General features: G+C 47.1%; 1 protein-coding gene and 1 long non-coding RNA gene across 3 annotated transcripts in view; one reads left to right on the top strand and one right to left on the bottom strand.

The window, feature by feature from the left end:
- The window catches only part of pard6gb (par-6 family cell polarity regulator gamma b), a 19,333-nt gene extending 3,378 nt beyond the window's left edge, over positions 1-15,955 (top strand). The window contains exon 3 of the mRNA XM_061267159.1: positions 14,531-15,955. Within this exon, the coding sequence (XP_061123143.1) occupies positions 14,531-15,576 (1,046 nt within the window). The 3' untranslated portion in view covers positions 15,577-15,955. The remainder of the gene's footprint in view (positions 1-14,530) is intronic.
- Positions 15,956-42,831: 26,876 nt separating this feature from the next.
- LOC133144560 (uncharacterized) lies at positions 42,832-45,067 on the bottom strand. 2 transcript variants are annotated; one of them, XR_009710729.1, is made up of 5 exons: positions 44,942-45,048; positions 44,380-44,416; positions 44,095-44,286; positions 43,641-43,719; positions 42,832-43,507 (listed from the first exon to the last, which is right to left on the bottom strand). It is a non-coding gene; the product is annotated as an uncharacterized LOC133144560 (long non-coding RNA). The 2 variants fall into 2 exon arrangements; XR_009710730.1 differs by lacking the exon at positions 44,380-44,416 and having other exon boundaries at positions 44,942-45,067.
- Positions 45,068-72,089: the final 27,022 nt, after the last annotated feature.

Below are 72,089 nucleotides of genomic sequence, written 5' to 3'. Positions count from 1 at the left end.
AACCGTCAACTGCGCGTCAAGAACATTTTCATAAGATGTTTTGCCATGGTGGGTTAAAAATATGTCGAAGAGCATACAGTGCCATCTTAAGTCCTAGCTCTAGCATGGCCATTGACTTTTATGTTTTATTAGCTTACGAGCTCTCTTAAAAAAATATATATACCGTTTTTTTCCATGTATAATGCGCCCCCATGTATAATACGCACCCTAAAAATGGCATGTCGATGCTGGAAAAAAGCCTGTACCCATGTATAATACGTAGGGGTGTAAATCGCGGGTTTTGTCACAATACGATATAATATCGATACAAATAACTACGATATGTTATTTGCCGATATCTTAAAGCCTGCTGCGATTCATTCACGATATATCGCGATATAGTGCTCTACGATCGATATTTTTATTTTTTTTAATAAAAAACATAGAACAATATCCTGATTTATCACAATTCATTCGCAAAATCAACAAGGTACTGCAAACTCTTTATTTAGGAAATTACAAGAGTATTGCAGTATACAAAGTGCTTATTTTAACACTGAACTTTGATGTCGTGTTTTTTCTTTAAATGTGCGGCGAGATTTGCGCTCCCTGAATATTTGATCACCGCATGGCAGGATTTACAAACTGCACGTGTCTTGTCCGTTGAGCCATATTTTCTTTGGAATCCAAAGTGCTTCCAAACGAATGACTTGAAACCTAAAGGGGAGCAAATTTCTTCGTCTTTTTGGACACTAGCCATAGCACCAGCCCAGGAGCCGCGTACTAGTTGTCGACTCCCCTTTCACGTGCCTGCTCTGCTCACAACACAACGCCGCGCACTGCTCCCTGCTCCCGGAAAGAGGAAGCAAGCAACAATGAACTGGATTTCAAAATAAAGTCGCGTCTAATGTCCGAGGTCAAACACGGCGATATAAATCGATGTTTACGTTTAGCATCGATGCCAATAAATCGTAGAGCATTATATCGATTAATCGGTGTGTATCGATGTATCGTTACACCCCTAATAATACGCACCCAAATTTTGACTCCTACTTAAGTCCGTAAACGTAAAATTATTTCAGAAAAAAAGATCATCTTTGGGAACAACCGGATGTTATTCTGCTGGTCAGTATCACTGCGCATGCGCTAGCAAACTCGATAGCGAAGAAATGTTTCGGATTTGTGTAGGGTACATTGTGACAGCAAACGAGCAGGTGATCGAGCAAGCGTCTGATACAAGAGCATTGTGTTCGTATGGAGCGTGTTTGAAGTGAACAGCAGAGAAGAAAGCGCATCTGTAATGGCGGCCTGCGTATCATATCCGGATTTAAAAAAAAAAAAAATAGAAATTCTTTTTGTACCCATGTATAATGCGCACCCCAGATTTTAAGACAATAAATTAGTTAAATTTTGCGCATTATACATGGAAAAAAATGGTGTCTGTCTGTCTGTGTGTGTGTGTGTGTGTGTATATATATATGTATATATATATGTGTGTATATATGTATATATGTGTGTATATATGTATATACTTTGTGTGTATATATGTATATATGTGTGTATATATGTATATACTTTGTGTGTATATATGTATATACTTTGTGTATATATGTATATACTATGTGTGTATATATTAGGGGTGTAAATCGCGGGTTTTGTCACGATACGATATAATATCGATACAAGGAACTACGATACGATATTTGCCGATATCTTAAAGCCTGCTGCGATTCATTCACGATATATAGCGATATAGTGCTCTACGATCGGTATATTTTTTTTTTAATAGAAAATATAGAACAATAACCTGATTTATAACAATTCATACGCAAAATCAACAAGGTACTGCAAACTCTTTATTTAGGAAATTACAAGAGTATTGTAGTATACAAAGTGCTTATTTTAACACTGAACTTTGATGTCGTGTTTTTTCTTTAAATGTGCGGCGAGATTTGTGCTCCCTGAATATTTGATCACCGCATGGCAGGATTTACAAACTGCACGTGTCTTGTTCGTTGAGCCATCTTTTCTTTGGAATCCAAAGTGCTTCCGAACGAATGACTTGAAGCCTAAAGGGGAGCAAATTTCCTCGTCTTTTTGGACACTAGCCATAGCACCAGCCCAGGAGCCGCGTACTAGTTGTCGACTCCCCTTTCACGTGCGTGCTCTGCTCACAACACAACACGCGCAGTGCGCTCCCGGAAAGAGGAAGCAAGCAACAATGAACTGGATTTCAAAATAAAGTCGCGTCTAATGTCCGAGGTCAAACACGGCGATATAAATCGATGTTTACGTTTAGCATTGATGCCAATAAATCGTAGAGCATTATATCGATGTATCGATGTATCGTTACACCCCTAGTATATATGTATATACTATGTGTGTATATATGTATATACTATGTGTGTATATATGTATATACTATGTGTGTATATATGTATATACTGTGTGTATATACTATGTGTGTATATACCGTATTTTCCGCCCTATAAGGCGCACCGGGGTATAAGGCGCACCTTCAATGAACAGCCCATTTTAAAACTTTGTCCATATATAAGGCGCACCGGCCTATAAGGCGCATAAAATAGAAGCTTTACTGCAACAAACTGAGGTTGACTAGGGTTGCGGTATGCACCCACTAGCCAATAACCAACGAGCCCTCTGTAAACAATCGCGTTTCTCAAACAATCTCCTATCAAATGATTGGAACTGACTAAAGTTCAATCTAACGCATTGGTACTACTTACCTATGTTTCCCTTCCATATCGATCCGTAGAATTACTCGAAACATTAACAGAGCAGCCTATTTTGACATGAAATAGCCTCGCGCGTAAAGCAGCTATCGTTATAGCATTAGCCATCCGCAAAAACCAATGACCCTGAGCTCGCAATCTCCCATGAGCCTCAGCAAAGTGTAAACAAACAATCGCGTCTCTCAAACGAGCTCCTATAAAATGATCAGAACTGACTAAAGTTCGATCTAACGCATTGGTACTACTTACCTATGTTTCCCTTCCATATCGATCCGTAGATTTACTCGAAACATGAACAGAGCGGCCTCTTTTGACATGAAATAGCCTCGCGCGTATAGCAGCTATCGTTATAGCATTAGCCATCAGCAATTTCCTATGAGCCTCAGCTCGCAAGCTCCCATGAGCCTCAGCAAAGTGTAAACAATCGCGTCTCTCAAACGATCTCCTATAAAATGATCAGAACTGACTAAAGTTCGATCTAACGCATTGGTACTACTTACCTATGTTTCCCTTCCATATCGATCCGTAGATTTACTCGAAACATTAACGGAGCAGCCTATTTTGAAATGAAATAGCCTCGCGGGTACAACAGCTATTCGGTGACGCCCCCTGACTACAGTTACCGTAATGCTGGGAAGCGATGCGACCTTGTAATTTACTAGTCGTACTAAAACGTACTAAAACATTTTGGCAGAGCACTGTGTACAACCAGTATGGATCAACAAATTCATCACTTGATCCATATATAAGGCGCACCGGGCTATAAGGCGCACTGTTGACTTTTGATAAAAATTTAGGTTTTTAGGTGCGCCTTATAGGGCGGAAAATACGGTACTTTGTGTGTGTGTGTGTGTGTATATACTTTGTGTGTATGTGTGTATATACTATGTGTGTATATACCAGGGGTGGGCAAACTACGGCCCGCGGGCCACATCCGGCCCACGGGACCGTTTAATCCGGCCCGCCAACCCTGAATAAATTGTATTATTAAAAATTCTTTTTTGGTCATATTGCCTGCAATGACTGCGTTTCCCCAGTAGATGGGGAAGCGCTCGCCTGCGCATTTACTACCGGAAGCCGTGTCAGAAAGCTCGGTGCACACTCACAAGTGCGTGTACGTACTCAGTAGTACGGACATGGGGCACTCGCGCTCTATGCTGTGACGACAGCATTCTTGTAATTCGCGCGCTGAGCTTTCAGATACAGTTTTACGCTAAAGCTACCCACAAACCTTCCCCTGGAATCCTTCCATTAAAATGAGTGGCCCGAAGAAAAGAAGTGAGTGCCGAATGTTAAAAAAGAGTGGCCAATTTTGCTCGACGTACGCGACGTGACGTTCAGCCACATCAACGTCAACCCGTCACAGATCGAGGTAAACGGACCAACACCTCGGATCTCTCCTAAGAATTGCCACAACAAATTTTACTCCAGACTATGACGCACTAGCAAAAAAAGGAGACCGACAACACTGTTCCCACTGAAAATGAAGGGGAGGCTCTCAAGTTTGTTGTTAAAAAAAAAAAACAGTTTGAATATGATTTGTACACAGCAGGGATTGAAACTAGCGACCAATCTCACTTTCAAACAATGCAGGATGCTCAAGGACATTGATGCACCACCTGCTTGCGACTAATCTTAACCTGTAAAGTTCTTAAGGCTTACTTTAAGGAAGTGTTTCCCGTTTCCTCACCTCTGTTACCAGGTGTTTGTGAGTTAAAACTCTGCTCTGATTTTCAGATACCCCTCACCCTGTTGCAGTTTTGATTACTTTATTTGGATGTATGCTTTCACCGATTCTTCAAGATGTTATATTTGGTCAGAATGTTTGCCGTTTGATGTGATCTCATAAGATCTTTCCTTAATCTGACCTGCAGCCACTGAAGTGATGGAGACTGTTATTCATAATAACATTTTATGAGAATCACTGATAGCAGTTTTTTAGTGATTTTTTTTTTTTTAATGCTGTTAATAAATGCATTTGTTTTCAAAAAAACGTGTTTGGAATATCCATGCTTTACTACCTACTAAAGGCCAAAATCTTTTATGCAATGACCTTTACAGGTCGCTTATATTACTTCACACAAACACTACGTCCATCTGCTCCTGGTTCGGCCCTCCGGTCCAAATTTAAAACCCAGTTCGGCCCGCGAGTCAAAAAGTTTGCCCACCCCTGATATATACTATGTGTGTATATACTATGTGTGTATATACTAGGGGTGTGTATATGTATATACTAGGGGTGTGTATATGTATATACCAGGGGCGTGTATGTGTATATACCAGGGGCGTGTATGTGTATATACCAGGGGCGTGTATGTGTATATACCAGGGGCGTGTATGTGTATATACCAGGGGCGTGTATGTGTATATACCAGGGGCGTGTATGTGTCTATACCAGGGGCGTGTATGTGTCTATACCAGGGGCGTGTATGTGTCTATACTAGGGGTGTAACGATACATCGATACACATCGATTAATCGATATAATGCTCTACGATTTATTGGCATCGATGCTAAAGGTAAACATCGATTTATATCGCCGTGTTTGACCTCGGACATTAGACGCGACTTTATTTTGAAATCCAGTTCATTGTTGCTTGCTTCCTCTTTCCGGGAGCAGGGAGCAGTGCGCGGCGTTGTTGTGTTGTGAGCAGAGCACGCAGGTGAAAGGGGAGGCGACAACTAGTACGCGGCTCCTGGGCTGGTGCTATGGCTAGTGTCCAAAAAGACGAGGAAATTTGCTCTCCTTTAGGCTTCAAGTCATTCGTTTGGAAGCACTTTGGATTCCAAAGAAAAGATGGCTCAACGGACAAGACACGTGCAGTTTGTAAATCCTGCCATGCGGTGATCAAATATTCAGGGAGCACAAATCTCGCCGCACATTTAAAGTAAAAACACCACATCAAAGTTCAGTGTTAAAGTAAGCACTTTGTATACTACAATACTCTTGTAATTTCCTAAATAAAAAGTTTGCAGTACCTTGTTGATTTTGCGTATGAATTGTTATAAATCAGGATATTGTTCTATATTTTTTATTAAAAAAAATATATATATCGATCGTAGAGCACTATATCGCGATATATCGTGAATGAATCGCAGCAGGCTTTAAGATATCGGCAAATATCGTATCGTAGTTCTTTATATCGATATTATATCGTATCGTGACATAACCCGCGATTTACACCCTTAGTCTATACCAGGGGCGTGTATGTGTATATACCAGGGGCGTGTATGTGTATATACCAGGGGCGTAACGATTCATCGATACACATCGATATGATGCTCTACGATTCATTGGCATCGATGCTAAACGTAAACATCGATTTATATCGCCGTGTTTGACCTCGGACATTAGACGCGACTTTATTTTGAAATCCAGTTCATTGTTGCTCGCTTCCTCTTTCCGGGAGCAGTGCGCGCGGCGTTGTTGTGTTGTGAGCAGAGCAGGCACGTGAAAGGGGAGTCGACAACTAGTACGCGGCTCCTGGGCTGGTGCTATGGCTAGTGTCCAAAAAGACTAGGAAATTTGCTCCCCTTTAGGCTTCAAGTTAGGGGTGTACGGATACATCGATACACATCGATTAATCGATATAATGCTCTACGATTTATTGGCATCGATGCTAAAGGTAAAAATCGATTTATATCGCCGTGTTTGACCTCGGACATTAGACGCGACTTTATTTTGAAATCCAGTTCATTGTTGCTTGCTTCCTCTTTCCGGGAGCAGTGAGCCCGGCGTTGTTGTGTTGTGAGCAGAGCACGCACGTGAAAGGGGAGGCGACAACTAGTACGCGGCTCCTGGGCTGGTGCTATGGCTAGTGTCCAAAAAGACGAGGAAATTTGCTCCCCTTTAGGCTTAAAGTCATTCGTTTGGAAGCACTTTGGATTCCAAAGAAAAGATGGCTCAACGGACAAGACACGTGCAGTTTGTAAATCCTGACATGCGGTGATCAAATATTCAGGGAGCACAAATCTCGCCGCACATTTAAAGAAAAAACAAGACATCAAAGTTCAGTGTTAAAGTAAGCAATTTGTATACTACAATTACAATACTCTTGTAATTTCCTAAATAAAGAGTTTGCAGTACCTTGTTGATTTTGCGTATGAATTGTTATAAATCAGGATATTATTCTATATTTTTTATTAAAAAAAAAAAAAAAATCGATCGTAGAGCACTATATCGCAATATATCGTGAATGAATTGCAGCAGGCTTTAAGATATCGGCAAATATCGTATCGTAGTTCTTTAAAACGATATTATATCGTATCGTGACAAAACCCGCGATTTACACCCCTACTTCAAGTCATTCGTTTGGAAGCACTTTGGATTGCGAAGAAAAGATGGCTCAACGGACAAGACACGTGCAGTTTGTAAATCCTGCCATGCAGTGATCAAATATTCAGGGACCGCAAATCTCGCCGCACATTTAAAGAAAAAACACGACATCAAAGTTCGGTGTTAAAATAAGCGCTTTGTATACTACAATACTCTTGTAATTTCCTAAATAAAGAGTTTGCAGTACCTTGTTGATTTTGCGTATGCATTGTTATAAATCAGGATATTGTTCTATATTTTTCATTTAAAAAAAAAAAATCGATCGAAGAGCACTATATCGCGATATATCGTGAATGAATCGCAGCAGGCTTTAAGATATCGGCAAAAATCGTATTGTGATTCTTTGTATCTATTATATCGTATCGTGACAAAACCCGCAATTTACGCCCCTAATATATATGTATGATATATATATATATATATATATATTTTTTTTTTTTATTTTTTTTTTTTTTTTTTAAAGTCCCAATGATCGTCACACACGCATCTGGGTGTGGTGAAATTTGTCCTCTGCATTTGACCCATCCCCGTGTGAATTTGATCCATCCCCTGGGGGAGAGGGGAGCAGTGAGCAGCAGCGGCGCCGCGCTCGGGAATCATTTGGTGATCTAACCCCCCAATTCCAACCCTTAATGCTGAGTGCCAAGCAGGGAGGCAATGGGTCCCATTTTTATAGTCTTTGGTATGGTCCTAACTCGGGTGGATGTATTTTTTTTGTTGGCGTTGATTTCTCCGACTGCCCGTAAAGGCACCACCGCGATCCGTGCGGACATGTGAAAAAGGCGTGCGGACGTGAAAAAGGCGGCTCTGTATGGGAGAGAAGTTGAAGAGGAATAAAAACACCCTTGGAAACCAAAACTTGCCCCTCGTCGTGACTCGGAGCCACAACAAATGTTTCGTATTTGTGTAGGGTACATCGTGACAGCAAACGAGCAGATGATCGAGCAAGCGTCTGATACGAGAGCATTGCGTTCATATGGAGCGTGTTTGAAGTGAACAGCAGAGACAAAAGGAACAAGGCAAAGTTTTGTGAAATAAAATATTACCTGTAATACGCATTTTGTTATTTGCTGATTGTATTAAATAGCTGACGTGTCTTGCCCATCGGTTCTGCGCATCGGATCCATAGTGCGCATGCGCAATGATACTGCCTCCGTCCAGTCCGCAATGGAGATTAAAAAACAAACAATATTTGACAATAACACAGGTTTCTGTTCCTGTCTTTGGTAATGTCACCCTGTCTTTATGTTCCACGTCTTTGTCGGTCAGTCCTGTTGTTGGTTTTGTTAGAGAGTTATGTCAGTTTACCAAGTCTGTGTTTTGAGTTCCTCCAATGAACCCTGGTCCAAGATGCACTTAGTCGCCCTGCTCCTTTCCACACTCCAGCCTCCCTCCAGCTTTGCTTTCATGAAAAAGTCTAAATGTTTTTTGTTGTTTTTGATAGTTTCCTTTCTGAGGAACTAAAAAAGCGCAGGTAGACATCCAATTTCCTCTGGGCAGGATTGTAAGCTTACTTGTCTTGGAAGCAGCTTGGTTTTGTTCAATCCATTCTCATTGTATTATCTTGCTAGAGGCGCTGGCCGCAAATGTTCGCTTGTTCTTTGGTGTGCGGCGCACGCGGCCAACTGGCGTACATCTGGCTGACCTCTGCTTTCTGCCAAAGGGCTCGCACACGCTGGATGTCAACACGCAAGTGTGAGATCACGCCGGCCCAAGTTTGAAAATCCTCCATGGATACCAGCCGCCACCGCCGCGCATTCTGCTTCAGTGAAGTTCAAAATGATTAACTGGCATGCCTGCCATACCGCCAAGAGAGCGAAGGCCATCCTTTCTCATAACAGCCGTGAGAAGGCACCCGCTGACTCTTGATCCTGACTATGATCTTGATCCTTATCTGAAGAGTTTGTGGCAGTCCCATTTGTTTGACATTGCTTATTTTTTTATTTATAATCCAGTTCAAGGTAGTCCAGGTACTGAACGGTCACACTGTAGTCCCATTCAAAGCCGCAAATATTACCTTAAGAGACAGACACCAGAGTTTAAGCATGAGTCTATTGCCCAAGCCCACATCTGCAGACTGTCTGCAGTGGAAGCACAAAGCATGTTATTTCTGTCTCTTAGCGCTCATCGGGTTGGTAGCCCGGGGACTTTGAAGCGCAAGGCGGCGGCACAGGAACCACGGCCACCTCTGGGAAGGCTTCAACGTCTGTCAGGAATGCAGCTGGGTGCGCACGTGGTTGGAGAATCAATCCAGGTCCCCGCTAAGAAGGAAACCTCTCTTCGCCGAGTGTGTAGGCGAGAAGTAAAAAAGCAGTGTGGTGTCTTCGCACGATGCCTCTCCCAAGTACACTACGGTGGGGCGCCGCCTCGCTCTTAGGGTTGAAATTCCACCGTGACACATCTTGCAAATCAACAAGCCAACATTAAAAGTTTTTGATCATTGGCGAGCAGCAGCCCGTCATGGCCCCCGCTGGCTCTTTTTAATGAAACTCGCAAGGTTTGTGGTGTTTGGCAAACCCGCCTTGGTGTTTGTGTATCCTCCGGGCTTTTCATTTTACTTTACGACCAGGCTTTGAACAGTGTCCCCATCCACCATTTGATTATGCCTCCTCCCCGGCTGGGAAATTTCCAGACATTGTTGGGCGGGGTGAAGGTTTTTGTTTTGGGGTTGCTTCAATTAGTTGTTGTCCCTTAAGGGACAAACAAACAGCTTCCTGAGTTAGTGTCTGTCTTGAAAAGGTACATGGACAAAAAGCTGTGACCTCTTGCTCTTCTTGGAATAGCAAAGCATGTGATGTGTGATAGATTTCTGACATGCGTGTGTGGTGTCATGTTTTGAAATGGCACCAAACAGTCTGTTTCCCCTTGTTCTGGATGAGTGGCACAGAGACTGAATGGTGGACCTGATTCTTTTGCTGCCTTTTGGGGTTAGGGCCAAACTCATAACGGAGATGCCACAATGCCGGTGTGTTAAGGCTATTACGGATTGGAGACGTAGCCCGCCCTGATGTTGGTGTCCATTGAGTTTCTTCTATGTCCTGCAATATCCTGCTATCAGGGGCGAGGCTACTTTCACGGAACTGTTGTCCAGATTTAGGAAAAAAAAGGTCCTATTTCCCCAGAGGGAAATTTGAGGTACTGATTCCAGGAGTCGTCCCGAGATCGACTTTAGACCAGGATCATAGTTGAATCAAGTACAAGTGAGGGCGGGAAGGAAGACCGCTGAGCTACGAGTGGCTTCTGCGAGTTGCCAGTTTGTGCTCACTGTGGCTCCTGCTTAATTACAGCTCAGCTGCAAGCAAGCCAGGCCTGGCACGCTGTGACCGTGCAGCTGAAATCTTGCTCAACCACAGAAGCAGAACTTCCAGATTTGGCTGTGTCTCAGAAGAATAGATATTCAAATCTTGTGTCTTGTGAAGAAGCATTTCAAGTCTTGACAATCCTCTCAGCGCTGTGTTGGCCTGCATCCAAAAAACGTGAACTCGCTCGCTGATATTTTGGGACACCGTAATTACGAAGTGGCTTTGCTGGTTAAATAAAAGGGGGTTCTTGCGAAGTCCGCTTGCTGTACATTCTATCCCGCACGCTCCTTTCAAGCACGTGAGCTCACTTAGGCCGCCTCAGCACTTCGGGGTGGAAAGGAAGTAAAACGAGCGTAGCGTGGGGAGAAAACAATAGACACATGACAACCGGTGTGGAAGTTCTCCGGCTGACATGTTTGCAGGCAGGCCGAGTGAATGAGGTAAGCCAACGCAGTCAGGCAGGGGGAAGGGGGGGAAGCAGGAAGAAGCCGAGGATATGTGTCAGCACGCGCAGGAAGTTTTCTTTGGTGTGATCGTTGGGCTCAGGTGTGGGAGGAGGATTGAGAAGGGCCGATTTGGGAAATCGCTGAGTGTAGTACTCAATTGGGGCTTGAAAGGGGACCCCAAAGGCACCGCTGAGTCCAGTATAGGTTGTCCCTATGCCTCAGAGCCCAAAAAAACGCATCTTCCCTATCTCAGGCGGCAGTTTGACTCGTTCATACAGCGCCCACTAAGGCAACTACAAACATAAAGGAAGAAATGGCGTGGCAACAATGAAAAGCTTTTTTTGGATCAATAAGAACATGATAGCCCTCTTTGAACTTTCAATAACAATATTTTCCCTGGTGGCACACAAATGAAATTGCAATGTGTACGTATTTGTTTAATTCCTTTTTTCAGTAGTGAATGCGCTAAACGTCTCCAGTTGTGGCCGCGTAACATTTGACAATTGAGAAAGCCGTGCCATAGGTTTTGTTTCATCGCAAGAAAAGAAAGATACCATCGTATTGATCCCGCATCAGCCTTGAAATGGTCCCTCACTGACACTATTTGTCCAAGGAAACGAGTCGTTTGTCGATTTGTCCCTGCCGAGCTTATCTCTTTGGCCAGCCGGACCTCGCAACCTTTTACATTCCTGCTAACACGGGCGCTGACAAATCCTGTTTGTCTGCTCGTTGTCTGTCGTCCGTCAGCCGGCCCGCATGAAAGATTAGAAAGTGACTCCAGGAGGACGAGCCACGCGGGTTCCCAACTCTGCGCATCCCTGGCATATTTAGAAGATATCGAGACGTATAGCTCAAGAGAAGGAGCGGTTCAGTCGGGTGTTTTTTCCCCCGTTCAGCCTTTCCCGCCAACGACACCACCGCGTCGTGTGTTTTATTCCTGCTATCTCTCGTCATGGCAGCTGGATCGACCGCGGATACATTATCGTTTATCCTCCTTGAACGAATCGGACGCTGCGGCATGTTTCACGTTGGCTGTAGTTGAATCATAAACAGCCCTTTCTCCCCAGTGAGGGATATTTAATCATGTCATGGAGGTTGTTCCCATTGAAAGGTGGAAGGAATGCTCCTGCGTTGACGTCCATCGTGGCTTCTACTCAATTTTCCTTAAAGGGCCCTAGTCTTGATCTTAATCTCTGTTGGCCCACGTGATGTCGCCACGTATTAACTACTCGTCGCTGCTGTTGAAGGGGGTACGAGCCCTACAGAGAGGGCTAAACGTGCAACGCCTTTCTGAGGTATCCCCGTTTTAAGTCGTCCCAGATGTGCCAATGCTGAGGTGCCTGCGAAGGGGGAGGGTAGCAGCTCGGCCGCTTGGCCTCCGTACGTGCAAAGATGATCGAGAGACAAAACCTGTTTGGCCTCGTTCTCGTGCACGGATTCTTTGCTCTCAACCGACCTGATTCCTGAACACTTCCTCACTGACAAATCCACTGCCACAAAACAAGCACACAAATTCCCTTGATGGCTAGACTTAAAATGTCAAGACAGCAGCAGCAACACAGTTGGGACTCTGCCTGAGTCCAACCTATGCTAGCTTCTGGAACGTGTGCGCCACTTCCTGTGTCCAATTTCATCCGCAATCTGACCTCAATGGGACCTGTTTGCCAGGTCATACCTTGCAGACTTTGGAGCAGTTAGGTGTGCATTTCCAAATAAGCTCACATTCCTTTGGTGTTTTTGCGTTCTCCGAGAGGCACACCTTTGCCACAACCGCACTCGAGCTTTCTTGTCTTTGGCACTGACGCATTTGGGTTGCATTTGGGTTGCTTTCTCCAGCTCCTCCAATATTTCCCATCCAGGCAAGAATGTCAAATATGTTTGCCTGTTTCAAGTTCTTTTCACTCTGGCTGAGCCTCTTTTTTTTTTTTTACTCAAATGTGCCTTGGAAGCGATCTCGACTTTAAACACACGCTCGAGTCTTCCCGGGATGTCTCCGTGTGTGTGTGTGTGTGTGTGTGTGTGTGTGTGTGTGCGTGTGCACAAAAGACAAAAGAAAAGGAATGTGTCTATTTGGCTGCTTGTTCCCAGTGCTCACAGTTGCATTTTAAAATACGTGCCTCCAAATGCAGAGAAGCCCATTTAACCGCCGCCACTACTGTTCTGTGTGTCACTTTGGATTTGGCGCCTTGAAAAGTAACCTCTTCCAGGTGTGTTTGGGATTCATGTGTGGAGTTTGGGGCAAGGAATGAAGGCCACCACCACAGAATTCAGTGACCTCATACTCACACTATTCACTCGTCACCCTATGTGGAGCCCTTCCCCCCCTTTTCCAGCGATTATGGGCTCTTCTGTCACTAAGCAGTTTGTCACGCCATCATGAGGGAGAGAGGGATGGAAGGGGGCGAGATGTCCGAGGGGTTGTTGGGGCACAGGAATGTGAATGAATGGGCTGTGGGTCTGAATAGTCTGGACAGTATGCTAGTCCTTGCTCGTTACGATGTGACGTCTCAACTCCATACGCCAGCATGTGCGCTTGAGATTGTGGATGACATCATTGTGCATGGAAAAGTAACATGAGTATCTGAGTTTTTCAAAAGCTGATAATGATTATTTAATAGAATTGATGGGATTGGATAGTGATGAGTGATAGGCCAAGTCACTTTCTGTTTAAAGGGACGTCAGTATTGATGCTGTTGCACTCCGCACCAGTAGGTAGCAGTAATCCATGTTAAAGTGGATGCCTTCGACAACCCAATCATAGATGACATTTTTGGACAACATTCTTGGGGTGAGGTCACATGCTCACATGAACCTTGGACCTTTGACCTTGCGTGGTATTGCAGGCTGGTCGACTCAAACAAGTGTGAGAAACGTCTTTCGGGTCGGAGCGTCTGAAACTTTGGCACCCATCAGACAATGTACATCTTCACAGTGGGGCCGATGACAATGAGAGCGACAACGTTATGAGTCGAAACGCGTTGCAAGGGAGAAAACGAGTTCAGTGATGCCCCTTGAGGTGGAAAAGCACATGAACGGACTTGTTGAGAAAAGCTTAGCCTTACTATCTAATCTCACCTCCTGAGACAGGAAATGCGGATGTCTCCGATTTGAGACACGATGACTTGCTGCGTGGGGGGCGACACCTGCTTTATTTGCGGAATGACTCATCTTTTTTTTGGCCCTGTCTTCCAAAAAGTGCACAGAAGGAAGGAAGAGTGGAGTCAGCTGGCTTCTAAACCTTTTCCAGCCTCGAGGGAGCGCTTCCCCGCAAGCTTCCTGTGAAATGTTGACTCGTCGTTTAGAGAGCCCCTCTTCCTTTGTGGGGTGGTCTAACCCTCCTTAACAAGCAGCAACAGTAGAAGCTTGTGGAAAAAGGCTTGAGTCATTGCAAAGCTGCCTGAAAGGAGTCTCGCTTGATGCACAGCGTATCCGGGAACACAGCACACTCAGCTATTCTGCACACAGCCTCCCATTAGTAACCAGGCGTGACTACAATTACCATGTCGTTTTTAACTTGTAGTTCAGAACCGTCTTGAAAATGAAGCTCTTAAGTTTTTTTTTAAAGCCTCTGTAATAAGAGCTGGTGCAATCTGTGAAAATGATTAGCGGGACTCTCCGAGGAAAGATCCCTGGTAGTAAATCTGTGCGATTTGGAACAGGAGGTTGCATTTAAAAGTGGAGTTCCTTCTCATAAGTTTTTTTTTTGTCATTGCAGAAGAGATGGACTGCGCTAACTTTGGCAACAACACCATCACTCGCAAGAAGAAGACTGTAGTGGCTCTACGCAACAACGACATCAACCGAAAGAGGGCACAAATCCGCATCGGCATGCCACAGGACTTCCGGCCCGTCTCTTCCATTATTGACGTGGACATCTTGCCGGAATCGCACCGCCGCGTTCGACTTTATCGCCACGGCTCGGAGAAGCCCTTGGGATTCTACATCCGAGACGGCACCAGCGTGCGCGTGACGCCTCACGGCTTGGAAAAGGTGCCGGGGATCTTCATATCCCGACTCGTTCCCGGCGGGCTGGCCGAGAGCACGGGTCTGTTAGCGGTCAACGACGAAGTCCTGGAGGTGAACGGGATCGAGGTGAGCTGGAAGTCGCTGGACCAGGTAACGGATATGATGATCGCCAACAGCCACAACCTGATCGTCACCGTCAAGCCCGTCAACCAGCGCAACAATGTGGTGCGGAGCAGCCGCATCTCCGGCAGCTCGGGCCAGTCGTCAGACAGCAGCGGTTCCACCGGGTACCCTGCTCTGCCCGCGCCCCCGCCCTCTGGTCCTCAGGGCTACCAAGATGACTTGGAAAGCGACGACGAGACCGACATTGTCATCGAGAGCAGCCTAAAGCGGCCTTCCCAGAGGTCCAACGCCTCCTCGACGGCTGGCGCGTATCGCTCGCAGCACCGGCATACACCGACTGCAGCGGCCTCGGGTCCCGCAGTGACGCCTCTGTCGCGCCCTCTTTCGGTCGTATCCACCGCTTCCTTTCACTCCCAGACGAGCCTCAACGGGGGGTCGTACCACCAGCACCAGCCGCAGCAGCACCAGAGCAGCCTGAGCTACCAGCTCCTCAGAGACCTCCAGCACAATCAGCCCAGCTCTCAGCCACCCTATCACAGTAGCAACCCGGCGCTCCGTCACAGCAACGGGAGCCTGCACAAAATTCTCAGCTCGCTGAAAACAGACGCACGACACAGCCTGGCCCTGCCAAGGGGAGGGGTGGAGGAGGATGGCACCGTCATCACGCTATAATACCAGCAAATATCAATATGGATCATAGTCACAGACTTTTGCTATCCTCCATAGCCCTACCACCACCTCGATGATTACAGGAAGCCAAGGATCACAGAATTCTCTGGTACTGCACCTTGGATTGTTTTTTTTTTAATGTATGTATGTATGTATATATGTATGTATGTAATATGCATCAGAACAAATGATGTATTTTTATAAATACAAAGTGACCACTTTTATCTCCATTCTTTTCATTCATAATACTGGGACCAAACTAGGGGTTTATCTGTTATGTTTTTTGAAAGAGTAAATCTATATATCTTGTATGCTTTTTAATTGACATTTGTGATGAAATTCTTGTATCTGTTTCAATAAATTATTCCTCGTTTTCACAGTCTGTTGACTGTCTTCATGTAACCAATAGGATAAAGACAGGGTCCTGATAGCTGTTTGCGATCATCCAATTTTCTATTTTGAACTGCCTACTTTATGTTAGGGTGGTGCTCACTCTAACTTATTTTGCAAGAACCACACTGGAGACAAGTTAGTCGTTTCAGACACCTGCAGGCGGAGAGTTCACTCGTCGCTGTGCTTACAGCGATGGTCGAATGAAGTCTGACTCAGGCCTCGTCAGGTGCTTATTTCATGAGAGAAACCGAGTGGGGTTGAAAGTGGAGTTGTGGGAACACAGGATGGGGTGAAGCCGGTCCCCTGCTGATCAAAGCATAGCAGGGGGCCTTTTACGACGTTCTGTAGACAGAGCAACTTTGATTGCTTCGTCTGCATCTAGTCAATCAGTTGAAAAGATCTTAGCACTTTGGTCAACTACCTTTGTCTAGACAGGACAAGCTAGTTAAATTATTACAGGTTACATTCCAACATAATCATACGATGAAGATATTCTGTAAACCCTAACACTGTACATGTTCAAATCATGTACAAATCATGGCACATAAACCTGTTAAATACAGTGTTGCAAAAATTAAAGGGGCAAATAAACAACAAATAGTAAAAATGTATCCGTATCAATTGTTTAATTACAATTACCCAACAATTAAAATACAGCTGGGTTACATTCACTATTGACTATTGACTCCAGCAAACCTCTTCTTCCTCTCACATGTTTGCTAATGAACATTTTCAATCAATCACTTCATACACTTCGCTCAACACTTGAGCCTATGATCGGTCAATTCATCTGATACAACTACTCAAAATACATCCACCAGAAGTGAAAACAGTGCTAAAATCAACAGAAAGACTGATGCTAATGCTTTGAAAACGAGGGCATCATAGGCATATGAAAGTGAAATTGTCACGTACTGGCGCCACTTGTGACAGGACCACGCCCCCCTATCAGCGGAATCGCCGCCACCTGCCACAGGCTCAGGCACAGCGCTATATCAAGGCCGCCAGCGCAGACCCGCGTGTCCGTCTGTCGCATGATATTGTTTCGCCCTCCGGTCCACGACAAACCGAAGTCCGTGAAGAATCGAAGATGCAGCAGAACAGCTTGTTTTTCCCAGCCTGATCGCCCGCAATAAAGTCTCTATCGCTATGCACTTGGCTGCACTCTCCATTCCCTTACAGTACAGACGGACCAACGCTATGCAGCCAGCAAACGAAGAGACGGCATTCGCCCGGCAGGAGCGGGCCGAGACCGCCATTAGCAGCCTATCCGCCGACATCCGGAACCTAATCGAGGTGGGCCAACGGCAACAGCAACAGCAGCAGGAGATGGCCCAAGCCCTCCAGAGTTTGTCGTGGCTGCGCCCCCGGCTGTCACGGCACCCCCGCCCCGCCCGTCGATCGAGGCCAGGAGGCTCGCGGACGTTCCGGAGCCCCGCCTCGGCAACAATGAAAGATTCAGCGGAGATCCCAAACACGTGAGGGCGTTCGTGACTAACTTCCGTCTAATGTTTGATCTCCAGCCCGTCACGTTTGCATCGGAGGCTGCCAAAGTCGGGTTCGCCCTAACCCACCTCACGGACAAGGCGCGGCTGTGGGGGCTGGCCGAATACGAAAGGGGGGCCCCGGCTTGTGACACATTCGACGCATTCGCGGAGGAATTGCTCTGCTTGTTCGACCTGGGCTCTGCCGCCGAACACGCCGCCGAGGAACTGGCGACGCTGCGTCAAGGTAGCCGATCGGTCGCAGATTACGCTCTCAAGTTCTGGACCCTGGCCGGCAGCAGCGGGTGGAACGAGCCGGCGCTCGTCAGCACATTCCTCAACGGTCTTGCCGAGTACATGAAGGACGAGCTAGTTTCCCGCGATCGTCCGCGAACCCTGAAGTACGAGATGAACGGACGCGGCAGCCCATGGATCTGGGAGGGGGGTCATCGAGTGACGGGGTGCCCGTCAGGAGGCCGGGGCTCACGCGGCGTGGGGGTATCCGCGAGAGCTCGACCAGCACAGGCTCTCCCAGTCCCAGTACGCTCACGTTACAGGCACGTGTCCAGCTTGCGGCGGGCGACCGAAACGTGGCTGCCCTGGTGGATTCCGGGGCGGAGGGTAACCTCATGGACAGTTGCCTGGCACGCCAGTGAGGGATTAACTTCCTGCCTCTGAGCCTCTGCCTCATTCCCGCACGCGCCATCGATGGCCGTCTGATCCGCGAGGTGGCCTTCGTGACAGAGCCAGTCAAGATACTGCTCTCTGGCAATCACCACGAGACCATCCAGTTTTTTCTTCTTCCCCTCCCAGGACAGCAGCTCATCCTGGGGCACCCTTGGCTGCGGCAACACAACCCGGTACTGGACTGGGAGGTGGGGGTGGTTCGGCAGTGGAGCAAACGCTGCCATCGGACGTGCCTGAGGGCGGCCACCAGCCCACTCGGTGGAGCCCCGCCCAGGTACAGCCCCGACATCTCCACCGTACCGGCGGTTTATCACAAGAGGTTTTTAGTAAGGCCAGGGCCACCTCCCTTCCTCCCCACCGGTCTTACGATTGCGCCATCGACCTGCTGCCCGGCACCTTCCCCCCCAAGGGACGCGTCTACTCCCTGTCCGCTCCTGAGCGCCGGGCCATGGAGGAATACATCCGGGAGTCCCGGGCGGCCGGCATCATACGGCCGTTCTCATCACCTGCGGGAGCGGGGTTCTTCTTCGTGAAGAAGAAGGAGGGCACGCTCCGCCCGTGCATCGACTACAGGGGAATAAACGCGATAACTGTTAAGAACCGATACCCCCTGCCCCTTCTGTCTTCCGCCTTCGAGTGCCTTCAGGGTGCCACCGTCTTCACTAAACTGGATCTTCGCAACGCCTACCACCTGATCCGCATCCGGGAGGGAGACGAGTGGAGGACGGCTTTCAACACCCCGAGCGGCCATTACGAGTACTTGGTGGTTCCGTTTGGGCTCACCAATGCCCCAGCGGTTTTCCAGTCCTTCATAAACGACGTGCTACGAGACATGCTGGACAAGTTCGTGTTCGTTTATTTGGACGACATCCTCATCTTCTCCCGCTCGCTCCCTGAACACATCAAGCATGTTCGGACGGTGCTACGCCGCCTCCTGGAAAATTCGCTCTACGTGAAGGCAGAGAAGTGCGAGTTCCACGCCTCCTCTGTCAAGTTCCTCGGCTACGTGGTGCGCGAGGGATCCGTCGAGATGGACCCAGAGAAATTGCAAGCGGTCACGTCATGGCCTGTCCCCGAGACACGCAAGCGGCTGCAGCAATTCTTGGGGTTCGCGACCTTCTATCGCCGTTTCATCCGTGGGTACGCCACGGTGGCCGCGCCCCTCACCAGCCCCGCCTCCCCGTACAAATTGACGGAACGGGCAGAACAGGCGTTTCAGGAGCTCAAGAGGAGGTTCACGTCCGCTCCCATCCTCCGAGTCCTCGATCCTGACCGGCAGTTCGTGGTTGAGGTGGACGCCTCAAACGTGGGTGTTGGGGCGGTGCTGTCCCAACGCAGCTGCCAGGACGATCGCCTCCACCCGTGCGCCTTTTTTTCTCGCCGCTTGTCGGCCTCGGAGCGGAACTATGACATCGGCAACCGGGAGCTCCTCGCCATCAAGTTGGCCTTGGAGGAGTGGCGGCATTGGCTGGAGGGCGCCACCACGCCGTTCATCGTCTGGACCGACCACCGCAACCTGGAGTACCTGAGATCGGCCAAGAGTCTGAACGCGAGGCAAGCACGGTGGGCTCTGTTCTTTGACCGGTTTGAGTTCTCTCTCTCCTACAGGCCGGGTTCCCGCAACGCCAAGGCGGATGCCCTGTCGCGTTCGTTTCCTGGCGGGGAGGAGGGACGGGGTCCGCCCCCCACTATTCTCCCGAGCTCAGTGCGGGTGGCGGCGCTGTCGTGGGAGATTGAACGCCAAGTGGAAGCCGCATCACGCGATCAACCCGGCCCCAGCAACTGCCCGGAAGGTCGCCTGTTCGTCCCTGAGGGCCTGCGCTCGTCCGTGCTGCAATGGGCACACGACTCACGCCTGGCCTGTGATCCCGGAGCTGCGCGCACGAGGTACGTGGTGGCGCAGCGTTTCTGGTGGCCCACCTGGAAAGTGGACACCAGCGATTACGTCAGAGCCTGCTCAATATGTAACCGCTGTAAGACCTCTACTCGTCCTCCGGCCGGGCTACTCCAACCCTTGCCGGTTCCCCGGCGTCCCTGGTCTCACCTGTCCATCGACTTTGTCACGGGCCTTCCCCCCTCGGAGGGGAACACGGTGGTCCTCTCGGTGGTGGACCGGTTCAGCAAAATGACGCACTTCATTCCCCTGCCTAAGCTTCCGTCCGTGAAGCAGACTGCGTCCATCATGGTGCGGGAGGTGTTCCGTCACCACGGCCTCCCACAGGACATCGTGTCGGAACGTGGCCCGCAGGTCGCGTCCACCTTCTGAGCGGAGTTCTGCCGACTACTCGGCGCTACGGCCAGCCTCTTGTCGGGGTTTCACCCTCAGTCCAATGGTCTGAACCAGGAGCTGGGCAGGTCCCTCCGATGCATGGCCGCCGGGGACCAGCGTGGGTGGGTCCAACACAGAGGCGTAGCCAAGCCGGGGCGAGCCGGGGCGGCGCCCCGGTTAGGACTCCCTGCGCCCCGGTTGAAAAAAATCGAGCTTTTTCGATTCTTCATTTTCATGCCGTTTTTTTTCTTTCGGTCTCGCGCGAATGAGCTCCAGCTGGAGGTCCGCAAAAAGCTCCATAATCGGTTAAAAATGCTTAGCCGCGTCCCTGGAAGCCAGATCGGGGCGTAAAAAGTTAGGCGGAACGGCCCTGGAGCTCCAGCTGGAGGTCCCAAAAAAGCTCCATAATCGGTTAAAAATGCTTAGCCGCGGCCCTGGAAGCCTAATCGGGCGTAAAAAGTTAGGCGGAACGGCCCTGGAGCTCCAGCTGGAGGTCCAAAAAAAGCTCCATAATCGGGTAAAAATGCTTAGCCGCGGCCCTGGAAGCCTAATCGGGCGTAAAATGTTAGGCGGAACGGCCCTGGAGCTCCAGCTGGAAGTCCCAAAAAAGCTCCATAATCGGTTAAAAATGCTTAGCCGCGTCCCTGGAAGCCTAATCGGGCGTAAAATGTTAGGCGGAACGGCCCTGGAGCTCCAGCTGGAGGTCCAAAAAAAGCTCCATAATCGGTTAAAAATGCTTAGCCGCGGCCCTGGAAGCCTAATCGGGCGTAAAAAAATAGGTGGAACGGCCCTGGAGCTCCACCGGGAAGTCCCAAAAAAGCTCCATAATCGGTTAAAAATGCTTAGCCGCGTCCCTGGAAGCCTAATCAGGCGTAAAATGTTAGGCGGAACGGCCCTGGAGCTCCAGCTGGAAGTCCAAAATAAGCTCCATAATCGGTTAAAAATGCTTAGTCGCGTCCCTGGAAGCCTAATCGGGCGTAAAAAGTTAGGCGGAACGGCTATGGAGCTCCACCTGGAAGTCCCAAAAAAGCTCCATAATCGGTTAAAAATGCTTAGCCGCGTCCCTGGAAGCCTAATCTGGCGTAAAATGTTAGGCGGAACGGCCCTGGAGCTCCAGCTGGAAGTCCCAAAAAAGTTCCATAATCGGTTAAAAATGCTTAGCCGCAGCCCTGGAAGCCTAATCGGGCGTAAAAAGCTAGGCGGAACGGCCCTGGAGCTCCACCTGGAAGTCCCAAAAAAGCTCCATAATCGGTTAAAAATGCTTAGCTGCGGCCCTGGAAGCCTAATCGGGCGTAAAAAGTTAGGCGGAACGGCCCTGGAGCTCCAGCTGGAGGTCCAAAAAAAGCTCCATAATCGGTTAAAAATGCTTAGCTGCGTCCCTGGAAGCCTAATCGGGCGTAAAAAGCTAGGCGGAACGGCCCTGGAGCTCCACCTGGAAGTCCCAAAAAAGCGCCATAATCGGTTAAAAATGCTTAGCCGCGGCCCTGGAAGCCAGCCCCGACCGCCAGCCCCCGACCGCCACAAGGCGACCGCCACCGGCCCCAAGCGCCAGCCCCGACCGCCACCCCCCGACCGGCCCCAAGCGCCAGCCCCGTTCCGCCTAAATTTTTACGCCCGATTGGGCTTCCAGGGCCGCGTCTAAGCATTTTTAACAGGTTATGGAGCTTTTTGAGGACTTCCAGGTGGAGCTCCAGGGCCGTTCCGCCTAACTTTTTACGCCCGATTGGGCTTCCAGGGCCGCGGCTAAGCATTTTTAACAGGTTATGGAGCTTTTTGAGGACTTCCAGGTGGAGCTCCAGGGCCGTTCCGCCTAACTTTTTACGCCCAATCGGGCTTCCAGGGACGCGGCTAAGCATTTTTAACAGGTTATGGAGCTTTTTGCGGACCTCCACATGGAGCTCCAGGGCCGTTCCGCCTAACATTTTAGGCCCGATTGGGCTTCCAGGTACTTCTAAGAAATTCCAAGTTATGACTGATTACTGAGTTGATTTATTACCCTGGAACTATATGTTAAAAATATACGTTTTTTTTACATTGAAACATCTGGTTGTGGGGCCTGTGGGCGCGCGCCCCTACTGGAAAAATTCCTGGCTACGGCTCTGGTCCAACAGCTGCCTTGGGTGGAGTATGCCCACAATTCCCTCCCCAGCTCGGCTACGGGACTGTCGCCCTTCCACTGCGTCTTCGGGTACCAACCACCCTTGTTCGCCCGCCAGGAACGTGAGACGGTGTGCCCGTCGGCCCAGGCTTTTGTCCGCCGTTGTCGTCGTGCCTGGGCGAGGGCCCGGACCGCTGTTCTCCGCTCTGTTTCAGGCTACGTCCGCCAGGCAAACAAGCGCCGGTCACCGGCTCCGGAGTACAGAGTGGGCCAGCGGGTGTGGCTCTTGACGCAGGATTTGCCGCAGCGAACGGGATTCCGCAAGCTGGCGCCGCGCTTTGTTGGACCGTTTCCCATCCAGAAGGTGATCAGCCCGTCCGCCGTCCGTCTCCTCCTTCCGGAGTCCATGAAGGTACACCCTACGTTCCACGTGTCCCGGGTGCGGCCCGTCTTTGAGAGCGCATTGGCGCCGGCGCCCGTGCCGCCGCCACCGCCCCAGCTCGTCGAGGGGGGCCTGGCTTACGCCGTCCACTCCCTGCTCCGATCGCGGCGGCGCGGTCTTGGCTTCCAATACCTGGTGGATTGGGAGGGCTATGACGACGCCCACCGCTCCTGGGTCCCGAGCCGCTGGATCCTCGACCGTTCGCTCTTCACGGAGTTCCATCGCTGTCACCCGGACCAACCGGGCCCCCCGCGCGGACGGCCGAGGATGGTTGAGGGGCCCAGGGGTAAGGGCCCGAGGCGGCCATGTTCGCCGGTGCCGGAGTCTTCTGCCCCCGCGTCCGTCGATCCTGCGTCCGACGAGGAATCGGACGTTTCTTGGAGCCTGGCCGTCCGGGGGGTTGCCTTCCTCTGCCTTCTGATTTTTTTTGTGTTTTAGTGCTCTGGGGATGTCGGGAGCCGTCCCTTGTGGGGCGGGTTCTGTCACGTACTGGCGCCACCTGTGACAGGACCACGCCTCCCTATCAGCGGAATCGCCGCCACCTGCCACAGGCTCAGGCACAACGCTATACCAACGCCGCCAGCGCAGACCTGCGTGTCCGTCTGTCGCATGATATTGTTTCGCCCTCCGGTCCACGACAAACCGAAGTCCGTGAAGAATCGAAGATGCAGCAGAACAGCTTGTTTTTCCCAGCCTGATCGCCCGCAATAAAGTCTCTATCGCTATGCACTTGGCTGCACTCTCCATTCCCTTACAGAAATACAGTTTATTATTTTTGTGTCATCCCAAGCTTACCGCTGAAGAGAGAGCAACAGCAATGTGTACGCGTTCTGTTAGGTTGGACAATCTCATGTATGTTTAGATGCTTATATCTGTACAATTCTCTTAATCAATTTATACAGACATAACTGCTCAATCAGAACACGAATACAACACACATAACTGTATGAACACACACACATAGGCGCACACACACACGCACACACACTCAGGCACCAAATGGTCATGTGACAAGTTCCCCCCTTTCCCGGCAGTATAAAAGAAGCTGACCTGGAGAAGGAAGTTGTTGTTTCATCTGCTGCCGTGCCTCGTGCATTGGCCGCCATTAAAAAACCCAAGATCTTGCCAATAAAGAACCAACTCTATACTCCACATCTTTGTTTTTCCTGCCTCAACATCGGACATCCCGCAAAACACGCAACACCGCTTTACTGTGTTTGTTGTTTCCATAGATTGAAGGAACCCTCAATGAAATGTTGCATGTAGTTTGGGATGTCCGTTGTTGAGCAAGGAAAACAAAGATGTGGAGTAAGAGTTGGCTCTTTATTGGCGAGATCTTGGGTTGTTTAATGGCGGGCAGTACACGAGGCACGGCAGTAGATGAAACAACAGTCTCCTTCTTGAGTTCACAAGGTTTTATACTGTCCTGATTTATAACAATTCATACGCAAAATCAACAAGGTACTGCAAACTCTTTATTTAGGAAACTACAAGAGTATTGTAGTATACAAAGTGCTTATTTTAACACTGAACTTTGATGTCGTGTTTTTTCTTTAAATGTGCGGCGAGATTTGTGCTCCCTGAATATTTGATCGCCGCATGGCAGGATTTACAAACTGCACGTGTCTTGTCCGTTGAGCCATCTTTTCTTTGGAATCCAAAGTGCTTCCAAACGAATGACTTGAAGCCTAAAGGGGAACAAATTTCCTCGTCTTTTTGGACACTAGCCATAGCACCAGCCCAGGAGCCGCGTACTAGTTGTCGACTCCCCTTTCACGTGCCTGCTCTGCTCACAACACAAAAACGCCGCGCACTGCTCCCGGAAAGAGGAACCAAGCAACAATGAACTAGATTTCAAAATAAAGTGGCGTCTAATGTCCGAGGTCAAACACGGCGATATAAATCAATGTTTACGTTTAGCATCGATGCTAATAAATCGTAGAGCATTATATCGATTAATCGATGTGTATTGATGAATCGTTACACCCCTAATATATATATATATATGCTTGCTTCCTCTTTCCGGGAGCGCACTGCGCGTGTTGTGTTGTGAGCAGAGCACGCACGTGAAAGGGGAGTCGACAACTAGTACGCGGCTCCTGGGCTGGTGCTATGGCTAGTGTCCAAAAAGACGAGGAAATTTGCTCCCCTTTAGGCTTGTTGGATTTATGTTCTCCTGAGTGAATGTGTTGGTTCATCTTTTGTTGTGGAAAGATGTTCTTCTTAATTGTCGTTTTATTTTGGAGGTGATTTTGTTTTGGTGATCATGGAAGACTTCACTTCCTGTTCCGGGTTGTTATGTAGCGTGAACCGCATGCAAAACGCGATGAGTGTATATGTTTGCCCTCCTGTGTTGCGGACAATAAAATAAACGGGAAAAGTAATCAACCAACCAAGTGTGTGCATTATTAAGAGAACATGGCCGAAGAAGAAGAAAACCCTTCGAGCTCAACAGGTTATGGGCCCAGGCGTGACACAACAGGAGGAAGATGGCAGAGGTTAGTGTTCAACGGAGACGAAAACGGTTACGAACTCTGGGAGACAAAGTTTCTAGGCCACATGCGGATCATTGGCCTAAAGGACACTATATTATCAGACACTAATCCAGATGCAGAGAAGAATGCTGAATGCTACGCTGAACTGATTCAGTTCCTTGATGATAAAAGCCTTTCACTGGTAATGAGAGATGCGACTGACGACGGAAGAAAAGCTTTAAAAATACTCCGTGACTACTACGTTAGTAAAGGCAAACCTAGAATAATCGCACTGTACACAGAGCTGACGTCTTTACAGAAGAAACCTGATGAGACAGTGATAGATTATATTATCCGAGCTGAAAAAGCAGTGACCTCCCTAAGAAATGCAAAAGAAGTCATCAGTGATGGACTTATTATCGCTATGATTTTAAAGGGGCTTCCTGAAGCTTACAAGCCATTTGCTATTCACACAACTCAAAGCAGTGAAGATTTAACATTCACACAGTTCAAAAGCAACCTGTGAAGTTATGAGGAAACCGAGAAATTCGACAACAAAGTAAAAACAGATAATGTGATGAAGGTTAATTTAACCTCAATCGTCTGTCATGGATGTGGAAACCGAGGACATTTTGTAAAAGATTGTCGCCAAAAGGGAACACCTAAATGGTGTAGCTACCATAGAAGCTCGACACACAGTGATGAGACATGTAGAAGAAAAAACAAGTACACAGATGATGCAAAACTAACTGTAGAAAAACAAGAGGACAAGAAAGAAGAGCAGACTTTTGTATTTAAAGTTAGTCAAAGACTTCTGCCTACTGACATAATAAGAGAAGGACTAATGGTGGACTGTGGTGCTACTTCACACATCATTACGGAGAAGAACAAGTTCATAAAGTTTGATGAGACTTTTGATCCTGAGAAACACTACATGGAGCTTGCTGATGGATCCAGGACAAATAACGTCGCACTCAAGAGGGGAGATGCCAACGTCTCTCTACAGGACGTACAAGGACACTGTACCACCATCACATTGAGAGATGCTCTGTTCATCCCATCCTACCCTCAGAGCATATTTTCAGTGAAGGCAGCTACAACCTATGGAGCACAGGTGATTTTCAAGAAGGGACAGAGTGAACTGGTGAACAAAGATGGGACAGTCTTCTACATCGAAGAATACAACAGACTCTACTATTTGAAAACGGTAAATAATGAAACATCATTCAATGACATGATGTCCTGTGACACTGTTAATCTGACTTGTGATGTGAAAACATGGCACAATATTTTAGGACATTGTAATGTTAGAGATGTGTTAAAGCTACCTGATGTTGTAAAGGGCATGAAAATCACAGGCAGTGACATGTTAGATTGTAATGTGTGCACAGAAGGGAAATTCACTAACGACAGAAACAGACAAAGCGACCCAAAAGCGAGTGAGCCATTACAGTTGGTGCACACTGATCTAGCCGGCCCCATTGAACCAATTGGCCAAAGTGGTCACAAATATGCTATAATATTCACAGATGATTATTCAGGGGCAGTCAGTTTACTTTCTAAAACAGAAAAGTGACACCACATAGGCCACAGCAAAGTTTCTAGCTGACTGTGCACCATATGGCAATGTTAAGTGCATTAGATCGGACAATGGCACTGAATTCACAAGCAGTTCCTCCCAGTCTCTTTTAAGGGAAAAAGGTATAAAGCATGAGACATCTGCACCATATTCTCCTCATCAGAATGGCACAGCTGAGAGACAATGGAGAACTCTCTTTGAAATGGGGAGGTGTCTTTTACTAGAAAAGGGGCTGCCTAAAGAATTATGGCCTTATGCCATTCAAAATGCAGGACACACTCGCAACAGATGCTACAGTAACAGGACTAAAAGTACACCATATCAGATGTTAACAGGGAAAAGACCAGATCTCTCAAAACTATGGATATTTGGGTCCGACTGTTATGCGTACATACATGATCACAAGAAACTTGATCCCAGATGTGGAAAAGGAATATTTGTGGGGTATAGTAAAAATAGCCCACCATACCTGGTTTATTACCCCCACACCGGAAAAGTGTCAAAACACAGACTCGTGAGATTTATCAAAAAGAACACGGTTGAACAACAAACACAGACTGATGAATGTGACACAGAAATTCAGACTTATGAGCATGTAGTGCCTTCAAAGGAAAGTACAGAACAACAAAATGAAAATGCAGCAGAGAATAGAACTCCTAGAGAGGAAGAAATCAACACAAATGAACCAAACCTTGACACAGAAAGAAATAAGGGTGATGATCAAAACCAAACTGAACGCTACCCTAACAGAGAAAGAAAACCTCCTAAATATTTAGAGGATTACATATCTAACTGCAAAGTGCTAGCTAATGTAAATTCTGTAAGTGTTGATTATTGTTACAGAGCAACATGTGGAATTCCCCAAACCTATAAAGAGGCACTGATGTCACCAGAGGCAACAAGGTGGAAACAGGCAATGACAGAAGAAATCAAATCTCTGAAAGAGAATGACACATTTGAACTGACTACTTTACCTACTGGTAGAAATACCATTGGAGGAAAATGGGTCTACGCCCTCAAAGAAAATGAACAAGGACAAATATTTAAAGCCAGGTTTGTAGCAAAAGGTTACAACCAAACACAAGGAATAGACTACCAAGAGACATTTGCACCAACAGCAAACATGACATCTGTACGAACCCTAATGCAAATATCAGTCCAGAATGATCTTATTATCCACCAAATGGATGTTAAAACTGCATATTTGCATGCTCCCATTGAGGAAGAAATATACATCGACCAACCAGAAGGTTTTGAGCAAACAGAGTCAGGAGAAAAATTGGTGTACAAATTAAAGAAATCCCTTTACGGGTTAAAACAATCAGGGAGAAATTGGTACAAACTCTTGAATGACTACCTTGAACAAAATGACTTTGAAAGAAACCTTTCTGATCACTGTGTATACAGGAAAGACATTGACCATAAAACTCTGCTGGTTATCATCTGGGTAGATGACTTGATCATTGCGGCTAGCAATATTAACATGTTGAACATATTCAAAGAAACAATGAGGTCAAAGTTTAACATGAAAGACCTGGGGAAAATATCCAGTTTTCTTGGTATCCAGTTTATACAAAAAGGGGCTGAAATCAGAATGAGCCAGAAGAGGTACATTCAAAGAATGTTGGAACGTTTTGGGATGTCAGAATGTAAACCCAGATCCACACCGTGTGAATTAAAAACGGACACTACTATATGTAGAGGAAGTGATACAAATGGGACAGTTAACCCAAGGGAGTATAGAGAAATAGTGGGCAGTCTGATATATGCCATGACGTGTACGAGACCAGATATAAGCTGGGTTGTTAGCAGACTATCTCAAACACTAGCTCAACCCACGAGAGAGGACTTAGTAACAGCAAAGCAAGTCCTCAGATACCTAAAAGGCACAAATGATTTTGAACTGATCTTTAAGAAAAGCAGTGAGGATCTAGATCTAATTGCTCACAGTGACTCTGACTGGGCATCCTCTGTAAAAGATAGACGCAGTACAACAGGGTACTGTTTTGCACTTACTAAAGAGGGACCAGTAATATCCTGGAAGTCAAAGAAACAGCCTACAGTGGCACTCTCGACATGTGAAGCCGAATACATTGGTCTTGCAACCACTACTCAAGAATGCATGTACTTAATCCAACTGTTAAACGGGATGGACAGAAAAAGGTACACGTGTGTCAAACTGTTTGGGGACAACCAAGGGGCCATTGCTTTGAGTAAAAATCCAGTGAACCGACAGAGGTCGAAACACATTGATGTGAAATATCACTTCATTCGGGAAGCGTTGAATGAAGGAAAAATCCACACTGAATACTGTCCATCAGAAGAAATGGCTGCAGACATACTAACAAAACCAGTTACAAAAGTGAGACTCAAAAAGTTTCAAAAATGGTTCTTTGGAAATGCACAAGATGCTATGGGTAAACAGCATGAGAACAAGGGGGGGTGTTGGATTTATGTTCTCCTGAGTGAATGTGTTGGTTTATCTTTTGTTGTGGAAAGATGTTCTTCTTAATAGTCGTTTTATTTTGGAGGTGATTTTGTTTTGGTGATCATGGAAGACTTCACTTCCTGTTCCGGGTTGTTATGTAGCGTGAACCGCATGCAAAACGCGATGCGTGTATATGTTTGCCCTCCTGTGTTGCGGAAAATAAAATAAACGGGAAAAGTAATCAACCAACCAAGTGTGTGCATTATTAAGAGAACATGGCCGAAGAAGAAGAAAACACTTCGAGCTCAACAAGGCTTCAAGTCATTCGTTTGGAAGCACTTTGGATTCCAAAGAAAAGATGGCTCAACGGACAAGACACGTGCAGTTTGTAAATCCTGCCATGCGATGATCAAATATTCAGGGACCACAAATCTCGCCGCACATTTAAAGAAAAAACACGACATCAAAGTTCAGTGTTAAAATAAGCGCTTTGTATACTACAATACTCTTGTAATTTCCTAAATAAAGAGTTTGCAGTACCTTGTTGATTTTGCGTATGAATTGTTATAAATCAGGATATTGTTCTATGTTTTTTATTTAAAAAAATATATCGATCGTAGAGCACTATATCGTGATATATCGTGAATGAATCGCAGCAGGCTTTAAGATATCGGCAAATATCGTATCGTAGTTCTTTGTATCGATATATCGTATCGTGACAAAACCCGCGATTTACACCCCTAATATATATATGTGTGTGTGCGTGCGTGTGCGTGTGTGTGCGTGTGTGTGCATATGTGTATGTGAGTCATAGTGAGTGTGTATATTTGTGAATGTGAGTGTATATATATATATATATATATATATATATATATATATATATATATATATATATATATATATATATATATATATATATATATATATATGGCAGAGAACGGGCGAGCCAAGATCCTGTGGGACTTCCAGATCCAGACTGACAAGATGGTGATGGCGAACCAACCGGACATTGTGGTGGTGGACAGACAGCAGAAGAAGGCCGTTGTAGTGGATATAGCAATACCAAGCGATGGCAACATCAGGAAAAAAGAACTTGAGAAGCTAGAGAAATACCAGGGCCTCAAAGAAGAGCTTGAGAAGGCCTGGAAAGTGAAGGCCTCGGTGGTGCCCGTGGTCATTGGGGCACTTGGGGCAGTGACCCCCAAACTGGAGGAGTGGCTACAGCAGATTCCAGGAACAACATCAGACATCTCAGTCCAGAAGAGTGCAGTGCTAGGAACAGCCGAAATACTGCGCAGAACCCTCAAGCTCCCAGGCCTCTGGTAGAGGACCCGAGCTTGGAGTGGGAGACCACCCGCGGAGGGTGAGAGGGGATTTTTTTTTTTTTTTTTTATATATGTGTGTGTGGTTGTGAGTCATTGTGAGTGTGTGTATTTGTGAATGTGTGTGTGCGCGCGCATGTGCGTGCGTGTGTTGTGTCCACCGTCTGTGCCCAAGTGGCCACAAAGTTCTTGGTGCTGTATCCGTGTTCTGATAGAGCAGTTATCCATCCATCCATCCATCCATCCATCCATCCATCCATCCATCCATCCATCCATCCATCCATCCATCCATCCATCCATCCATCCATTTTCTGTACCGCGTGGTCGAGATCCCCTATGAGACATGCCACCGGGAGCTGATGCAGTCAAGGCCTGGAGAAACTGCACCTACAGTGTTCTGGGTTGGCGATGTTAGCAACGACCTGTTAGAACCTTTCAAGAAGTGGGAAAAGTTTATCCACGTCAAAATACCGGCAGCAAGAATCCCCGAATATCCATATCATTGCACGCTCAAATACTCCAAAGACTCAACACAGTCCCAGGCAGAAGAGTGGTTGCAGAGACAACCCCAGAAGTGCAACCCCGTAGAATCAAAGTTGAATCAACGGAACTTGCATCATTCTGAGACCACAGGGAGCGGCCATGAAGGTGCACAATGATGGATACATCCACAAGGAATTCAAAGTCAAGGACAGCATCCCCCATGTGACTTTGATGGTGTCAGAGGACTGTGAGCAGCAACATGTGGGGGAAACGATGATGGAGGCGGAGACACTCAAATTTACCCCACTACAGGAAAACAACTCTCTGTGGGTGAGCGATGATAGACGATTTATGAAAATCATGATTTCAGACCAAGCATACAGACGGCCTCAAACGGTGCAGCTGTCGCACAAATCCGTCCTTAGCGTGGCAGCGGACCGTCTCAAGGAGGAAATGCTACAACAGGTTCCTGATTATGTGTGGTCGCGCCACAGTACGGACATTGGACTCGTGAAGTCAGCACAACCAGTGAGAGTGGATCTTTGGCCCGGTTGCAGGCCCCCGTGGAAAACACAGTATCCACTGAAGGAGGAAGCAGTGAGGGGGATTGAAACACAGATTGAAGGATTGTTACTAGCGAACGTGTTGACACTTACACAAACGCCGCTGAGCAACACACCAATATTGCCGTTGAAAAAGCCAGACAATTCCCACCGGCTGGTACATGATCTTCGGGCGGTAAACGAGGTGGTGGTTGACAAGGTAGCTGATATGCCGGACCCACACACCTTGCTGGCACAAATTCCGTCTGACGCATAGTGCTTCACGGTGGTGGACTTGTGTGGCGCTTTTTTCAGCGTCCCACTCAGCTGCGAATCACAAGGACTGTTTGGTTTTACGTTCAAGGGTCAGTTTTATCCGTGTCAGGTTTAATTCGCTGACTGAATAACTATTAAGAGAAGAGCAACAGCAAAGAAACCACAAGTGAGACGGAATATTAATTCTTTTCTCGCGAGGAGTGCAGTACAGATCGCTACAACAATCTCACTACACTAACTATCTGTATGCACTCCTGCTCTTTTTATTTGGATTTGCCCTACCCATAAAATGAGACAAGCCCCTAAAGGGGAGGGGGAAAGCACGTGGGCTTTGTCTCGTAAGCAGAAAAATCACAAGGTGTTACATACTGATATGGAACAGTGTGATGAGGAGTATGAGTGATCAGCAACCATTCTTTGTGTCTGTGATGAAATCAGGAAACATGAGCGATCACTTGTAGGTTCATTGGGGGGTGCGAGATAGCGATGAGGCATGTTGTTGATCAGATCAAAAGGGTCTTTGTTAAAAAGGAACTGTCTTGGTAGATGTCTTCATTTTGCTGAGTTGTCAGCTGCGACCTGTCTGACCCAGCTGTAATCTCTCTCTTCTGTGGTACATCATAAAAACAGCAAGGCCAAACAGCAAGCATATACTGCAGTAATATTGCGGTAAAGCATTGATTAGAGAACGCATGATAACATATATATACATTTTCCTAACAATCCGTATCCAAGACTGCCGATGGGCTATAAGCATAGCCCCCATGTGTTTAACAAGGTGTTAAAAGATTATCTTGAAGGGTTGGAACGGCAGGTGCAGAGCACCGTTATTCAATACGTGGATGACATTATTGTCTGTGCATCTGATGTAGAAACATGTCACAAAGATTCAATCAAATCGTTGCAAATTCTTGCGGAAAACGGTCACAAGGTGTCACAGAAAAAACTTCAATACTGCCAACCGCAGGATTGCGATGTATTTCTGATGGCTTATGGGTGGGTTATCCTGTGACCATCCTCACTCATCATAGTCTTCGGACTCTTTTGAATCATGGTAAGTTCACCTTGACAGAGCCCCGGCTCAGAGACAATTCCAGGCTCTTGGAGCAGGAGGATGTTACTATGGCATGGTGTACAACGTAAACCCAGCTGAGTTTTTGCCAACTTCAGAGAACGGTGACCCCCATGATTGCGTGCATGAATCAGAACAATACTCCCGGTTGCGGTCCGATTTACCTGGGGGAGGGGGACCTAGAACTCTGGACAGACGGCTCTCGTTATTGCGTCGGGGAGACGTTGTGTGCGGGCTATGTGGTCATACAAGCGCACGGGGCAGAATTTGTGACAATTAAGGCCGAAGTTATACCACAGCGCAACTCGCTGAATTGGTGGGGTTAACGGAAGCGTCCCTGCTCGCAAAGGGAAAAAGAGTCACAATCTATACTGACTCAGCATACGCGCATAGTGTGTGCCACCTGTTCGGAGCGGTGTGGAGGAATCAGGCGTTTAAAAAGATCGATGGTTCCCCCATACAACATCATGCTCAGATATTGAAGCTGCTAGATCCGATGATGAGGCCCAGCGAGATAGCCATTGTGAAATGTGCTGCTCAGACGCGTCCCGGGTCACACAAGGTAACAAACTGGCAGACGAAGCAGCCAGGGCTGTAACGAAGGGTCAGCAGACAGGAACAATTTTGTTGGTCACGCATGAGGTCGACCTTGAGGACAAGGTCACACTCAGGGATGTAACCTTGATGCAAACAACAGTTAATCCGATGGACAAACATTTGTGGGTGTAGAGGAGGGGCGTGCCAAGACTCGGACGCGGTGTGGAGAAATCACGAGGGTTTGGTGGTTGCCCCACCAGATTTGTTAGGACTGCTAATACAAGAGGCACATGGGCTGGCCCAAGTGTCAAGGGGGGAGGTGAAGCGAAAAATAACCGCAGAATATGGTTTTTGGGCGCCATATTTGCTCGAACAAATCGATCACGTCATTGGGAAATGTGTAATCTGCTTGAAAAACAACGTGAGGCGAGGGGTAGGCAACCCCACGGGTTACATCCCGACTCCAAACGGCCCCATGAGGGGGCTAGTGGTGGATTTTGTCGACATGATTCAATCGGTCGAGGGGAAAAGATACTTGTTGGTCGTTGTGGACCGGTTCTCGAGATGGCCGGAGGTGTGTCCGACTAAACGAAAAGATGCTCAGTCTGTTGCCAAGTTTCTGTGCCGTGAGGTCATCAGCAGATGGGGGCTTCCCGATAGAATTTCGTCAGACAACGAGAAAGAGTTTGTGGATAAGACGGTCAAACTAATTTTTAAAAAATTGCGAATTAAACAGCGACTCGGACCGTGTATCACCCACAAAGTCAAGGCATTTGTGAAAAAATGAACGGCGTTTTGAAAAATTGAATCTCCAAAGTTTGCCAGCATACAGGCTTGAATTGGATTGCTGCCTTGCCACTGGCACTGATGGTATGCAGGTCAAGTGCACTTCTCGATTTACACTTGACTCCTCACGAATTGGTGACCGGAAGACGTATGCCGTCGCCGAGTCTGCGCACCAGTGGCAAAGGCCCGAGCCTGTCGGTTTTGGAGGACGAAATGAAGGCCTATGTCAAACACCTAATCACGATACATAGGAACATTTCCACCTATGTTGTTGACAGGCCGAAACAAGAAGAAGTGCAAGAGAGACTTGAAGCGAACACTAAAGACACAGTTCAGCCAGGGGACAAAGTGTATGTGAAAGTGTTTCGCCGGAAGTGGTTCAACGAACGGCGACGGGGCCATTCAAAGTTGTGCGCTGTACGGGGACAGCTGTCCAAGTGACGGGATCGCCAACTTGGTACCATCTGGCACACTGCATCAGGGTGCCTGATCATGGAGAACCCCGAGGGGGGAGTCATGACTCTGGAGATTCAAAGCAACAACCACATCAGAAGCTGGCGTGTGGCCAGGATCGGGAGCAGAAAAGGCGTGGCGAAGCTGTGGCTGATGGTGAGCCTGCAATGCCTGTTCCTGTTGGACCAGGGCGCGTCACAACCAGGGCCCCCGATGGTCAACAGTTTGAACATATCAACTTGGACCACACACCCTCCCCAGGTGAGGGTGACTTGTCGAAACACGGTGGCACCGAGCCATTGGCGCCCGGGGGTGGTGCCCCCGGTGAACCGAGTTGTCCGCCGGGACCAAGCGGCGGATGCCCGGTCAGACGTAGAGTCAAACCCAAACGTTACCTCGCAGCACCACCGAGGTGGGGTCTCTGTGCATACACACAGCAAAATGGGAGGACAACACCGGTAGTGTACTTACCCTGGCTGGGTGCACTTATGCAGACGATGTGGTATTATTGAATTCATATAGGCGAGCCGAGTGGCTAGATAACTGTGCTCTGTTTGTCACAAAGATCGGAGAGACTGATTTCGAGCAATATAAATGTGCTTGTTTTCCTCGGGGCGTGGGGGGAATAAACCGCACGGTCAGTCAACGGAAGGCAGAAAGCATTAACTTCGTAATGTTGACAGAGAGAAGGGCAAGAGCCGAAAAGCGCCCAGGCAGCCCACATGGGCGGCCTGCAAGGGGGGAGGGAGGAGGGGTATTGGTTACGGTCATGACCAAACATGACACGACACCCCCGATAGACATCAACGGCTCTCTCGAAAATCGGTCTGCCGTTTCTGACATGATTGCGGCGAAGGTGGAGACTGAGGGGGCGTCGCCTGTCGCTACAGAGGGTGTCGACGAGTCGTCCGCTGACTCTGCCTGGTCCCCTATAGAGGAACGGAGTAACCCGCGCGTGATGGCGTGACGAGAAACTGCATGGAAGGCGTATGGGTTTGAGGCCTCGGCATTACAGGGGGTTGACGAATGGGCGACCAAGAACATGTGGTATCGACTAACATTCGATTAGATCATCCAAGGCGGTGAGTGGGCCGTGTTTGGTCCGGGTTGTTAGGTTACGGACTTTTGCTATTGATCTGACTCCAAACTATGGTCAACACTTAACACATGAATTGCTATGTTCTAATCCACACACTGGCGCACCTAACAATTTTGCGAGTTCGTTCTGTCAAAGAGAAGACCAGTAGATCAATCAGACCGAATTTACCAATTGTTTATTCCTGACAAAGCAAACTAATACAGGCCTGGGTTCCGGGTCCCTCACACTAAAGCTCGTGTGTTCTTGTGACCATCAAGGAACAACACATTCTTCCGGGTTGCTCAGTTATAAAGAAACACAATATGAATATTCAAACATGCAAAACAATGTGAGATGATTGGTTGATGACCGTCTCCTCCTCACTGGGTGTTTATGGGCAAGTGCCGATGTCCTGGTGGTTGGGTTTGTCTAGCGCGCCCGACCACAACGACGAGGTGTGATTCTCACTTTGACGGCTTGTACGTGTCTTGGTCTCGCCTGACCGATGCTTGCACCCTGTGTACACAACACTTAGGAGAAAACATCTTGGTGCAATTGTCTGCACACTTCCTCACTTTCCGGTCCATCAACTGCTTTGCATGAACACAGCTACTACTGAAGATTAACTTGATGTGATTATATATATGTCTAACTTAGCCTTTAAGAAAATATGTTTGCAAGCTGCCAAAAAGCACATTTTCCTTTAGGGTCAAAACACCTAGTACGCTACAGGCGGTTTTTCAAACCATCCCTGTGCCAGTGTCCGATAACTGTCAACTCCGAATGCTGCTTTGGTTGGTGTATGAGCAATTGTGGAAAGCACCCGAAACCGACGGGCAGGACAGGAACATTTTCAAACCCACAGGGGAGTGCGCGTGGATAAGCGAGTTACTCTATTTAGATTGGCTAGCCGTGCATGACGATATTAAGGTATCTGTGCCGGAGTCTATAGATGTACCTTCGGTGACGGTGATGGTGTGTTTTTGTTCTAACGTGACACACGGAGCTCCAGGAGTGTTTCTGGGGGTGGCGGAGTGTGACATGTACTCCATGCAATTCCCAGGTACGCCGTGGGGAGAGAGAAGCGCTATTCATCCGGTAACTTTCACACCTCCGACCGCACGGCACGCTATTACGGTAATGGTGGAAAATCGTACGGTCCCCGGGAAGACGACCATAGGTAGCTTTAGGGATATCTGGTGGGTGAGTGGGGCTAAGGCATATTTGTTTTTACCTTATGGCTGGGTGGGTTGCATTTATTCAGCAACCTTAAGGCTCTCGTTTGAGGGGATGCCCATTAGGAAGGGCCCTAAGCCCCAGGGTAGTGGGTTTAGTGTGGTAGTGGGTAGGGACATGGCGAAGTTTCACACTATGGAGGCGTACCATTGGAGAATTTGTTTGGGAGAGAAATGAGGCCTCGGGATTTTCCCCTGGTATGGGGTTACGTTTTTGGCGGATCATATAGATAACATTACATATACTCTTCAAGGTTTCGCAAATGAGATAATCAAGGGTTTCAGACAGTTATCACTTACCCAGAAGAGCCATCGCCTGACCCTGCTTAAACACGACATGGCCTTGGATTATATCTTGGCCCGGCAAGGGGGGTTGTGCATGTCCCTCAATTTGTCGGACGACGCCTGTTACACTCTAATTCCGGATAACACAGATAATATAACCAGTGTCATCGACGCGCTTAGAGTCATCTGGGACTCTTTTGGGCCCTCCGAAAGCGCCGGCTGGTCGGCTACGAGCTGGCTGCAGGAGAGGCTGGGGCCTATGGGGGCGATGCTGGTTCAGTTGTTGGGGGCGCTCGGGATATCGTTGTGTGTAATGTGTTGCTTTTGCACCGTAATATTGACGTGCGCGAAGGCCGTGATGTTGCGGTGGTTCGGTGTGGTAATGCCGGGAGACCAAACCCAGATGCCGTTAATCCCGGTCGAACGTGGGGCGGATTGGGGATTCGGGGAGGAGGTGCGGGTGAATGATAGGTATCGTTTTTAAAAAAATAAATAATAATAATAAAAAAATAATAAAATTAATTAATTAAAAAAAAAGAGGAGAGTGTCATTATGGTGTGTACCGGGTGTTTTAGCTTAGAATTTGCTTGTTTTTCTTGTCAAGTTGTACACTTGGGTTTTTTATTTGTATTTTTTGTTTTCCGCATTGTTGGGAGGAATCCCACTTAAATTGGTAGGCTATGTAGTCGATTTTGTGTTTTTTATAAAGCTTTCTTTGATATTTTACTTGTGACCGGATAGAAACACCTTACAAGCCTGTCGGGGTTCTAGTCTTCCTTGCGCATGTCTTTGTTTTCTTTTCATCTTTTCTTGTTATGACATTTGTGTTGTTTTGTGTGCTGTGAAGAAAAACAAAAAAACACTAAGGGGGTCTGCCATGCAGTGTTGCCCAGCCGGGGGTGTTTGGGAGGGGGGATGGAGAGGCCCATGATGGACAGTGCCGCTTCTTTCGTGCTGATGTTGCATGTGTGCGTTGCATTTTGAGCCGTTGTCATCACTCGATACTGGGAGTGGTTCTCATTCGTTGCAGGACGTTTGGACGCTGACCGGGGCCTTGCAAGGGACTTTAAGGATGGTGGCATGGACATGAGAACTTTGTATGGACAGCAGGCCCTGGGCACCGCCGCCCGGTGCTCTTCACCGAGGAGGACTCTGTGGACTGGACATTGCTGCGGCATGCACTCACACACGCAAGGGAGGAGGGGGCTTGACTGTTGAATGTTTTGATAATTCGTTTTTATATACCCCACTATGCCACCTCGGTGTTTTGCCGTGTTTATTTACTTCATTATGTTACTGTTAGGGTTTGCAGAATATCTTCATCGTATGATTATGTTGAAATGTAACCTGTAATAATTTAACTAGTTTGTCCTGTCTAGACAAAATTAGTTTACCAAAGTGATAAGATCATTTCAACTGATTGACTAGATGCAGAGGAAGCAATCAAAGTTGCTTTGTTTACAGAAAGTCGTAAAAGGCCCCCTGCTATGCTTTGATCAGCAGGGGACCGTCTTCACCTTATCCTGTGTGTTCCCACACCCCCACTTTCAACCCCACTCTGTTTCTCTCAATAAATAAGCACCTGACGAGGCCTGAGTCAGACTTCATTCGACCATCGCTGTAAGCACAGCGACGAGTGAACTCTCCGCCTGCAGGTGCCTAAAACGACTAACTTGACTCCAGTGTGGTTCTTGCAAAATAAGTTAGAGTGAGCAACACCCTAACAGTTACCTCATTTCTTTGCCTCGTGGTGTGTTTACAATATGACAATGCTAGTTTGTGTTTGGGGGGCATGGTTCTGTTCATTACTGTTTTTTCGGCTCATGCTACGCTTTGTGGAATGTGATGTGTGCCGGAGCTCCCTTCACCTGGCTGACGCCAGGTAAGGGGGGTCTCTGGGGGTGTAGAATGGGCCTCCCTCTTTTTCCTCGTCATTAGATTGCCGAGGTTTTTTGAGGCTTTTAGCGGGCCACAGCAAAGTTTTCTCTCCAAATTGACGGCGTGATTAAAAGAGCACCATAGGGGGGTGCGGTCGGTGTCAATAGGCTAAGCGGGCTGGGGGAATTCAATCTTGGTCGTGTGTGGTTCCTGAGAAGCCTCAGATTGCTGTCAGGGAGAAATTTGATATTAACTTAAGTTGAGTTTTCCTAGTTAAAGTAACCTTAAGTAGCATGCTTTGAGCGTGATTTAGAATGAGACAAATAGTGTAGATGGAAACCATAAAATGTTTGGGGGAAGATTTTTGGATGTTTACCGATGTCATTTCTGGTCGAACCGTTATTAAGGTCTCATACAATGTATATTCCCTCCGTGAGTCGTCACCTTATCGTGGTGGAGGGGTTTGCGTGCCCCTATGATCCTAGGAGCCATGTTGTCTGGGGCTTCATGCCCCAGGTAGGGTCACCCATGGCAAACGGGTCCTAGGTGAGGTGCCAGACAAAGCATGGCTCACATTAGCCCCTTATGAAGAAAAAAATTAATGGAACCCCTTTTCCCTCGCCTGGAGGCGGGGCTCGAAGGCGAGCGTCTGGTGGCCGGGCCTTCGCCTATGGGGCCCGGCCGGGCACAGCCCGAAAAAGAAAACGTGGGTCCCCCTTCCCATGGGCTCACCACCCGTGGGAGGGGCCAAAGGGGTCGGGTTCAGTGCAAGCTGGGCGGCGGCCAAAGGCAGGGACCTTGGCGGTCTGATCCCCGGCTGCAGAAGCTGTCTCTTGGGACATGGCTGGAAAAGAGCCCGAGCTGGTGTGCGAGGCAGAAAAGTTCCGACTAGATATAGTCGGACTTGCCTCCACGCACAGTTTGGGTTCCGGTACAAGCACTCTCGAGAGGGGCTGGACTCTCTTCCACTCTCGAGTTGCCCAACGGTGAGAGGCGTCGAGCAGGTGTGGGTATACTTATTGCCCCCCGGCTGGGCGCCTGCACATTGGGGTTCACCCCGGTGAACAAGAGGGTAGCCTCCCTCCGCCTTCGGGTGGGGGGACGGGTCCTGACTGTTGTTTGTGTCTATGCACCAAACGGCAGCTCAGAGTACCCACCCTTCTTGGGGTCCCTGGAGGAAGTGCTGAAGAGCGCTCCTTCTGGGGACTCCATCGTTCTACTGGGGGACTTCAATGCTCACGTGGGCAATGACAGTGAGACCTGGAAGGGCGTGATTGGGAGGAACGGCCCCCCCGATCTGAACCCAAGCGGTGTTCTATTATTGGACTTCTGTGCTCGACACGGATTTTCTATAATGAACACCATGTTCAAACATAAGGGTGTCCAAGTGGAGGAGTTTTAGTATCTTGGGGTCTTGTTCACGAGTGAGGGGAGGATGGAGCGCGAGATCGACAGGCGGATCGGTGCAGTGTCGGCAGTAATGCGGACTCTGTACCGGTCCGTCGTGGTAAAAAGAGAGCTGAGTCACCCTCACTTATGGTCATGAGCTATGGGTCGTGACCGAAAGAACGAGATCCCGGATACAAGCGGCGGAAATGAGTTTTCTCCGCAGGATGTCCGGGCTCTCCCTTAGAGATAGAGTAAGAAGTTCGGTCATCCGGGAGAGACTCGAAGTACAGTCGCTACTCCTCCACGTTGAGAGGAGCCAGATGAGGTGGCTCGGGCATCTCATCAGGATGCCTCCTGGACGCCTCCCTGGGGAGGTGTTCCGGGCATGTCCCACCGGTAGGAGACCCCGGGGACGACCCAGGACGCGCTGGAGAGACTATGTCTCTCAGCTGGCCTGGGAACGCCTTGGGATCCCCCGGGATGAGCTAGATGAAGTGGCTGGGGAGAAGGAAATCGGGGAGTCCCTCCTGAAGCTGCTGCCCCCGCGACCCGACCCCGGATAAGCGGAAGAAGATGGATGGATGGATGGACAATGTATATTTCACTTCTAAGTTTAGAGGGTTTAATGGGACGTCAAACGCTTTGTGTGGCGGACTCCATCTAGTGTGGAAACTGAGAAGTGCAACAGAGTTGAGCTCAAGCTTCTTGTGCGGGCCATATTCAATTATGTTTTCAGAATTTGCTGCGGGCCAATAAAAACTGGACCGTGGGCCGCAGTTGGCCTTTAACAGCATTGTGAAGAAGAGTCACTTCCAGAATTTGGGGGAGCTTCAAAGACAGTGGACTGAAGCTGGAGTCCAGGTATCAAAAGCCACTGTTCACAGACGTGTCCGGGAAATTCTGAACTCAAGACAACGGAAGAAGCATCTGACTTGGGCTACGGAAAAGAAGCACTGGACAGTTCCAGATTGGTCCACAGTCTTCTTTTCAGACGAAAGCAAGTTTTGTATTTCATTTGGAAGTCAAGGCGCCAGAGTCTGGACAAAAGGCTGGAGAGAAGAAAAATCCAAGTTGCTTGAAATCCTGTGTGAAGTTCCCACAGTCAGGTTTGAGGAGCCATGTCAGCTGCTGGTGTTGGTCCACTGTGTTTCATCAAGTCCAGAGTAAATGCAGATTTTAGAGTACTACATGCTTCCGTCTGCTGAAAAGCTCTATGGAGATGACTATTTCATTTTCCAGCATGATCTGGCACCTGCCCACAGTGCCAAAACCACCAGTAAATGGTGTACTGACCATGGCATTACTGTCCTCGATTGGCCTGCCAATTCCCCTGACCTGAACCCCATAGAGAATTTGTGGGGTATTGTGAAGAAGAAGCTGAAAGACACCAGACCCAACTATGCAAATGAGCTAAAGGCTGCTATTGAAGTATCCTGGGCATCCATAACGCCTCAGCAATGCTACAGGCTGATTGCCTCCATGCCACGCCGCATTGATGCAGTAATCCGTGCAAAAGGATTCCCAACCAAGTACTGAGTGCATTAATGGACATTTTCAAATGTTTGATTTCGTTTTGCTGTTCTAAATCTTTTTTTTTTACTTGGTCTGAGGAAATATTCTAATTTTTTGAGATAGGATTTTTGAGTTTTCTTAAGCTTTAAGCCATAATCAGCAATATTAAAATAATAAAAGGCTTGCAATATTTGATTTGTAATGAATCCAAAATATATGACATTTGTTTTTTTTAATTGCATTTCAGAAAATAAAGAACTATATTATTCAAATCTTCTGAGACTATGGGATAGACGTCTATATGTAAAGTTTTTTTAAACATCTACGGAATAGACGTCTATTAGACGTCTATATGTGAAAGTTTTTTTAGACGTTTATTTAATAGAAGTTCGAATGATGGCTAATTGCTACTCGCGCGACTAGCGCTAATAATTGAACATCTAGACGTCTATTCAACATTGAGGTTCTCTTCAATACATTTAACCTGTGATCCTTACCTTTGTGTAGTTCCAGGATGTTGTGAAAATGCATTTGATTAGTGATGGTCCAGGGTGTGAAAATTTACATTTTTTAATATAAAAATAGGTTATAGTAACAGTCAAACTGCAGATATAAATACACCTTTTGATGTTAAAATTAACCAAAACGATAATTGAACCTAAATAAAAAAATATTTTCAAACATTATCCAACCGTCACAAATATAAATGTGCAATGTTTTTAAATCATGTTTAAAAATGTAAAAATATACATACAATATTAAAGACTGGGGGCTGTTTTAATAGAACAAAACTACTAAGTTACAATATATATACATATTTTATGTCGGACATATCAAATAAACAAAACAACCAGCTCGGCGTAACACAAGGGGGAAACAATATAAACTTTTTCTTTTTTTTTAAAACGTTTATTTCGAACATTAAAAAATACAGAAAAAAATAAAAATACAGAAAAATGATAACTCCATAGTACAATAGAACATAAAAGAAAGAAAAAAGATATTGCATTATAATTTTCCTTTATCGTAAAATCATATTTGTTCAAAAACTTCACTCTCTTGTGGGGTTTTGATAGCCCCCTTTGCTACTCAGCGCTGGAGCCTGTTTTCATTTTAAAGTCATTCCGGTCCTTGTTTCATCATCCGTGGCCTCTGTGCGTGTCGCCAACAGATTCTACAAAGATGAACTCGATGGACATCAGGCACGACCCATTGTAGACTTTGGGATTACTCTGTAAAAGAAATATGAATATGGAAAAAAGTTTTACCTGTAAAATAGCTTTTCCTTGATGTATGTCATGTCAGTCGCACATTTTGAACATAAAGCAATCGCACAGGAACGAGCAGACAAGTTTTTTTATTTACCAGCGCTACCAGAGCAGTCTTCTTGTGCGCCCTCTTTGCACGAGTTTCACCACCACGCATATTATCATTTGCGTAAAATCTACAACAGAAAAAAAATGTCAACATTGAGAGCAGCCACCACATCATAAGCCTTCACTGTTGTCTTTTCTAATCTACAGTACAGATGTCAAACTAATGGTCTTGGAAACATGCAAGTCTTCAAATCAGTCCCTCCCAACACAAGACTGCTTTGCAATCTGTTTACAAGGCATTATGAACAGTGTCTCAGAAGAGTGGAATTAAGAGTAGACAAAATTGAATTGAGGACTTTTTTTCTTGTAAATCAAGTAAAAAAGTAACTGAAAAGTCAGTAACTTTGACAGCACAGCAATTAAACCAAAAAGAACCTACAGGTTCCATTTGTAAGCTATAAAGAGAGAAGGGGGGAATCACAACATCCAAAATTTTGACTAACCAATTCCAACCTTAATCATTCCGTCATTCATTCTTGCATCCTGTTTGTTATTTATTTCCTTGAACATCAAGTCAAAGGTCTCCAGATCAATCATGGGCAACCGTCCACTCTCCGCGCCAGATTATGAATGAGAGTTGAGGCTTCTCAGCCCATGGATTGCCAAAAGGGGCTCCATGATGACCTTCAGAAACTCTGAGAATGTAGAGAAATAGAAATAAAATACTCAAATTACTGCAGCTATGACCTCTTTTTAAATGACTAATGCCTACAAAAAAAACCTCTTACTTTTCCCTGTGATGGGCATTTCACACTCACTTCTTAGCTGTTATAGAATGAAGCAAGTGTTAGCTGCAAGATTCAAATGAACCATTTTCCAATGATATACTTTGCCCTGTTTGAAAAAAAAAAAAAAGATGGCATTCTGTCTGTGCCTTTGAATGTGGTGCAATTTCATTTGGCTGTTGTACATATCCAATCACGTTATTTTAAAATAGTACTGATAAAATTGCTTGTTCTACAAGTTATCCAAATGATGAAAATGTACAGGGTAAACCTGGGTTTTATTTTGCACTTTGACATAGTGATGTGCATTCCAGTTATTTTAGGTGAACTAAATCTTTAGGATCAGTTCACCCAAAAGATTCGTTCAAACGAATCGTTCAATGAATCCCCCCAACCCTAACACCCCCCCCCCCCCCCCTCACACACACAGTAATACGTTGTTGTTGTTTTCACATCCAGTGGAAACAACCCATACACATCAAACAATACAACCACACAACCCCGCCAAATTATTATATATAATAATAATTGGCTTGGGTAATTAACACAATAATACAATACTTACACACTACACTGATCCGTTGGCATCAGTCCCTCACCCGGTCGTGGACGGGAAATTGCGTCACTAACTCGTTCATGAACGGGAATTCACGTCACTGACTCGTAAAGTCCCTCCTCCATCTAATGCTCGCTGGCGCTGCTGATTGGCTGATTTTCTTCTGTTTTGTTTTACGGCGAGGTAGCACCAGCTTCAGTGGGCATTACTGACATCTACTGGTTGAAGTTATATATGAAAGGAAAAAAAGAGAATCACTTTAGGAAGTGATTCGTTCACTCTCGCTCGCTGAAAAGATTCGTTCTTTCTGAACGAATTGTTCACTCACGAGCCAACACTACTTTGACATTCGAAAGTCAAGGCAACGAACGACATGTCATAAATACAAGTTCCATATTGAAGATTGCAATTGCGACATACGCTTTTAGCATATGCTCGACAGTAGCTAAGCATACATGAGTATATTCAAACCACCAATAACAGATAAATTTCCAAAGATAACGCGAGGCAGTTGTGATTACGTCTACAATCAAGAATAACTCTAAAAGCAATCTGTACCTTGTGGTGTCTAACCTGTTTAAAAAATATGACAATAATTTGGATTTGCACTGTAATTACTGATATTCAGTAAAATACACCATGGAATCAAACAAAAAAGAAATTACCTCATACAATGATTGACAGCTCAATCTAAACAAATGAACGTCTGCCGACAGTGTCTGACACATTTGAGTTGCAAATATGATAAAATAATCTGAAAGAAATCTGAAAGAAGAAAGACATTAAAGAGCATTAGAAACATTTTATGCTTCATCTGTAACATCTGGAGACACCAGAGCTCTATAAACTTCAAACGGACAAATTTTGCAGTTGCCGTCTGGCTGTCCGAAATGTTTCTGTTGCATATCTTGCACTTTGCTGTCCGTCTTTTGCCGTCATAAATGTAATTACGATAGCCAAAGGTGATGACTCGCGGTACCGCTCCCGCTGACATGTTTGTGCATGTCTGATATAAAGGGGCGTGATTCTCCAATAAACACGTTAGGTAGGTAGAGAGGGCACGACTGATTGATTGACAGGGTAGCGATTCAATCATGACAACGCCATTCTCAGCCTGCGCTCCTACCGTGTTATTGTGGTGAATCTCTGTTGTTTTGCTGGTTTCCAAAAAAAACACTCAGTGGACGATGGCTGGTCCGGGTAAGGAAGCACTTCGGTGACACACGGCTGATTGGTGTGGTGAATGGTCTTTGTTGTTTCGCTGGTCTCCAAAAAAACACTCAGTGGACGATGGCTGGTCCGGGTAAGGAAGCACTTCGGTGACACACGGCTGATTGGGAAAAGATTTATTCAACCGATGTCAAAGTGATGTCTCTCCAAAAGTTAGAGTGGCCCCAAGACCAAAGATGTTTCAGCTCTCGACAGCACAGATGTTCGCCCCAAAAAGGCCCCCGCGCTTCTTGCTCTTGCCCCTTGCGCCCTTGCGCGCCTGCACTTGTCCTTCGCGCCTTCCACGCTCCTTGCCCTTCGCGCTCTTCCCCCCTTTCTATCTGTTCTCCCCCATCATTTGTACCTCGTAAGACAACAGCTGCGGTCCGAGTCTCACTCTACTGGTTACTTCCGATGCCCTTAAAAGGGCATGGACAAAGGTCTTCCTGGTCACGGACGAATGGCCCTTCCATATTCTAAGTACCTACACATTGCTGAAACTAGATCTTCTCTGTACCGCAAAAATAGTTTAGGGTCTTCTCACTGCTGCAAGGTCGCCATTTAAGGTGATATACAGTGACGCATAGAATCCAAAATTTACCTCATTGGGAAAAGATTTATTCAACCGATGTCAAAGTGATGTCACTCCAAAAGTTAGAGTGGCCCCAAGAGCAAAGATGTTTCAGCTCTTGACAGCACAGATGTTCGCCCCAAAAAAGCCGTCGCGCTTCTTGCCCTTGCGCCCTTGCGCCCTTGCGCCCTTGCGCCCTTGCGCCCTTGCGCCCTTGCGCCCTTGCGCCCTTGCGCCCTTGCGCCCTTGCGCCCTTGCGCCCTTGCGCCCTTGCGCCCTTGCGCCCTTGCGCCCTTGCGCCCTTGCGCCCTTGCGCCCTTGCGCCCTTGCGCCCTTGCGCCCTTGCGCCCTTGCGCCCTTGCGCCCTTGCGCCCTTGCGCCCTTGCGCGCCTGCTCTTGTCCTTCGCGCCTCTGTGCGCCTTCCGCGCTTCTTGCGCCCTTTGCGCCCCTGCTCTTGTCCTTCGCCCTCTGCGCGCCTTGCTCTTGGCCTTCGCGCCTTTGCGCCCTGCGTGCTCTTTGCGCCCTGCGTGCTCTTTGCGCCCTTGCGCGCCTGCTCTTGTCCTTCGCTACGCAGAACGGGGAAGCGAGTTCAGGATCCTAACAGCCTGGAGTATGAAGCTGTTTGAGAGTCAGGTGGTGCGGAAGCGCAGGCTTCTGTACCTCTTCCCAGAGGGCAGAAGCTCGAACAAAGAGTGAGCGGGGTGACTCACATCACTCACAATCGTGGTCGCCTTGCGGGTGAGATGGGAGGTGTAAATGTCCTTCAAGGAGGGGAGCGAAGCACCAATAATCTTACCAGCCGTGTTCACTATGCGCTGCAGGGCCTTCAAGTTGTAGTCAGTGCAGCCGCTACCCCAAACAGCAATACAGCTGGAGAGGACGCTCTCAATAGTGCCGCGGTAAAATGTAGTTATGACGGCCGGAGGAGCGCTCGCTCGCCTGAGTTTCCGCAGGAAGTACAGGCGGCGCTGGGCTTTCTTTGCCAGTGATGCGGTGTTGGTGGACCAGGAGAGATCCTCACTGATGTGCACCCCCAGGAACTTGGCGCTGCTCACTCTCTCCACCACAGCACCGTCGATGGTCAGCGGCAGGTGTTGGGTGTGACCCTTCCGGAAGTCCACAACAATCTCCTTGGTCTTGTCGACGTTCAGCAGGAGGTTGTTGTGAGAGTTATAGTGAATGTACCTTTAAACAGGGGAGAATGCAGTGCAAAACAAAGTGAGTGTAAACAGTGTACAGCAGGGGTCCCCAAACCTTTTCCTGTGAGGGCCACATAATCTTTCCCTTCTCTGATAGGGGGCCGGTGTCAGTTTGTAACAGAAAAAGTGTGACGATCGTAGGGGAGCTTAAAAAATGTATTGTTTTCCAGAAAGCCACACATAACCAAATAACGGTTATTTAATAACCCTTTCCAGGTTCTTTACAGAAAAAAAGTCAGGAAACAAATAACACTATTAATGAAATAAATAATAACTAAATAACCTTCTCTGAGTTCTTCACAGAAAAAACAGGAAATAAATAATACCTAAATAACTCTCTCTGGGTTCTTCATAGAAAAAAAAAACATGGAACATGAATTTTCTGTTGTGCCATGCACAATCTTAACAGATAAAAGTTCAGCTCAGTTGTCAGAGCAGAATCTCTCTGGCGTATATGAGCAGTCTCTTAAAGTTCTGGTGTTCCTTCCTTATAATCCTTTTGTAAATTCCAGTAGGCTTGTAGACACCGCTGTCTTTTTTGTTAAAGTTTGCTAGTGCGTCATAGTCTGGAGTAAAATTTGTTGTGGCAATTCTTAGGCGAGATCCGAGGTGTTGGTCCGTTTACCTCGATCTGTGACGGGTTGATGTTGACGTTCATGTGGCTGAACGTCACGTCGCGTACGTCGAGCCAAATTGGCCACTCTCTTTTAAACGCTCGCCACTGTGTCCACCTTGCTTTTCCTTGGGCGACTCATTTTAATGGAAGGATTCCAGGGGAAGGTTTGTGGGTGGCTTTAGCGCAAATCTGCATCTGAAAGCTCAGCGCGCGAATTACAAGAATGCTGTCGTCACAGCCCACGCTCTAAATTCGGGACTGATACAAATAGAGCGCGAGTGCGCCATGTCCGTACACGCACTTGTGAGTGTGCACCGAGCTTTCTAACACGGCTTCCGGTAGTAAATGCGCAGGCGAGCGCTTCCCCATCTACTGGGGAAACGCAGTCATTGCAGGCAAAATGACCAAAAAAAAAAAAAGTTTAATAATACAATTTGTTCAGGGTTGGCGGGCCGGATTAAACGGTCCCGTGGGCCGTATCCGGCCCGCGGGCCGTAGTTTGGTGACCACTGGTGTACAGTATAAAGTGCAGATCAGTGACTGAGGTATTGATCTGGTAAGCTGTTTAAGAGTCTAATGGCCATGGGGAAGAAAGTTCTTGAAACGGGAAGTTTTACGTTTTACATTTCTGTACCTCCGGCCTGAGGGAAGAAGTGTGATGTCAGGGGTGGGTGGGGTCTTTAAGGATGAACGCCGCTCTTCTGTGGACCCTATGGTGGTGGATACTCGGCAGAGAGGGCAGCGGAGTCCGGTTGATTTTCTTGTTGTGTGGATTAATGCATCCAACAATGGAACATCTCTAGACTTGTACCTTCGGCATCTTTGAGTTTGGACTACAAAAGTCATTCGGAGTAATATAGATGGTGGATTTGCAAAACCGTTTACCTTGTTTGGCAGTGGTGCCCCAAAGACTGTGACATAATAGTTAAAAATACGCAATAGAAAATGGATAAGATTGAACGGAGTGAAAAGGATCCCTCAAACAGATGATAAAATATCTGTGCAGCAACTGGAGGCAATACATTTTCCCACAATCCTGGGGACTCCAGGTGCTCAATAAAATGTATATAAAAGCTCAAAAGGTGGATTTTGCATGACATGTCTCCTTGACATTTACACCTCCCATCTCACCCGCAAGGCGACCACGATTGTGAGTGATGTGAGTCACCCCGCTCACTCCTTGTTCGATCTTCTGCCTTCTGGGAAGAGGTACAGGAGCCTGCGTTCCCGCACCACCAGACTTACCAACAGCTTCATACTCCAGGCTGTTAGGATCCTGAACTCTCTCCCCCCTTCTGCGTAGCGTCCTGTACTTTTGCGATATATTCTGACTGTCTGCTGTATGTACACTTGCTCCGTTTTTGCTCCTCTTATTTATTGTGTTATTTATTTGTTATTTATTCATCACTCTTATTTCTTCTTGTTTTTATTTTTTTGTGTTGTTTACTTGTATGTATAATGTGTACTATGTCTTGTCACCGTGGGATAGTGGGAACGTAATTTCGATTTGTTTGTGTCTTGGCATGTGAAGAAATTGACAATAAAGCAGACTTTGACTTTGACTTTGAAATACATAATAGCCACATCAAATAGACCTCAGCTTGCTTGCTTCACTGCAACAAAGTGCGCTGCAAAGCTTGCTGAGAAGTTCCGCGTGTCTTGAGAAATGGACGCATCATCCATACGCTAGAACAGGGGTCTGCAACCTTTATTATCAAAAGAGCCATTTTGCCCCCTCGTCTGCCCAAAAAAAATTGTAGGGAGCCGCACAAAATAACAGAGCTTCCATCCATCCGTCCATTTTCTGTACCGCTTAGTCCCCACTGGGGTCGCGGGCGTGCTGGAGCCTATCCCAGCCGTCATCGGGCAGTAGGCGGGGGACACCCTGAACCGGTTGCCAGCCAATCGCAGGGCACACAGAGACAAACAACCATTTGCACTCGCACTCACACCTAGGGACAATTTGGAGTGCTCAATCGGCCTACCAAGCATGTTTTTGGGATGTGGGAGGAAACCGGAGTGCCCGGAGAAAACCCACGCGGGCCCGGGGAGAACATGCAAACTCCACACAGGGAGGGCCGGAGGTGGAATCAAACCCGCACCCTCCTAACTGTTGTAACCACTGAATACAACAAAAAGTATCCCACTTTAAAATAAAACATTTAGCTGAGCTTTAAAAATAAACATATAATTAGGACCGTCCTTGACAAGTCCATGTCAGTGCTCTCTCGTCCTGCTCTGGTTTTTTGCTCAGCCAGCAATAACCTGAACATACAAAAAAAATCTACATCAGCTCAGAGTCAGATTTTTTTTCCAGGAAAAGTAATAGCTTATTAAATTATATTCAATTCTTACCCGTTTAATGTGACTTCTGTGTCTGAATTCCGCTGCAGATCGTCCCTATGTTAGGGCTGTAGGATGTGACTTTGATCTTCATACAAGCCTGTAGGCTCTCATCTACGAGGCGAGAACAGTGTTTGTTCTTTATGAAGTTCATGCTTGAGAACAATTGCTCGCATAAGTATGTTGAGCCAAAGATGGACAAGACTACAAATGCATACTTTTTCATGTTAATATATGTCAGGGTTTTCAAAAACTATCTTGATCATATGATTATGTTGGAATGTATGTAACCAGTAATAAATAACCTTGGTAGATTAGTTTTATGCTTATGTTGGTGTGTAACCAGTAATAAATAACCTAGCTTGTTCCATCCTACACAATGTCGTAAAACATCCCCTGCTCTGCTAATCTAGAGGTCAAGGGCTTTTTAACTTCTCTATTCACTCTACTGTCACCCCCACCCTTTTTCTCTTCATAAAGATGCTCTTGTGGGAAGCGAGAGTCAGACGTCATTCGATCATTGCTGTACGCACAGTGACGAATGGACTCTCCGCCTGCAGGTGCCCAAAAAGACTTAACTGTCTCCCATGTGGTTCTTGCAAAATAAGTTAGAGTGAGCACCACCTCTAACATTTTGGTGCCGAAACCCGGGACCCTCATACCCACCATCTGGCTGACGGAGGGCGACACGCTGTACACCGTCGACGGGCCAGCGTCCATTTAGCCGGACCTGGTAAAGAAAGACCTAGGAAGGAAATTCTTCGCTGGGCCAGCATCTTAGGTCTGCCTTCGTCTGACAGATGTGGATTGACGGGACCCGGCTGAACAGCGAATCAAGGGGACAAGTAAGTTAAAGCCCTAAAGTTGTGTGATTGTGTTGTTGTAAGACGCGTAAAAAGTTAAAAAGGTGCACGAGATACGGCTTTGGTTTGTCCAAGCTACGAGATACGGCTTTGGTTTGTCCGAGCTATGAGATACGGCTTTGGTTTGTCCGAGCTATGAGATACGGCTTTGGTTTTTCCAAGCTAGGAAACAGCTGGGATTCTAGTCCTAGTGGAAGGAACGGGCTAAGAAAAAACTGAGGTTTTTTTCTTAATTGAAGAAGGGCGTAGATTCTTTTTTGTCCGTTTTTCCAAGCTGTTTGGAAGGGTTTTACACCCATCCTGGATAGGCCTAAAAATAAAAAGCGCTGGAGTTTGTGTGAGAAAGTGTGACTGGTAGGATAAATTGACTAAATAGCAGTTCTAGCATTGATCCACGGAAATAATACAGGCTAGTAATTGTTGAAAGGTCAATTTAAACTTGCATTGAGGATCCTCAAAGAAAAAGAATAAATTATTAAGAAAAAAAAATTGTATAAACCTAAAATACCAAATTAAGATGGGAAATAAAAACGGTAAATCCCTAGCTCTTGACGGAGATGAGAAGTACATGGCGAGTAAATTTGTTAATTGTATGCAATACATGCCGAAGTGGAAGAAAAAGTATGGAGTAGAAGGGAAGTTGAAAGTTGAAGTGTGGAAGATAGTTGTTGATGTTTTGGAGGAGAGTGTGAATAGGAAGTCAGAGGGACTGAAAAAGAAAAGAAAAGAGAAAGAATTGATTTGTGCTAGAATATGGTTGAATGCTTCACAAGAGAGAAGAGAACAAATCCAAAAGACAAAAGATAGAAAGATGAAAAGTGATGAAGCATTGTTTGTCAGGCCGGAAGACAATGAGGCCACAGTGCGCAGGCGCACTGTCCCGGATGCAGCGCAAGCAGAGGAGCAAGAGAGGCTGTCCGCTTGTGCGCAAAACTTGTATCCAAGCTTAACAGACCTGCGCCCTCCCCCATATAACAGCAAAAAAGGTCAGGGTCAAATGATTAGAAGCCCTGTACAAACAAGAGGTGTAACCACTGCTGCTAGATATTCCCAAAATTTAGACAATGTTGATGATCCAAGTGCCAAACCCTATTGTAGGGGAAGGCCAACCTCCACATACATATGTTTTTCGGCCATGGACTTTGGAAGAGGCAAGGAAAGCAGTTGAAGGGGTTACCCCTGTTGCTGAAGACCCAGAAAAATGGGCAGAGGACATGGCTGGAATCATACATTCCTATAGACTAAATGGGCATGAGGCAGGAGAAGCTGCAATGTCTTCCTTGGGAAAAGACTGGGCAAAGGTTAGAGGAAATTACACAAGTAGAAATAATCAAGGGCCTTTTCCCTATCCCGTTGAGGGAAATCAATTGGGAGGGGAGTATGCAGCACAATGGAATGATCTTGTGCAAAGAGTGCGAACTATATTCCAAAGACGAGCGAATTATGGTCATTTGGCAGGAATAAAACAGAAGCCTGGGGAAGATACTGATGATTTTCGCTTGAGATTCGAAAAAGAACTCAGGGTGCATAGTGGCATCCCATTCAATGATGCAGCTGAGAGTGCTTATCAGCAACAGCTTAAAAATGTGCTCCTTACTAATTTCCGCCCTGAAATAGGCAACTGGGTGAGGAAACATTTGGTGGAAGTAGATATTGCAAGTGTGACAACAACTATGCAATGGGCCAGACATGCTGAAAAAGTGATAAAAAAAGGCAAAAGTTCTGATGTATTTCATCTAGACGTTAATGACCTAGATGAAGATACAACAGTCTTCTTCCAAGGGTCCCAGAGGGGCAGAGGAGGTAGAGGCCAACAAGGTCGAAGGCCACCATACAATTCAAAACCCCCACCAGATTCTGGCAACTGTTGGAACGGTGGGAAACGAGGACACCTTGCAAGAGTGTGTCGTTTTGCAAAACAAAACCAATCAAGGGGGAGAGGGAAAGCCAAATTCTCAGCATGACTAGATTGCCCCCCTGTGACCTCTTGTGCTCCTACAGGGGAAGAAATAGTAAATGTCCATACAGCATGGGACATTCTGAGTGCATTAAAAGAAAAACCATATGTTACCTTAAACATTGGAGGAAGTGAAGTAGAAGTAGTAGTTTTGTGTGATACCGGAGCTTGTAAAACTGTAATAAAGACTAAAGTCCCTAATCTGAAGGCCTCCTAAAATACAATCTGGGTGAAATCTGCTGATGGGCAGGTACACAAGGAGAGTATCTCGAATCCAGTTGTAGTGAGAGATGATGAAACAGGAGTCATAGCTTCAGTCTCGATTGTTCTATCGCCAAAATGTCCCATAAACCTGCTGGGACGAGATCTGATGACTCGGTTGGGAATTGCAATAATTCCAGTAAAGGATGGCATGCGAGCATGTAGAGTGAGAGATGTAGACTCATATGCTGCACAAGCAGGTGAACAGATTTCCTGCTCCTATGACATCACTCCCGAACGGAATCCCAAGCTACCAAGCAGATTGCTGAGTGAAGCTCGAAAACAATTGTCACAACCTGAATCAGAAATGACTTGTAATCAATTACATGTCACCATGAATATCCTCACTGATCCACATGATGACTATATTGAAAGTTTTCTCAGTGACACAGAAGTAACTTTAACAATCACTACTCTGTACACAGATCGCGGGTCATTTGCAGCTGCTGCTGTGCTCCTGCCCGCTCCTCAGAAAGACAAATACAAGTTGTCGGCTGTACCCCACATTTCATTGTTCAAACCTCACAGTATAACAAGGGCAGATGTGGGTTGCCGAATTAAACTTGCTGGATCTGTCACTGATTATGAGGACAAAGGTGATGGGTGGAGCTACAGTACCAGTTGTGACATGTGGAAGCAAACAGTGTGTGAAGTAGCTGTTGGTAGGGCATGCGCTTGTGCGCTAACCTGACTAGTTGACATTTGTTTGAATGAAAAGGAGGAGGAGGAATTGGCTGGGCTTTCTGAAAAACTGTGGACAAAGGACCCATCTGATGTAGGACTTTTAACGTCCATTCCACCAGTACAGATCAAACCAAGATCAGAGTGGCGTCCAAGAGTTAAGCAATATCCTTTAAAACACGAGGCAATAAATGGGATTACCCCTGTTATAAATGACCTTTTGACAGGAGGAATCATTAGGAAGTGCTCGGATTCTCCTTGACACACTCCTATTTTTCCAGTCCAAAAGGCCAATAAAATTGATTGGCGAATGATACAAGATTTACGAGCAGTGAATGATGCAGTGCAGACAAGAGCACCTAATGTGCCTGACCCACACACACTTCTGAACACTTTGAAACCTAACCAGAAGTTTTTCACAGTAATTGATCTTAGCAATGCATTTTTCTCAGTGCCAATTCACCCAGACTCACAGTTTTGGTTTGCGTTTACCTTTAAAGGACAAAGCTATACGTACACCAGATTGCCACAGGGATTTGCTGATAGTCCAACTATTTTCATTCAAGCTATCATGGCCTGTCTGGCTGATCTTCAGATGTCAAACAAAAGCCAACTTCTAGTTTATGTAGATGATCTCCTGATAGCCTCTGAAACTGAAGCTGCTTGCAAGGAAGACTCCTTAGCATTGTTACACTTTCTCTGCAAAACAGGGAATAAAGTGAGCAAGAACAAGCTACAATGGGTCAGACAGGAAGTGAACTATTTAGGTCACACTTTGTCAGCTTCTGGAAGACAGATACAGAGAACCAGAAAGCAGATCATTGCAGATGCACCGAAACCTGAAACAAAAAAACAAATTATGTCATTTTTGGGGCTCTGCAATTACTGTAGAGCATGGATCCCACATTATGCGGAAAAGACACAGCCGCTGCTGAACATTGTGCATGGAGTCCCCATGGCAATGACAGAAAAAATAATGTGGACACCAGTAGCAGATGATGCTTTTGTGGTGCTGAAACAGGCTCTGATAGAAACTACAACTCTTATCTTGCCAGACTACAATAAAACCTTTGTGCAAACAGCAGACTGCAGGAATGGTTTTATGACCTCAGTGTTGCTGCAGAGTCATGGCAGCAAACTAAGACCAATTGCATTTTATTCAAAGAGATTGGATCCAGTGGCTCGATCTTTGCCAGACTGTGTCCAAGCAGTGTGCGCGGCAGCACTTGCAGTGAGACAAGCTGCAGATGTGGTGCTCTTTCACAAAATGGAGCTGCTGGTTCCACATGCTGTAGACGTGTTGCTACTGCAAAGTAAAATGAACTTTTTGTCACCAGCCAGACACCTGTCTTACACTGCTACACTTCTGTCACAACCACACATTGTGATAAAAAGATGCACAGTCCTTAACCCAGCAACGTTGATCCCGTTGCCAGGGGATGGTACCCCACATAACTGTTTGGATGCCACAGAACATCTACAGCTGCCCAGAGAAGATTTAAGTGACACGCCACTTGACAAAGGGGAAAAGTGGTTTGTGGATGGATCATGTTCAAAGGATCCTAAAGGAAACAATAAAAGTGGTTATGCAATTGTGAAATTGCCAAACCAGATTGTTGAAGCAGAGAAGCTTCCATACAACAGGTCAGCGCAGGCTGCTGAGCTAATTGCGCTAACAAGAGCTTGTCAATTAGCGGAAGATAAGGAAGTCACTGTATACACAGACAGTCAGTATGCGTTTTCTACTCTGTTCTATTCTGTCAATGGGAGCGCAGAGGGATGACAACATCGACCGGTAAGCCGGTTACCCATGCCTCCTTGTTAAAAGACTTGTTGCAGGCCATTCATTTACCTGCTAAACTAGCTGTGTGTAAATGTGCTGCTCACACCACTGGCACAGATGAAGTCTCAAATGGAAACAGATTAGCAGACAAAATTGTTAAAGAAGCAGCAGCAGGGAAACATGGACATGAATTCTTTTTAATAGATTCAGAGGACACGCAACTAATAGATAAGACTATACTGACAGATATGCAGGGCAATGCTTCAATGGCGGAAAAACGAATGTGGACGACAAAAGGTGCAATGATGGATACAGATAATATCCACCGCATCAATGACAAACCTGTTTTACCAAAATCACTTTTTAAGGCAGCAGCGATTGCGACTCATGGGCCTTGCCATGTGTCGACAGGAGGGATGAAGTCTATCATACATCAACAATTCACTACCTTTGGTTTAGATGCTTACTTAAAAAAAAATTGTAAAGCATGTCCTGTTTGTGTGAAACATAATCCACAAGGAAATATGAGACCTAAGAGAGGCTCATTTCCAAAACCGTCTTACCCATTTCAAATCATGCACATGGATTTTATTGAGCTCACACAAAGTGGATCTCACAAATACTGCTTAGTGATGATTGATGCATTTTCCAAATGGGTGGAAATAGTTCCATCTAAACGAGCAGATGCCTTAACAGTGGCAAAAGCCATCTGCAAAGCCATCATACCGACTCATGGCATCCCCCAAACCATTTACAGTGACAATGGTCCACACTTTGTGAACCAAGTTGTACAGAACATGGCTGTACACCTTGGGATAACATTAAAAAACCACTGCGCTTGGCATCCTGCGAGCGCTGGCCTGGTGGAACGAGCAAACTCCACTATCAAAAACAGGTTGAAAAAATGCATGGAAACAACAGGCAGATCTTGGCCAGAGTGCCTAGACTATGTGAAGCTCTATATGAGAATTACTCCCACTTCAGAAGGGCTAACACCTTTCGAAATCATCCATGGGAGACCATATAGACTACCTTTGTTCCCTGCAGATTTGCAAAAAGCAGATGAAGAACAGTCCTTGGCAGACTATATGATAAGGACGCTCAAACTGAAAGATGTGTCAAATGCAAATTTACTGCCGCCTGATCTTTCCTCCTCACAGGTCGACAAACCCATCAATCCAGGAAACTGGGTCTACATCAAGGTCGTCAAAAGAAAGAACTGGCTCAGCCCACGGTGGGAGGGACCATTCCAAGTCTTGCTGACTACCCCCACCGCAGTGAAGATTGCTGAACGGCCCAGCTGGATTCACCTCAGCCACTGCAAGTTGCAGAGAGTGCTGCACCCCTAATTCGGAGTGGTGGGGAAGGCTAACTTCAAAGGGGTCCTATCGTTTAGGGTGGGACGTCTCAATGTTGGTGAAGAAAACAACGATCCCCACTCCACTAGGCGAGGGGATGTCCCGGTGTCTCTGCCATCCTAGTAGCAACGGGGCTCCATATGCCAGATGGATCCTCTGCTGCGTTGTGGTTGGAGCGTGCTATGGTCTATGGCAGGGGTGGCCAAACTTTTTGACTCGCGGGCCGAACTGGGTTTTAAATTTGGACCGGAGGGCCGAACCAGGAGCAGATGGACGTAGTGTTTGTGTGAAGTAATATAAGCGACCTGTAAAGGTCATTGCATAAAAGATTTTGGCCTTTAGTAGGTAGTAAAGCATGGATATTCCAAACACGTTTTTTTGAAAACAAATGCATTTATTAACAGCATTAAAAAAAATCGCTAAAAACTGCTATCAGTGATTCTCATAAAATGTCTCCATCACTTCAGTGCCTGCAGGTCAGATTAAGGAAAGATCTTATGAGATCACATCAAACGGCAAACATTCTGACCAAATATAACATCTTGAAGAATCGGTCAAAGCATACATCCAAATAAAGTAATCAAAACTGCAACAGGGTGAGGGGTATCTGAAAATCAGAGCAGAGTTTTAACTCACAAACACCTGGTAACAGAGGTGAGGAAACGGGAAACACTTCCTTAAAGTAAGCCTTAAGAACTTTACAGGTTAAGATTAGTCGCAAGCAGGTGGTGCATCAATGTCCTTGAGCATCCTGCATTGTTTGAAAGTGAGATTGGTCGCTAGTTTCAATCCCTGCTGTGTACAAATCATATTCAAAATGTTTGTTTTTTTTAACAACAAACTTGAGAGCCTCCCCTTCATTTTCAGTGGGAACAGTGTTGTCGGTCTCCTTTTTTTGCTAGTGCGTCATAGTCTGGAGTAAAATTTGTTGTGGCAATTCTTAGGAGAGATCCGAGGTGTTGGTCCGTTTACCTCGATCTGTGACGGGTTGACGTTGATGTGGCTGAACGTCACGTCGCGTACGTCGAGCAAAATTGGCCACTCTTTTTTAACATTCGGCACTCACTTCTTTTCTTCGGGCCACTCATTTTAATGGAAGGATTCCAGGGGAAGGTTTGTGGGTAGCTTTAGCGTAAAACTGTATCTGAAAGCTCAGCGCGCGAATTACAAGAATGCTGTCGTCACAGCATAGAGCGCGAGTGCCCCATGTCCGTACTACTGAGTACGTACACGCACTTGTGAGTGTGCACCGAGCTTTCTGACACGGCTTCCGGTAGTAAATGCGCAGGCGAGCGCTTCCCCATCTACTGGGGAAACGCAGTCATTGCAGGCAATATGACCAAAAAAGAATTTTTAATAATACAATTTATTCAGGGTTGGCGGGCCGGATTAAACGGTCCCGTGGGCCGGATGTGGCCCGCGGGCCGTAGTTTGCCCACCCCTGGTCTATGGACTCATTTGAACAGACCAAGTGACAATGTTGACCGTGGAAAACGATGGTCACACGATGAGAACTTTGAGGACTGGTCATGGGACCTCAAAAACCCATACGAAACCAACACGTGGTACCGGTACGTCAAGTTCACTGTGAGAGCCCACACACAGGAGGAATGTTATGTGTGTTCGAAACTCCCCCCTTCCTCCACGCAAGTTCACTTGGAGGCCAGAGCAATGAATGTCACTGAAGCAAAATGTATGGCATCCATGGGAGGAGTTGGATATCAACACCGTGCTGTCAAAGTGAGTGATGAAGACCCTTTCCGCCCTGGACTTGCGGAAGGCACCTGTGATAAGCTTTTCTGGACAAATCTCAATGTGACTGTTAAAGGACGAACATTACCGCAGGTGGCCTACACAGAGCGGCGACCTGGAGTGAACTATACGTGTTACATCCAAGGAAGTAAGACCCACAAATGCATTGACAGTGACTGCTCTCCAGGAGGAAACTGGATGGGAGCTTTGGACATCGCCGCTGAATGTCAAGATAGGAGAGCCATTTCAGTTGGGGAGGGCTCTCCGACTAACATGTCTGCACCATCGAACGGAACATACTTCATCCAGAATGGCTGGTGGCTTTGTGGTCACAAGGTTTATCCGATGCTGCCCGCCAACTGGACAGGAGTGTGTGCACCAGTGTAGGTGACGGACCACACCTACAGGATACGACATCGACAGCTGACGACAGCACGCAACTCTTCTGGACGTCAACGCAGAGCGGTTGCAACCTTTGACCCTCATGACCCTATCTGGGGTGCGAATGTTCCAGACGACCATAAAGTATGGTCTGTTGGAGACAAAGTTGTTCATGCGCTTTTTCCCTGGGTCGGAATTGGAAAACATTCACTCTTCATCGAGACACTGAACTATCGTTTTCAATCCTTTGCGAATCTCTCACTACAAGTCAACGATGGACAAAATAGAGAGATTCAGGCTATTAGGCTGATGGTCTTGCAAAACAGGATGGTTCTGGACTTGTTGACGGCAGCACAAAGTGGTGTGTGCCACATCATTGGGACTTCCTGTTGCACATACATTCCTGGAGAAAATGACACACACATCTACGACGCCATGGCTTCGCTGAAGAATTTACAGCAGGCCATGTCAAATGACAAAGTTCCACAACAGTGGGGTTTCTTTTCATTGCTATTCTCTGGCAACTGGTGGCAACTGCTGTTGAAACTAGCGTCTCCTGTGCTTGTTGTGCTGGTGTTGTAATGCTTGTTTACGACCTGTGTTATCCCATGTTTGAAGTCTGCTGTGACGAGGGTCGTCTCTTCTACCGTAGCACACGTAAATATACAACTTCTTAGTCGTGACGGATGTGATGACCATGATGAAACGCGGATTGCGTAGGTGCTATTATACTGAGCGTGTTTTACAGAAACTTGATGATTTGACCATCACAAATGCTTCGCAAGTGATGGATACAATGATGTACTGTTTCTGTGTTTTTCTTTTTTTATTGATAGCATTCTGGTCGCCTAAGGCAGAGGGACCGTGTGAGACTTTTCCTGCATATTAACATCGGCCAGCAGGTTTTTAGATCACACAATAAGTTTGAACTGGAGTATTGAGGAAAGTCCTCATCTTCACTGGAAGTTGTTGCTATCATTGTTTGTTGTTTTTGTCGTGTTTCACCCTACACGTTCCCCAACCCGTTCGCTGTCATCTCAGTTTTTTTATTGATTGTTTTTTATTATTGTTTTTACTATTCTTCTTTATATTTTCTTACTTATGTTTGATTGATCTGGTTCGCATAATCGTATGATAAAACAGGAGGGATATGTCAGGGTTTTCCAAAACTATCTTGATCATATGATTATGTTGGAATGTATGTAACCAGTAATAAATAACCTTGGTAGATTAGTTTTATGCTTATGTTGGTGTGTAACCAGTAATAAATAACCTAGCTTGTTCCATCCTACACAATGTCGTAAAACATCCCCTGCTCTGCTAATCTAGAGGTCAAGGGCTTTTTAACTTGTCTATTCAGTCTACTGTCACCCCCACCCTTTTTCTCTTAATAAAGATGCTCTTGTGGGAAGCGAGAGTCAGACGTCATTCAATCATTGCTGTACGCACAGTGACGAATGGACTCTCCGCCTGCAGGTGCCCAAAAAGACTTAACTGTCTCCCATGTGGTTCTTGCAAAATAAGTTAGAGTGAGCACCACCCTAACAATATACGTGTCAGGAATGGCACTCCATGTTTCAAAAACAAGTTTGTCGGGGTGGGGGAGTTTCTCCATATCACTCCATTTGTGCTCTTTAACGAGTGTAGCCTTCTGACGGGCGACTTCTTCAATATCCGCCGTCAGTGATTTGAACTTATTTACTCATAAATCTTTATCCGCTGTGTCGGCCAGTTCAATTTCTAGATCAGGCTTACTTACTCCCGTGAATATAACTGTGTTCAGCAGGGATGGGTGGATGTCCAGCGCTGTGACAGGGAAAGAGAGCTTCTCCTTTCTGAAATCACTGAATCTTTCCCCAAATGCAGCTTGCATTGTAATGAGGGCACTGCGGAAATAATCATAATTTACTTGATTGTTCGCTTCTTTGAACTCTCTTAGGAAGGGAAAGTGAGGGAGCGTACCTTTTTGTGCATCTCTTGCGAACACTGTCATCTTGCGCTCAAATGCCAAAACATCTTCCAGCATCTGCAGGGCTGTGCTTCCCTTTCCTTGGAGATTTTTATTCAGCGTGTTCAAGTGACTTGTCATATCCACCATGAAGTAGAACTTACTCAGCCAATCGAGGTCTTCCAGTTCAGGATAGCTGAGGCCTTTGCTTTCCAAGAAGGTTTTCACATGCTCCAGACAGGTAGCGAAGCGTTTTAGCACCTCTCCCCTGGAGAGCCACCGGACTTTGTTGTGCAGCAGGAGATCCGAATACGCATGGTTGACTTCTTCTAACAATGAACAAAACTGTCAGTGGGTTAACCCGTTCGCAATTATTTTGTTCACTATCTTGATAGCGAGGTTCATCACTTCCACATAGTCAGGGGGGAAAGTTTGCTTCTTGGTGGAGGATGCAGTGAAACGTCATGAGCTCTCGATCCAGTGACTTTTGAAGCAAATTCACAAAGCCCTTATGAGCTCCTCTCATGCTGGGTGCCCCATCGGTAGACACTGACACCAGGTGAGTGGTGTTTATTCCTTTCGCTTCTAGACAACTCAAAACAGCATCACAAATGTCCTGCCCTCGTGTTTGGCCCTTTAGTGGTATGAGTTCAATCAGTTCTTCCTGCGGCCCATCAGAGTTTACATATCTGCATAACAGTGCTATCTGCTCAACATCGTTTACATCACTTGATTCATCACAGGCAATTGAAAATGCTTCAGCTGAATTGATGTCAACAATTTGCTTATCGTGATGTTTTCTGCCATTTTAATGGTCCTGTCTCTGACGGTCTTTGTGGAGAGAGGCATTTCTCTAATTTTCTGAATAATTTTTCGTTTCCTTTAAAGTCGGAGAATAGATCCTCTGATATGTTCATGAACGACTCCTTCATATACTCTCCATCTGTGAACGGCTTCCCCCTCTTTACAATCTCCAGAGCTGCCACAAAGCTAGCAGTGCTAGTTGACTGTGGAGAACTAATCCACTTCTTGAAAGATAGTTTGCGCTCTTCAGCTTTTTGTAGCAGTTCTGAAATTGCTCTCTTTCGCTCAGCCTCGGTTGAGTGTTTTTCAGCAAATGCTAAGTGTTTGTTTTGAAAATGTCTTTCAATGTTACATTTTTTGTTGTTCGATATTTTTCTCAACATATATCAAACATACAGGTAAACCAGCGTCGTTGGCGGTGAATGCAAATAAATAAGTCTACGATGAATTAAACTCTCTATTTTCTTCCGAAACTTTCCGTTTTTTTTTCATGGCTATTCAGGGTTCACAACTTCGCACACAGGTTCGCACGGGTTCACACCTTCTAAAAGCTCCCAGCTGGTAAAGGCGCAGGATGTTGACGTTGATGTGACAGCCTATATTTTGTTGACAAATTATGAATTAGAAATAGGTCTAGCTTTTTAAAAATTGGATCGTATCAACTCAAAGTCCAAGATAACTGCGCAACAAAATGAACTACCGTATTTTCCGCCCTATAAGGCGCACGCACCTAAAAACCTAAATTTTTATCAAAAGTCAACAGTGCGCCTTATAGTAGTCCGGTGCGCCTTATATATGGATCAAGTGATGAATTTGTTGATCCATACTGGTTGTACACAGTGCTCTGCCAAAATGTTTTAGTACGTTTTAGTACGACTAGTAAATTGCAAGGTCGCATCGCTTCCCAACATTACGGTAACTGTAGTCAGGGGGCGTCACCGAATAGCTGTTGTACCCGCGAGGCTATTTTATTTCAAAATAGGCTGCTCCGTTAATGGTTCGAGTAAATCTACGGATAGATATGGAAGGGAAACATAGGTAAGTAGTACCAATGCGTTAGATCGAACTTTAGTGAGTTCTGATCATTTTATAGGAGCTCCTTAGAGAAATGCGATTAATTACACTTTGCTGAGGCTCATGGGAGATTGCGAGCTGAGGGTCATGGGTTTTTGCGGATGGCTAATGCTATAACGATAGCTGCTATACGCGCGAGGCTATTTCATGTCAAAATAGGCTGCTCTGTTCATGTTCAAAGTCAAAGTCAAAGTCAGCTTTATTGTCAATCTCTCCACATGTCACAACACACAAAGAGACCGAAATTACGTTTTTCTCTATCCCACGGTGACGAGACACATAACACGATAGACATACAAGTACGCGACACAATATAAAAACAAGAAGGCAAAAATTCAAACAATCAATAGTAAGAGTGATGAATAAATAATAAACAGATAACACAATAAATAAGAGGAGCAAAACGGAGCCAGCAAGCATAGCGCAAAAGTAAAAAACATCATAAACAAAAAGGCACAAACAATAAATAATAAGAGTAATAATAAATAATAAATAAACAAACAGATAACACAACAAATAAGAGCCAGTGTGCATACAGACAGTACAGACAGTAAAAGTACAGGACGCTACGCAGAACGGGGGAGCGAGTTCAGGATCCTAACAGCCTGGAGTATGAAGCTGTTTGAGAGTCTGGTGGTGCGGGAGCGCAGGTTTCTGTACCTCTTCCCAGAGGGCAGAAGCTCGAACAAAGAGTGAGCGGGGTGACTCACATCACTCACAATCGTGGTCGCCTTGCGGGTGAGATGGGAGGTGTAAATGTCCTTCAAGGAGCGAAGCACCAGCAATCTTACCAGCCGTGTTCACTATGCGCTGCAGGGCCTTCAAGTTGTAGTCAGTGCAGCCGCCACCCCAAACAGCAATAGAGCTGGAGAGGACGCTCTCAATGGTGCCGCGGTAAAATGCAGTCATGACGGCCGGAGGAGCGCTCGCTCGCCTGAGTTTCCGCAGGAAGTACAGGCGGCGCTGGGCTTTCTTTGCCAGTGATGCGGTGTTGGTGGACCAGGAGAGATCCTCACTGATGTGCACCCCCAGGAACTTGGCGCTGCTCACTCTCTCCACCACAGCACCGTCGATGGTCAGCGGCAGGTGTTGGGTGTGACCCTTCCGGAAGTCCACAACAATCTCCTTGGTCTTGTCGACGTTCAGCAGGAGGTTGTTGTCCCTGCACCACGTGGTCAGAAGGTCAACCTCCAGCCTGTATTGAGTCTCGTCTCCCTTGGTGATGACACCCACCAGAGTCGTGTCGTCAGCAAACTTCACGATACGGTTGTCGCTGTAGGTTGCAGTGCAGTCATGCGTCAGGAGGGTGAAGAGCAGCGGACTGAGCACGCAGCCTTCGGGGGCCCCCGTGCTCAGCGTGATGCTGGCGGAGATTTTGTCGCCAACACGTACTACCTGTGGCCTCTGACAGAGGAAGTCCAGTAGCCAGTTGCAGAGGTAGGTACTGAGGCCCAGCGCGTCAAGTTTGCTGATGAGGCGTTGTGGCACAATGGTGTTGAAGGCAGAACTGAAGTCCACAAACAGCAATCTCACATACGAGTCCCTCCTCTCCAGGTGGGTGAGGGCCGAGTGGAGGGCAGAGCAGATGGCATCCTCAGAAGACCGTTTGGCTCGGTACGCAAACTGGAAGGGGTCAATGGTGGGGGGGAGAACGGATCAGATGTGCTCCATGACAAGCCGCTCAAAGCACTTCATGATGATGGGCGTAAGTGCCACGGGGCGGTAGTCATTGAAGCAGGACGGAGCGGGTTTCTTCGGCACAGGTACGATGGTGGCAGCTTTGAAACACGACGGGACGATGGCCTGCTGCAGGGAAGTGTTAAAGATGTCCGTGAAGACATCCGTCAGCTCACCAGCGCAGTCCTTCAGGGCCCGACCCCGGATGTTGTCAGGGCCCGCCGCCTTACGGATGTTGATAGCGGCAAGCGCCCTCCTCACGCTGTCGGCGGAGAGGCACAGGGGCAGCTCGTGTGAAGGGGGAGTGGCCTTCAGCGGGCAAGTGCTGTTCTGAGCGTCGAAGCGAGCAAAGAAGCGGTTGAGGTCATTGAGCAGACGGACGTCGCCTTCACAGCTCTGCGGCGCGGGCTTGTAATCCGTGATGGTCTGAATGCCCTGCCAAAGGCTCCGTGCGTCCCTGCTGTCCTTGAAGTGGGCGGTAATTTTGCACGAGAACGCCCTCTTTGCTTCTTTGATGCCCCGGGACAGGTCGGCCCTCGCAGTCCTCAAGCCAGCCTCATCCCCTGCTCTAAAGGCTTTGTCCCTGGCCCTCAGCAGCCTGAAGACAGCCCCTGTCAGCCATGGCTTCCGGTTAGCCCGAGTGACGATGGATTTTGAGAGAGTCACATCATCAATGCACTTCCTGATGTAGGAGGAAACAGAGTCAGTATACTCCTCAATGTCTGTCCGATCGTCGCAAGTGGCAGCCCTCCTAAACATGTCCCAGTCAGTAGAGCCAAAGCAGTCACGCAGTGCATCAGAGGCACCCTCAGGCCACACCCGTACCTGCTTGCGAACCGGCCTGGACGCTCTCACCATTTGTCTGTATGCGGGCAAAAGCATAACAGTTTCGAGTAAATCTACGGATCGATAAGGAAGGGAAACATAGGTAAGTAGTACCAATGCGTTAGATCGAACTTTAGTCAGTTCTGATCATTTTATAGGAGCTCGTTTGAGAAACGCGATTGTTTACACTTTGCTGAGGCTCATGGGAGATCGCGAGCTGAGGGTCATGGGTTTTTGCGGATGGCTAATGCTATAACGATAGCTGCTATACGCACGAGGAACTTTCACGTCAAAATAGGCTGTTCTGTTCATGTTTCGAGTAAATCTACGGATCGATATGGAAGGGAAACATAGGTAAGTAGTACCAATGCGTTAGATCGAACTTTAGTCAGTTCTGATCATTTTATAGGAGCTCGTTTGAGAAACGCGATTGTTTACACTTTGCTGAGGCTCATGGGAGATTGCGAGCTGAGGCTCATAGGAAATTGCGGATGGCTAGTGCTATAACGATAGCTGCTATACGCGCGAGGCTATTTCATGTCAAAATAAGCTGCTCTGTTAATGTTTCGAGTAAATCTACAGATCGACATGGAAGGGAAACATAGGTAAGTAGTACCAATGGGTTAGATTGAACTTTAGTCAGTTCCAATCATTCTATAGGAGATCGTTTGAGAAACGCGATTGTTTACAGAGGGCTCGTTGGTTATTGGCTAGTGGGTGCATACCGCAACCCTAGTCAACCTCAGTTTGTTGCAGTAAAGCTTCTATTTTATGCGCCTTATAGGCCGGTGCGCCTTATATATGGACAAAGTTTTAAAATGGGCCGTTCATTGAAGGTGCGCCTTATACCCCGGTGCGCCTAATAGGGCGGAAAATACGGTAATAATATGTGAATACAAATGAATTAAGAAATACTCTTTATTTATGGGTTTTTTTTGTTTGTTTTTTTTGTCAAGGCCAAAGGGAGCCGCAATAAGGAGGCTGAAGAGCCGCATGCGGCCCTGTGCTAGAATCTTCGTTAAATCCCTCATCAAGAGGCACAACTCTAGGATGTATTTTTCTCTTCCGAGGCAAAATAATAAATTCTTGAAACTGTTCCCTGTCAGCCATAGACATCTATTAGGCGTCTGGTCTATGTATAGACCTAATTTAGATTTCTAAAATTGGTCTCGGTATAGACCTAAAATAGACGTCTAAATTAAGAACGTCAAATATGAGCATAGCTCGAAATTTTAGTCTCAACCAAAGTCAAAGTCTGCTTTATTGTCAATCCCTTCACATGTCAAGACACACAAAGAAACCGAAATTACGTTTCCTCTATTCCACGGTGACGAGACATAGTACACGATAGACATACAAGTAAACGACACTAAATAAAAACAAGAAGGCACAAACAATAAATAATAAGAGTGATGAATAAATAATAATAAATAACACAATAAATAAGAGGAGCAAAACGGAGCAAGTGTGCATACAGCAGACAGTAAGCATAGCGCAAAAGTACAGGACGCTACGCAGAACGGGGAAGCAAGTTCAGGATCCTGACTGCCTGGAGTATGAAGCTGTTTGAGAGTCTGGTGGTGCGGGAGCGCAGGCTTCTGTACCTCTTCCCAGAGGGTAGAAGATCGAACAAAGAGTGAGCGGGGTGACTCACATCACTCACAATCGTGGTCGCCTCGCGGGTGAGATGGGAGGTGTAAATGTCCTTCAAGGAGGGGAGTGAAGCACCAATAATCTTACCAGCCGTGTTCACTATGCGCTGCAGGGCCTTCATGTTGTAGTCAGTGCAGCTACCACCCCAAACAGCAATACAGCTGGAGAGGACGCTCTCAATGGTGCCACGGTAAATGTAGTCATGACGGCCGGAGGAGCGCTCGCTCGCCTGAGTTTCCGCAGGAAGTACCGGCGGTGCTGGGCCTTCTTCGCCAGTGATGCGGTGTTGGTGGACCAGGAGAGATCCTCACTGATGTGCGCCCCCAGGAACCTGGCGCTGCTCACTCTCTCCACCACAGCACGGTCCATGGTCAGCGGCAGGTGTGGGTGTGACCCTTTCGGAAGTCAACAACAATCTCTTTGGTCTTGTCGACGTTCAGCAGGAGGTTGTTGTCCCTGCACCACGTGGTCAGAAGGTCAACCTCCAACCTGTATTGAGTCTCGTCTCCCTTGGTGATGAGACCCACCAGTCGTGTCGTCAGCAAACTTCACTATGCGGTTGTCGCTGTAGATTGCAGAGCAGTCATGCGTCAGCAGGATGAAGAGCAGCGGACTGAGCATGCAGCCTTGGGGGGCCCCTGTGCTCAGCGTGATGCTGGCGGAGATTTTGTCGCCAACACGTACGACCTGTGGCCTCTGACAGAGGAAGTCCAGTAGCCAGTTGCAAAGGTAGGTACTGAGGCCCAGCTTGTCGAGTTTGCAGATGAGACGTTGCGGCACAATGGTGTTGAAGGCAGAACTGAAGTCCACAAACAGCAATCTCACATACGAGTCCCTTCTCTCCAGATGGGTGAGGGCCGAGTGGAGGGCAGAGCAGATGACCGTTTGGCTCGGTACGCAAACTGGAAGGGGTCTATGGTGAGGGGGAGAACGGATCGGATGTGCTCCATGACAAGCCGCTCAAAGCACTTCATGATGATGGTCGTAAGTGCCACGGGGCGGTAATAATTAATAATAATTAATAATAATAATAATAATAATTTGTATAGCGCTTTTCAAGAACCCAAAGACGCTTACAGGGAACAAGGCAAAGACATACATGAGGGGGGGGGGGGTACGGGGAGGACACAATCGGATAAACTTAAGAAGGGGAAACCAGTTATGGGTAGGGGAGGTCATGAGCTTGGGAGAAGAGGTAAGTTTTTAGACGAGACTTAAATATGGGGAGTGTGGGTGAGTCACAGACAGACTGGGGGAGAGAGTTCCAGAGTCGGGGTGATGTGCAGGAGAAGGCTCTGTCACCGAAGGATTTGAGTTTGGATTTTGGGACTGTCAGACGTGAAGTATTGGCGGATCGGAGGGGACGGTTGGGGCAGTAGGGGACAAGGAGGTCGGATAGGTAAGTAGGAGCCAGGTGGTGAAGGGCTTTGAAGGTGAGGAGGAGTATCTTGAAGATGATACGCTCCTTCATGGGGAGCCAGTGAAGAGAGTGGAGAACAGGAGTGATGTGTTCACGGGACCGGGTGTGGGTAAGGAGGCGGGCAGCAGAGTTTTGGACTAGTTGAAGTCTATGGAGTGAGCAGTGATTCCAGTGAGAAAGGAGTTGCAGTAGTCAAGCCGGGATGAGATGAAGGCGATGAAAGATTCAGCGGCAGGGAGAGAAAGTCATTGAAGCAGGACGGAGCAGGTTTCTTCAGCACAGGTACGATGGTGGCAGCCTTGAAACACGACGGGACGATGGCCTGCTGCAGGGAAATGTTAAAAATGTCCGTGAAGACACCAGCTGTGAGTTATATAAATAATGTACAGAAATTAGGGATTTGTGTTTAACAAGCATATTGATCCGTACATGTGAATTGGTTATTTCTGTAACCTGATACAGATGTCTATTTTAGGTTATTTTATTTTTATTATTATAATATTATTGTTATTTTATTTTATAATAGATGTCTAAATTAGGTCTATATATAGACCTAAAATAGACGTCTAAATTAGGTCTATATTTAGACCTAAAATAGATGACAAACCCCTCCACCACGATAAGGTGACGACTCAGTGAGTTGTCACCTTACCGTGGTGGAGGGGTTTGCGTGTCCCAATGATCCTCGGGTCACCGGGGCCCCCCTCTGGAGCCAGGCCTGGAGGTGGGGCTCGAAGGCGAGCGTCTGGTGCCCGGGCCACCTGTGGGTGGGGTCAAAGGGGTCGGGGGCAATGTAAGCTGGGCGGCGGCCAAAGGCAGGGATCTTGGCGGTCAGATCCACGGCTGCAGAAGCTGGCTCTTGGGACATGGAATGTCACCTCTCTGGCTGGAAAGGAGCCCGAGCTGGTGTGCGAGGCAGAAAAGTTCAGACTAGATATAGTCGGACTTGCCTCCACGCACAGTTTGGGTTCCGGTACAAGCACTCTCGAGAGGGGCTGGACTCTCTTCCACTTTGGAGTTGCCCACGGTGAGAGGGGTCGAGCAGGTGTGGGTATACTCATTGCCCCCCAGCTGGGGGCCTGCACATTGGGGTTCACCCCGGTGAACGAGAGGGTAGCCTCCCTCCGCCTTCGGGTGGGAGGACGGGTCCTGACTGTTGTTTGTCTCTATGCACCAAACAGCAGCTCAGAGTAGCTTTTTTGGAGTCGTTGGAGGAAGTGCTGGAGAGCGCTCCTTCTGGGGACTCCATCGTTCTACTGGGTGACTTCAATGCTCACGTGGGCAATGACAGTGAGACCTGGAAGAGCGTGATTGGGAGGAACGGCCCCCACGATCTGAACCCGAGTGGTGTTCTATTATTGGACTTCTGTACTCGACATGGATTGTCAATAATGAACACCATGTTCAAACAAAAGGGTGTGCACTTGGCACCAGGACACCCTAGGCTGCAGTTCGATGATCAACTTTGTAGTCGTGTCATCGGCCGCATGTTTTGGAAACTCGGGTGAAGAGAGGGGCGGAGCTGTCAACTGATCACCACCTGGTGGTGGGTTGGCTCCGATGGTGGGGGAAGATGCCTGTCCGACCTGGCAGGCCCAAACGTACTGTGAGGGTCTGCTGGGAACGTCTGGCAGAATCCCCTGTCAGGAAGAGCTTCAACTCCCACCTCCGGCAGAGCTTTTCCCACGTCCCGGAGGGAGTGGGGGACATTGAGTCCGAGTGGACCATGTTCTGTGCCTCCATTGTTGAGGCAGCCGACCGGAGCTGTGGCCGTAAGGGGGTTGGTGCCTGTCGTGGCGGCAATCCCTGAACCCGCTGGTGGACACCGGCGGTAAGGGATGCCGTCAAGCTGAAGAAGGAGTCCTATCGGGCCGTTTTGGCCTGTGGGACTCCGGAGGCAGCCGACAGGTACCGGATGCCTGAGCGGAACGCGACTTTGGCGGTTGCTGAGGCAAAAACCCGGGCGTGGGAGGAGTTTGGTGAGGCCATGGAGAACGACTTCCGGACGGCTTCGAGGAAATTCTGGTCCACCATCCGGCGTCTCAGGAAGGGGAAGCAGTGCACCATCAACACTGTTTACAGTGGAGATGGCTTGCTGCTGACCTCGACTCGGGACGTCGTGAGTCGGTGGGGAGAATACTTCGAAGATCTCCTCAAATCCACCGACACGCCTTCCATTGTGAAAGCAGGGCCTGGAGACTCTGAGGCGGAGTCGCCAATCTCTGGGGTAGAAGTCACTGAGGCAGTTAAAAAACTCCTCGGGGGCAAGGCCCCAAGGGTGGATGAGATCCGCCCAGAGTTTTTAAAGGCCCTGGATGTTGTGGGGCTGTCATGGCTGACATGCCTCTACAGCAGTGGTCCCCAAACTACGGCCCGCGGGCCGTATACGGCCCCCCTCCGCATTAGACCCGGCCCCCTGAACAATACCAGAGATGGGAAAAAATGCTAAACAATACCAGAGACGGGAAAAAAAATGCCAAACAATACCAGAGACGAAGAAAAAAATGCTACTACGACCTCACTTTGCCCCCTTGTGATTTAGGGCTATACAAATAAACTTGACACCGCGGAGCTTCTTATTTTTATTCGTGGAGTTACCGCAAACTTTGAGATGTGCGAGGAGCTAGCATCCCTACAAAGCTTGAAAGGCACTACGACTGGGGAGGATATTTTCGACAAAGTATGTAAAACCATGCAACAGTTGGATCTGGACTGGGCAAAGGTTGCCAGCGTCATGACTGACGGAGCCCCAAGTATGGTGGGCGCGTCTCGGGGTTTAATA

This window comes from Syngnathus typhle, linkage group LG20, assembly GCF_033458585.1.
Source record: "Syngnathus typhle isolate RoL2023-S1 ecotype Sweden linkage group LG20, RoL_Styp_1.0, whole genome shotgun sequence".
In the NCBI taxonomy this organism is placed as follows: Eukaryota; Metazoa; Chordata; class Actinopteri; order Syngnathiformes; family Syngnathidae; genus Syngnathus; species Syngnathus typhle.
Note: the sequence above shows the minus strand (reverse complement) of the source record. Positions and strands in the feature narration are given on the sequence as shown.